The sequence below is a fragment of the Prinia subflava genome, chromosome 1 (genome assembly GCF_021018805.1).
Source record: "Prinia subflava isolate CZ2003 ecotype Zambia chromosome 1, Cam_Psub_1.2, whole genome shotgun sequence".
Lineage (NCBI taxonomy): Eukaryota > Metazoa > Chordata > Aves > Passeriformes > Cisticolidae > Prinia > Prinia subflava.
Genome location: NC_086247.1, coordinates 33242161 through 33303108, shown reverse-complemented (window position 1 = coordinate 33303108; position 60948 = coordinate 33242161). Strand labels below are relative to the sequence as shown.

Here is a 60948-nt window from a genome sequence, read left to right as displayed (position 1 = left end):
GGTCTAATTTAATTCAATGCTCTGAGTTACAGCAGAAACGCTTCTTAAAAGACAACAAGTAATTATTACTGAAAATGCAGCAAAAAAGGTGCGTCTTTGGAGATATTCTTGCTGGCTACCAGTCACCCGGAGCAAACGCAGCTGTCACAGACTTTGGTGGCCTCTAGTGGCTGTTTTGTCCAAAGTCATGACATGGTTTCACTCCTAAGAGTCCATGTGCTCCACTTCCCATCCGTACTTGCTGGATCACTCCAAGCCTGGCATCAGAGTGAGACGATGGTGCAGTAGGGCAAACATAAATTAGGAGTTGTTACAATCATCTTAGACGCCATGTGCCCATCCAGATCTACCTGTCCTCACCCTCTACAGTAGATTTCCTGTCACATCACAGGTATAAACAGTGGCAAGTAGCTCTGGTTCTTCAAACGTTGTGTTTTCCACTGATTTTCTAACACAATTTCTTTTTAAGCCACAGTTTAAACTATGATGTCCAACAATGAAGTCAACAACAAGATGTGTCTACCAGAAAGACTAATCTTCACTTAACATTGTCTTTCAATTAGTTTGAGGATTTAAAAGTTACAAATGCAGGTTTGTAAGAATGAAATGTTTAAATAGTTCAACCGTTCCTCAAAAGCAACAATCTGATGTGATTTGAAGTGAATACTGAGCTCATGGGATCTGTAAACATCCCCTCTTACAATGTATCAAATCCAACGTCATGGAAAGTAACATTGAAGGTAAAAGCTTTCTAAAAACAGTTTAACTTTCCCTAAGCCGGGTACAGTTCTCAGACCCTACCACCTTGCCAAATCACCAACAGAACAGCGTGGAGGCTCCAATTCAGATTGGATATTTTGGTCTTCCGTATCAGGGAAGCTGAAGTCTACTAAGGCTTTAAAAGTTGTTCAACAGAAGGGAGAGGAGACACCTGAAAATCAGCAAGTTCCCAGGCTGCACCAGACTGCCCAGCACAGCTCTTGGTGTTCTCCACGTTCAGGGTTACTCTCTCAAACTGCAAAGTGCTACTCAAAGGACACAAAATGCTGCACAAACATTACAGCAAACAAGGCCCCCTCTTCCCAAGAGGGAGGGCTGATGCTGTTTCTCAAGCTGACAGAAAGTTTGAAAATCAGTCCTGAACTCCTGATAATTTTGTGTAAGTTCCAGCTCCAGCCCAAGCTACAAGCCATTCCTCTTCAGCCTAAGCAGATTTCCTGTCTCTGGTGTTCATTGGTTCAAGTGAATATCCCCACACAAAACACTGTATTTGCCTGTGAGCAGTATCTCCCTGATGCTGCCGGACTGTAGGCAAGGCCAGAAGCAGTTTACATGCTTCCATTTTTGTAACAGACTATTCAAGCACAGTTTAAATTCAATACTCTTTATTATGATATCCAGGAAAACAATAACAAGGTGATTGCTTATTACAGCTTCCACGGACTGGGGCTCCAGACCTCATTGTCCTGGGTACACACACACGCGCACACACACGCACGAAAGACAACCCTTGCCACAAGAACTTACAATCTACACAAACAAAACAAAGATAATGATTAATCAAGAAACAAAGAGGAGGAATCACCTGCGTGAGAACACGAGTTAAGTTTTGGCTTGGTTTCTAGTCTGGAGTTCAAGAGTTGAAATTCCTACCCCATTACAGTTTTCTTATTACCATGGGCTGGATATTTATCTGTTGATTACAACACAAGATATAGTCTTCAACTTCAAAACAAATATAAGGAGACACAAAGCTCCAGATCATCATTTTTCAAGTGGTATACAGCAAAACTACAGTCTAGAGATTCGGAGATCTTAGGTGCCCAGTTTCCTAAATGAGAAAGGTAGTGACAGTGAACTACAATATGCAAAGAAAAACCATCCAGGAATATCAACTCCTGTTAAACCAGACTGACTAACTTTTTTTTTTTCCAATTCAGTATATCAAATTACCTAACCCTCTTGCGTGTGGCATGAAGAAGTAACAACTGTGTTGTGCAGAATGACAATGCCTGACCTTTAATGTTAACCACAATAAATACGGACAAAGAATGAGTACTGAAACACTATTGAATTATAAAGCTACACTTTAGCTGCTCTGATTCTGCAAAAAGTTTCAAACACAGATAGAAGAAAAAGGAGTTGTCATTTCTGGCAGTCGCATCACAGGCTTGCCATCCTTGAGCTGGATAAAACTAAAGTATCTGCAGAAACCTAAAATAAAAGTGACAGGACACATAGAAAGAGATCAAGAGCAAGTGTATTGGATTCAAAACTAGGCCGTAAGCTTTTTTTAAAAACCAGAAATAAGAGTTGTTGCCTTTTGAATTGGCAACATCAAAAGAGCTTCTTTAAAGGCAGAAAGCAGCCAGCCTACTGCTGCTGCAGCCCAGCACTCCTCACCCACTGCTCACCAAGGGGAATGGACAGTGGCAGACACCAACAGCAATCCCATTTCACCCACAACAGCACTTGCTATGTGCATGTGAGCTATATCCAAGTTGGATTGCAATTTCTTCATCCTAAAGAGTTTCAGTTCCCATTAAAGAGGTTCTGATGACAGTCTGCATATTGATGTGCTTATTTCTTTAGCACAACTGATACAGAAACACTCCAGCACTGATCCTATTTTAGCACAGAAGAGCACACAATATTCCTTATTGTGTACAGATTTAGGGTTATCAGGTCCAAAACTGAGTAGTCCAGGGAGCAGTGTGAAGAGGGGATACTCACCAGACATCCACCACAACAACTTACAGTATATAAAACAACCCACCAACAAACTGACAAGCATGGGCTAATCCAGTGCTCTAAAGATAATCCACAGCTCACGATGTAAGAAATTCAAATATGATGAACAGATGATAACTGACGTCAGTCCTTTGAAGTCTTTTTCTTTTTAAAGGATTTTCTATATATTCCCCAAGCCTTCATTTTGTAGGACATTCTTATACCCTGCACCAGAAATAACCTAAATATTTGCATAACAAGATTCAGGCATTAAACCACAGCCCCCCCTCCAGATACCAACTCTGTATGCAGGCTCCCAGCAGCCTGTAAATTTTGCAAACATTACCACTGTCTCTACTTTGTGTTCAAGTCCCTTCAATACTGACATTTTCCAGAGAGAACAATTAGGACAGCCACGATCACCACTGCATAGGGAGCCTATTGAAACTGCCAATCTCCAACACTTACAACAGAGGCCCAAGGGGCTGAGTCACAAATGGAACCAAACCCAAGTATGACCTAGGAATCAGCTGGTGCACTTCCTGAAAACAGGAAAACAAAGTAAGGGAAACCAAACAATCCTCCCCTCCATGTACCAAGACACATGAACAGTGCAATTCTTGCAAAGCTCTCTGGAAGACCTCCTCCAGTACATAAAGGGTTGATGTGGACAATTAAAAAAAAAAAAATCTCACACCAAAAAAGCAAAAAACCCCATAGTTTCCTGGCAGTTAAGGAAAGTATTGTTGTTTGTTTGATCCAGGACAAGCTACATTTTAAAAATTCCTATTTCTACACTGCCAGTATCCTCCTGCACTGCTTGGAAACCCTGATGACAGATAAAAGGTACCTCAGTACTGTAGTAAACCACAATGAGTATTTCCCCTTCCTCCACAAGATCTGAAAAAAATCCATTCATACTCAATGAATTTGGCATGCAGGAAGTACCTCCATGCAGTAGAGGTCAGGTCCCTTCTGGTACTGGTGACTGAAAGCCTTTAAAGATCTCCCATGCTGTAATCTGGTGTAATTTTAAAGCAACATGCTGTGGACAGCAGCAGCTGCCTTGGAACCTCATTGATTTTTATCCTGCCACTTTTCTTCTTGCTTATACATAATTACTTGTAAAACTCTGGGGTTACTATCAGCCAACTAACCCAATGGAAAAAACCCAAACATGCTTGTTTTCAGGTGCACCAGCCCCCTGGTCTACCTCACCATGCAACCAGCAAGGCTTGTGCTAGCTAAGGCAAGGGACAGAACCACAATTCTGGCAGTGACCTACATTACTACATAGCCATGCTAGCCTGGCTATGGAAATCTTCCCTTCCCTTTCACATCAAGTTTTGCCCCCAACAAAATTATTTCAGGCGCAGTCAGTCAGAAATCTTCAAAGAACAAAGGACTGCACATGTGTATTGATCCTTTTTACAGAAGTCCAATTACCTATACCAGAGAACCACACTGCTTATTACAATTCTGGGTACTATAACTCCATAAACACAACTAAAATTTTCAAAGAAAAAGAGTATTTAGAAAAAATACCAAATGCTTACAAATAACTGCTGATTTTCTAGATGCATTATCCCAACATAGATAATTTACCTTCAGCGTAACCTAAAGTTAGAAGAAATAGCCTATGCACTTTCTCTGCTCAGCAAATTCCTTTACCATTCCTAATTCTGGGCATGGAATCACCAGAAAAACAGCATTTCCAAAGAGTATTTTCACATTCATGAATGATTCACACAGGAGAAATCTGTCTTTGCAACCAGTCAAGGAGAAAGTGTCCAAATGAAAACTAAAACTCTGAAAATTAATTTCAGCTGCTCTGCATTCCTTGTGTGTACTTTGAAATTAAATATAATCACTTTAAAAGTAAAATACTGGTTTTGAGAGAATATTCTGGCACATAAAACAAACACACATTTGGGGGTCAAAAAAGGCTTCCAAAAGGAAAGGAAATTTTTCCTTTCCAAAAAAGGAAATCATCTGTTGTTAAATCTTGAGAAGTTTTGACTGATTTGAGATGAGGCAAAGAGCAGGAGGTTTAAGGAAAAAAACAAACCCAACAAACCCTATCCACTGTCTGTGTAATTTTTCAATTCAAATCCATCTAAATGGACAAAGCTTTCTCTTTGTGGGACCTGGTAATTGACGAGGATAAATTAACTCCTGCCTATTTTATTTGGCATAGGATATAATAATGAACTCCTTCATAATTTCCATTTCTAATTTTCTTGATGCCATAATTAAGAAAACATGATTAGATAGATAACTATCTATCTAATTTTCCATCTTACTGAATCCCAGATTACAAGCAAAGAGCCAAAAATGCAATAACTTTTGAAAATCAATTTTAAGCAGTGCAAAAGCAGTTATCCAGTCAAACAATACTCCTATGCTAAAACAAATAATATCAAACTAGAAGTCTCAGTATCTTCTAAGTTTATGAGTGTTTCCATCCCAAGGCAGATAATTAATAATGACTGGTCTTGCCTCACCAAACATGATAAATATGTATTTTTAGTTATGAGAGAAGAGACTGAAAATACACTGGCTCCCAATACTCTAACCAAACTCTAGAACAACTGTTGTTACTTTCTATTATTTGGCAGACACCAACAACTCCTATAAGGCAATGATGAATATTAAGCCATTGTGGAAAAAAAAGTGCTTTTGTAAATGTCCAAAGGACAAGAATGTCCATCCATAAGGCCAAAAGGAGAGAAAAAGCAATGTCAGTATTAACAGTCAAGAATATATTCTTCTGAAGTTTTTGGAAATTAACCTGAAGTTTACATTTCAAGACTACTGTGCCAAAGAATGAGGTTTACAGGAAATAGTTTGCCTTAGGGAAACAACTATTACAACCCTCAGACTCCTATAAGTCTTGAAGATCTCAAGAAGTACCTTAAATGCTTGCTTCATGATTTGTTTCTCCACCCTTTATGATTCTTTAAGCCTCAGTACAACCAGATATCACAAGCAAAGCAATTTAGAGTTAAGCACCAGACTAGACACTTAAAATTTACCCCCTTTGGCTTAAGGTACGAGTTGAGAGCAAGGCACACAGAATCTGTGAAGGTTTTTCTAGAAACAGACACAAAACATGATTTTGAACAAGTATATAATGTACATGATTCTCAGGATTTCCGAGTTCCAGTTTTGTGGTCAGATTGGAGAGATTCACAGCTCTACCCCTTCCAATCAAGACATGGGATACCTACTTCTACTGGAGCAGACTGGGCATAGGAGAGGGCACAGTGCCCCAGAGCTCTCAAGCTAAGCAAGTACAAGTCTGCCAAGTCCCCTTCAGGAGCTGTGAACCAAATACTTGGGAATTGTGACTGTAATCAGCTGAAACATGTAATAAATTATACTGTAATAACTCTAAATAGCACTATACAACTGAAGAATGGATAGTTACTTGTAGTGAGGATTTTGTACTAGAAACATTTATTCTGAATAGTAAGCAAATGAACTCTAGAAAATACAGAATGCAGATTTATCATTTTGTTGGGTATAAACTCAATTATAGTAACAGTTTTTAATTAAAATTATTTTATTTATCAGCTTGATTGCTCATAATTACTCCTTAATCAATAAGCAGTTCAATACTTGGGTTTACTCAATAAACTAATTCAGCAACTTCTTCTTAAGACTGCAATAACTGTCTCACTCATTCACAAGTGAAACAGGTTGAATTATACCCATTACAAAAGTGTACAGAGGAAACATTATCTGCATATTAAACTGGAAAACTAACTGGACAAAGTTTCACATTGAATACAATTACGAAAGATAATGGAAAAATTCTTAAATTTAGATTTTTCCAGTTGTAGCAGAGGTCACAATAGATCAGTTTTAAGAAGCTGTAGCTTCTAAATATTTTTTCATAAAAATATATATAGGAGAAATCAAACTATTTCCTAACAGAGGTGAAACAAAGCAAAGCAGTTAGAATAAAGGAATGTTTCTCATCACTTGATCCATTTATCTAATTTGCTCTTCATGGAGCATTAATTGCCTCCCAAAACAAACACAACACATTGTAATAACCTCCACCTGTAAAATCAGACAGACAAGTTTTCAGAGAAGATCCAATGTGCACTAATTCTCCAAGATACTTGCACTTCAAAAGCACAGACAGGAGTGGACAGTGCTACTCAAATCAACTCTTTCTATGACCACACATGCTCCCTTCTAATTTTCAGGTGCTAAAAGCTGTATCTCAAAAAGGCATTGTGTTCCTTGTAAGAGATTTCTAACCAGCAAACAATAAGACTCTGCAACATTTCCAATTAGTTCAGTTTTGTTTTAATGAGATGGGGCAATTCTTAGAGCAGACATTGTGCAGCTAGTAACTACCAAATAAAGATGTCTATTGATGTGGTCTTGGAATCCCAAATTGAAACATAAATTTGAGTCAAGGTAATTAACTGAAAACCCAGAGTACCTGAAAATGCATACTATGTTTTTACTTCAATTTTGCAATACTTCTTGAGGAACTTGGAAAAAGTGAAGTTGGTAGAACAGTATCACCAAGATTACAAAAACTGGAAGGAAATAATACACTGCAACAGTGATCCTCATTAAGTGAGTTATTTCATCACAGTAAATATTTAAAAAAGCTTCAATGTTTTTTAAAAAGTGTTGAATCCTCCCCCAAGTATTTGAAGAGAGATAAGCCTTTTTCCTTAGTCAAAATGGTTTTTTAAAAAAAGTTTCTCAAAACAACAGCAATAATCAAAAAACATGAATTGTATTTTCTTTAATCCATAATATCTCTAGTGCTGAAGGGCCATCCATGTAAAAAGCAGATTCTTTGGGGACATTAGTCAATTAACTTAATAAAACCCAGTTTTACGAGGATTTGTCCTTCCTGCTGCGAGGCGAGTCTGCTCCGTTTGAGGTCACTGTTCCATTTATTCCATTTTCTAGAAAAAAAGAAGAAAACACTTTTCAAATACAGTGAGATGCTTTATATTACATTTTTGTGAGTCCCACACAAACAGCCTTTAGCTTCTTTTCTGATGTACCTTCTTTGTTAAACCTCTTTATTTTCATTCAGAGTGCAACAGTATAAAGATGTTTGTACAGCGTGCAATATTTGAAGTTTACTACAATAAATTTCAGTTTCCTGATGTGGCCAGACACTGAAATGTGTGCACTATATACATCTAGACTGAAAATCAAGACCAGTTATGACATTTTAGAAGATATTCTATGAAAAAGTAAAGTACAACTTGACGAGAGAGGTGAAATTTTGGAGACGGTATATACACAGTTCTTTGCTACAGGTTGTAATTATTTATCCCACCTACCTCATAGTTCTTGCTAAAATTATACTCCTTTGCTTACCTTTACAAGCATTTGATACAGAGAGGGAATCCTTTACACACAGATATATTCCCAATTTTTAAAGCATATACTTCAACATACAGAATTCATTTACGTTATGATGATGATATTTACATACATAAGAAGTAAAACACTAATTCAGATTTGCAGTGAGTATGTGTAGGTGGAAAGAGTTCAAGGTCAGGCACCTATCCAGCTGCAAGTCTATTTCCATCCCACTTCAGGAGTAGAGGATCTCAAGAGGTTTAATCTCTTCAAGTACCACAGTGATGATTTGCTAGCAAAAGTCTCCCTAAACCAATGATGCACAATCTGTGGGTTTATGGTGAATACAACTAATAAAGTGGTGCAGCGTGATACCATTGGGAATTAAAAGTACCTCCTTCATTCAGGTTCACTACAACCAAGGAAACAGATGTGCCTGACAGTAACTACATTTATAAAACAGATCTTAAGAGCACAGTGCATAGCCAGCTGCAATGCTTGCAGCCTAACATCTCTGCTCTGACTCACATCATTCTGACTTCAAGCAACAGCTGCTGGCTTTTTGGGTGCTTTTAAAAATTATTACATATATATTTATGTATTTTTACAAAGGACTGGTAAACTTATTTTTTCCATCCACAGATGTACTGAAGGTCACTGGAGTGTGGCCAGTCTGCAAAAACAACTGTTGGCTTCCCTCTTTCTCCCACGACACCCAAATGCTCCCATTTATGTAAACAAGCAACAACAAAAACACCCAATGAGAACCACACATGAGCATGAGCCCAGACACAGGCCCAAAGAGTCAAAGTCTGTTTGACCACATATCTGGCTGTAAATGACACCACAATTTTAAGCCTACATAAGGTGGTCTTCAGATATTTCTGAAAACGTTTGAATTACTTTTAAATAAAGAAACTTACAAACAATTAATTAAACTCAAGCCAGCTAACTGAAATCATACTTTCTTACACAGTTTAGGTAAAACAAAGAACATGAATCAGCATGTGGCTGTGTGCAGGTGGGATACCCCACTGACATCACCAGCAGGATTTTTCTACTGTCATTTCTTGCTTTTGGCATAGACTAGAAGTAACATGTTTTACTGTGCCCTGGCTCCCAAAAAACATTCAACCACAACACCCCCCTCAAACGGATTATTTTAAACAGTTCAATTGCATATATTACTCTTTCAAAAACGCTGCTTTGCTGCACCCTATGCAAGTGTTCTGAACTGACAACATAACAGGAGTATTCAAAACAGAAGAATTTGAATGAACTCAGTTCTTTTATTTCCATTTAAAATAAGGAATAAAATTCTTCAGCGTTCAAGATGGGCATAGTTCAATTATTTTGTGAATTAAACCACAACCCTAAATAACTGACTTTTCCACCATTTTTTTACCACTTGCAAGTCTCCATTGAAGTTGGGTGACACCCAGCCATTCACTACACTACATGAATGAAATAGGCTAAGAGCTTTTAAAAGCTATTACATTTCTGACTCTGATTACATCACCATCAAGGCACACACTTCAAAATTATTTGACATGAAATGCTTAAATGAAAAAACCCCATAGTGAGGCCATGAACATGAAGCTCTGATTAAACAGGACATTTACATAGGAAACTACCTTCACTCAATTATAAAAAAAAATTCCAACTGAATTTTCAGATGGAAAAAAAAAAAAATCCCAACACTACACAAAAGCCAACAGACAATTACAATTCATTCTAAAGGGAGTCCAGCAGTACTCTAAAACACATAATTTTAATAAAAATAGAAACTTGGGAGAAAAAAAATATTGATCTTCCACCACAAATCTCAGTTCTCAGTGCAAATGATCTTGGCACACACTACTTCCAATATATCAAAAAATGGAACTGGTTGGTAATACATGACTGGCAGCAAAGGGTCATGCTGAAGAAAGCTTTTGAAACTATTTCTGCTATTTCCAAAGGGTGCAGAAGTTATTCTAGATAGCAATGAAAAACACAGATGGCTGAACTGTTTCTGCAACAGAGATACTGAAGTACAGGGATTTAAATTTTTTTTTTTAAAGAACACAATTTTTTCCGGGAGGAAAGAGCATTTTGTTCATCTTCCATACCCTTTCCATAAAAAGGGTGTGATATAATTAAAAAGTCAAATCTGGACTCTTCAGCTCATTTTCAAATGCTTCAACACAGATTTAGAGTAGTAAGATGTTATCACCTTTCCTTAAAGAACTATCGATTTCTGTTTTTTCTAAAAACAGTCCAACACAAAACTTTTTACTGGGTGGATCAAGCTATCTCTTTGCTCTAAACTCTCAGAATTTCATGTCAATCAAAAACAAGTTGAAATCCACTGCAAGAAAATTTAGAAATAATTGTCTAAGAGAACAGATCTAAAATTGCATCTGTTCCCTTTATAGAAGAGAACAGACACAAGCATGACACGTTTTGTTCAAGTGATGGAATTAAAGGGAATAAAAATATCATGCTGCATTAACTAAAAAAACACCAGTAATTCCTTAATTTGGGCAGTTAGAAATCCCAACAATATATAGTGTTTTTTCTTAAAAATCTATTTTCCCCACGGTAATATTCACCAGTACTGCTTCTGTAGCTGAGTCATCTCACTCACAAGTTAAATACAAAATGCTTCTTTAGCGACCTAAAGTTGGTTTTGAGAAGTCAAGGCAACAGAAAAACTTAAACTACAAACCTCTTTCTTTTCTGGAGGTCTTTCCTTTAGCTGATACAAACTTCTTTTTCACTGACTGAGGCTGAGAAGAAGAATGCTCTCTCCACCTCCGAAGCTGGAAATTAATGAACTTCCACATCATAAATGCTTGAGTCATGCAGATGGAGGCCAGCACACTGATTCTAGAAACAAATAATAGGTAAAGTTTTATCAGTAAGTTTGCCTCATTATTCGAACAGGAAAGGAAGGTAGAACACGTCAGGGTTTTTGGCAACTTCCACCCCCTCTCCCTGGTAACATCCATTTTCTAAGCCAAGAGTTTGCTTGCCTAGGGCAGCATTGGGCTTAAGCACAGATAATCAAAACTAGATATAGAGTGACGGTAAAATCTTAGCCCATCAAAACTGGCAAGTACTAGGTTTCTTTCCTGCTGTCTTCCTCAGAATTACTCTCAGGGTAGCAGGTAGTAACAGCTGGAAATGGTTCAAGAGTGTCTTGCAACTCAGAGTATCAACTTTGCAAGGTAATGCTGACATTGTCAAAGTTTCAGTAACTTCTTTTTCTGCATTCATAAGAAGGCCAGGCAGTTGGATCATGCAGCAAAAGGAGCCATAATAAAGGCAGAGAAAGAGGCAGTAATCTTTCACCAAGACCAAAGCTGCTCTGGACACAATGCCTTGACTGCTAAGATAAACTCACAGCAATCATAATCTAGAATTCAATTTACTAACTTTAAAACATTTGAAAGTAGTGTCTGTAATTGGATATTCCTTTTAATTCTGTTGGTTTGTTGTTGTTGTTTTTTGCTTGGGGTTTATTTTAACAAAGAAAAAGAGTAACCAGTTACAGATTTCTCAGGTGTAGACTAAATTCAGTCCATTCATTTCACTGTGCCTTAAAAGTTTCTTACATAAACTATTCCTATTGATCCCATTGGCTGCATGAAAACACTCAACCATTCAGAATTACTGGTATTAGTACTGTACCATTTACATTGTGTTATTTAACATGGGTTTGCAGCACATGCTTAAGAACTGTTGAAGGTTTACCATACCTAACAGCCAGGATATTAAAGTTCCCAGTACTGAAATTCAGCTGCTGATCTTCTGCTCTTGCCAGTCCAAAGCCAAAAGTGAGGACTGAAAGAATCAAGGTGAGAAGCCTTCCCAAAACAAAAAGAACTGCCCACAGTGAAAATCTAGAAATAAAAACACCACAAACACCAAATAAACTTTCCATTCAAAACACATGCACTAACAATGCAAATGCTTACCCCCCTCAGCATGCAAATTTGTTTGAAATGTAAGAACTTATGTAAATATATGATTTTGCATCTATCTTAAATGCATCTTGTATTATGTTATGAAAACTGATTTCAACTCAATGGAAAGTGCTTTCCAGTACTATAGAACAAAAGTACATTTTTAGTTCCTACAGAGCTGGCTGTATTAGCAACCTATCCTGCTCCTTTCTCCCCAAAACTTAACCCTCCTTCCACATTAGTATACATTGAGAGATTTTATTTCATTTAATACCTCTACTAGTATTTACTTATACTGCTACTAGTATTTACTTAGGCTAAAACAAGGTAAAAAGTATACTGATGGTTTAGAAATATAAGTACTAACACTAGTCTGGAGAACTGTGGTCGCTTAAGAAACACTGAACTTCCTTGTAATTTTGGTTTCTGGTTAGTTAAATGCAAAAGGCTCTAAGACAGAGATTACATGAATTTTAAAGATAAAGACTATTTACCCTTTCTGGTATTTTTCATCACTGAAGTAGAAAAGACGGGATATGTGGAAAAGAAATTCAACGAAGTAATGCAATACCAGAAGAACAAGTCCGAGATGGGTCAGACTATGAAAACAAAGAAAACAAACATTCAGACATTTTGGTAGATATTTAAGGCAGAGAATGGAGCCAGCAAAAGTTTCCAATTGACTTACTTCAGGAGATAGGCTCCAGCAATATGAAAGAGGTAAAGTCCAATGTAGACAATCTGACGAAAGATATCTTCCTGTTTGGAAGAAAAAAGTGACCATGTGTTACACACAATGTTATACAGTATTGTAGTATGTTATCTGCTATTACAAACTATTCCCTAGTCTTGGAAATTCTTGGTGTATCAGCTACCTTAACATGGTCTCGTCTAGCACTGAATTACTCAGCCTGGATCATCTAATTCTACACATAACTTACTGCTCACTTACCAGTGATACTCAGTATCTTACATATGCTACTGTGAGAAAAGGCATCAAACATGGAAAGATGCTTTTTAAATGGATCCACTTTTATTTGTTATGACCACTGTGAATTATACAAGCTATTACAATACTTATTTTGTATGTATTACTGTATCATCAGATCCTACAGTTCCACATGTTTGCTTTCCATCAAATTGTCAGATTGCTACAGAGTAACAGTCAACAAATCAAAATGAAAAGTTTTCCAAGTGTTAACATCAATTTTAAAAATTCAAGGCCATCCAAAATTCTGGCACACTGTTTCTGGCAAATACAGAGAATATTGTTACTAACCAGCCATGCTACAGCCCATAGTCCCACTTTAAATCAGGTTTTAGCCAGCCCTATTAAACTGAAGACTTCATGGAAATGAAATAATAAAGAGGAAGACACACAGCATATGAAAAGCAGATTGTGCGATCTGTAAACAGAAGAACCACTGAAGTATGCCAGATGACAATAAAAATCTCTTTTGGAGTGGTAGTAGAGTACATTCAGTTGTGCTTAAACTCCTTTTTTTTTTTTGAGAAGATCCTTAAACTTCAAGCAAGGATCTTTAGCTTTATCTTGTACATATGTAATTTAAAAAGGCACAGAATTTTAATCTTAAAAGAGCTATACTATGTTATACAATACTCAGTATCAAATCCAAGCAACCCACAGAATCAAACAATTTTGACAACAGCAAACATCACACTCATAATACACAAAGAGCAAGAAAACAGGTGGAGAAAGACCTCCTCTAAATTATCTGAAAGAAAATGAGAAGTTAGTTATTTCACCTGAAGACACAGAAAGTACAAATGATCACTTTCTCCAAGCACAACCAGGACCAGCCTCTAACAGTTTAACTTTAGAACTGAGATAACATTTAAACAGCCCATGTTGCCTGCTTAGACAAACTGTGAGAGGCTGCAGGACTTGTAGAATAATGCACAAGGTATACATGACTGACTAAACAGGAACCAGAGTTAAGAAGTTTCCTTTTTTATGTCAGCAGGCCAGATAACTAGACCTGAGTAAAAGCAGCCAGTTAGCTCAAAAGAAGGAATAATGCAAGGAAGCCAAGGTGGCAGAGGTTAAGCTGTGGTTAAAGAAATATCAACTATGAACTTGATAAAATGAATGAACTATCACTCTTTAAACTTAATGCAAAACTCAGAGGGCACAATTTCAAGCAGAAACCAAGTAAAACACTACTATTCAACATATAGCACCTAGGTCACCTGACAGCTTTCTTGAAGTTATTTTAAAAAAAATCTCCTCACTTGGCTGTGAAGTCAAATTTGAAAGGTATCCCTAACACAATAGGGGAACATCAGCTGCAGTGCATCTGCAAAGCAGGAATCACACTGCATCTGAGTAGCATAAAAACAGAGCATCTCGTTACTATTTTACTAAGCCTCTTCTAGGCTCCTGTGGAAAGATCTGTGGTTATGTAACACCTATGTTTCATTTTGTTGAATAAAGCAGAACTGGCAACAGAGATGCAGCGTAATCACAGAATGGTTTGGGCTCAAAGATGCCTTTGTAGGTCACCTAGTCCAACCTCTGTATCACGGACAGGGACATCTACTGCTTCACCAGGTTGCTCAAAGCCCCATCTAGACCTTGAACACTTCAAATGAAAGCAAATTCACAACTTCTCTGGGCATTGTGTTCCAGTGCCTCACCATCTTCATCATAAAGAATTTCTTGACATCTACTCTAAACCTACCCTCTTCCAAAATCATCGTTCCATGTCATTACAGACCCAAATAAAAATTCTCTCTCCATCTTTCTTGTAAGCCCCTGTCAAACAGTGAGAGGCCACAATAAGTTCTCCCTGGAGCCTTCTCTTCTCCAGGTTGAACAACCCCAACTCTCCCAGGCTACCCTCACAGAAGGGCTACTCCAGCCCTCTATTCCTCTTCAAGGACCTGCTCAAACAGATCCACACCTTGCTTGTGCTGGGGACCCCAGAGCTCAAACAGATCCACACCTTGCTTGTGCTGGGGACCCCAGAGCTCAAACAGATCCACACCTTGCTTGTGCTGGGGACCCCAGAGCTGGATGCAGCACACCAGGGGCAATCTCAACAGAGGGGCAGAATCCCTTCCCTCTACCAGCTGGTCACTGCTTGTTAGGCAGCCCAGGTGACACCTGATTGTTTGGGGTGACACTAGCTGACATTGCCAGCTAATGTCCCATTTTCATCCACCCACTTAAATGCTATTTAAATCAAATCCCAGACTTTCATACCCCTTTGATGTATAGAATTATTTACAGTTTATATTCTACACCTATATCATGATTCATGAAGCAACTGATTTCAATGAGCCTATTCAGACTATCAATTCCAAAAAACAAATGAAAAAAAAGAAGTGAAAAGAAAATCTCACAATCACTTGCTCTAGGGAAAATTCTTTCAGTGGATAAGGAACACTAGTAATTTTTATTCACACAACAGTTATTTAGCATTTGTACTGCAATTAGGATTTAACTGAAAAGACAAAAAGACACCTTGTTTTGCAGTTCCTCCCATTTACATTTTGAACTTACTTTTTTAGTTTTCTGAAAGTACAGTTCTGGAAAAGCATGAAACCAGTATGCCAACTGTAAGATGTAGAAAAACTTCATTTGAAACCTGTACAATACAGCAAGAATTGAAGAATATTATTTATTATGAATGAGCTTAAAACATTTCAGAGGCTTCTAGTGAATTCATTTTATCACTGTCTCTTAAAGAAAGAAAAAATGCAGATCCTTCATGCCAGCCAAGTCTAAATGAATATTTCTAACAACAAAATCATCAAGATAAAGTTTGCAAAAATGCCATTCTTAACTAATAGCCTACATAAAAAGAACTTTGTATGCTACAAGTTGTTGAAGAATCGAGCTCACATAAATACTACCAAAAATACATTATTGACTAATACAGTTTTACAAACTGTTTATTCTACACACTGTACATAACACACCCCAGGCTGAAAACACTCCCTCCTCTCCCCTAGCAATCCTCCAAGGAAGAGGCCTTACGGAATCAGAGTGTGCGGATAGTCCCTCCACAGAGAGGTTGGATCTGATATATAATTCTCCTAAAAAAAGAAAAGAACAAACAAAAAAACCTCAATAAATACTCTAAGATGTTACTTTCTAGTCAGAAATAATGACTGGACAGACATGTATGCATTTATGTACATGCACGTGTGTACACACAAAAATACATCTACGTACACAAGTAAAAGGTGCAGATCTACAAATTTTCTTTTTTAAAAATCCCTGAGAAATCACCAATAAACAAAACCAAAACACCGCAGAAAACAAATCCTCAAAACAAAAAACACTGCACTGGTTTAGGAAAATAAAAAGTAACCAAGTAAATCAAGTGATTATTCAAGATACAATGTCCTTATGAGATGGAAATTATTCCAGGATTACTACAGCCACAAGTCTTTCCTTGTAAACTGCTGATAAACTTTGAACTTAACTAAGAGAAGAAAAAGTTTTCCAGGAGTTATGATGTTAAAAAAAAAATTTAAAAAAAGGCACAGTCTTCCCTTTCTATGAGCTAAGCTCATACACCTCCATCCACTAGCAAAGAGTGTCACCTAAAAGCACACAGTGACCTGATGTTACAGTCATCTGTCATATACCCATTCCCTAAGCTTCAGAATGCTATGTATGGTGTTTTCTAAACATTTATTTTATCTTAATAAGCCAACAGCACAAAACCTAGAGAGAATTAAATACCATAATAATGTTAAATGGTTTTATCTTATTCAGTTTAAAAGTAAATCAACTGAGACTGAGCAACAGTAACTGTACTGACTTTATACTCAGTTATGACTACAACTCACAGAGAATCCTTAAACTTGTCCCCATTTTAAAATTAAAACCAGCTAAAACCAGAAAAATAAACTCAAACCATCTTTATCATCAACATAAGTGATTTTTTTAAAATCTCATAATAGAAACAGAAGAGAAATTATACTTACAGAGACAAGAATACTCGTTCCCCAAACACAGGAGAAAAGGTAGAATGCACTAAGTTGCCCAGACTCATTGAACTTGCTATGCTTTGTCTTTGAAAAGTGCATTTTCCTGTTAATTTTCTGAAATGAAAGCCCACTGTTATTTATATGCTGCAGTACTACTTCACATTTATTTGGTAACTGCATTAGAGTATCTAAAAGTTTTAATGCATGTTTTTACAGTAAAAAACTTTAATGCAGAAGTTTACTTTCAAGTTAATAGTCTTAAAGTCTAAACCCGACAATTATCTAGATGAAAGGAATTAATATTTTGTACTTACATCCAGTACATACTCCTGAATTATAGCATGTATGATTATTGCTACAAGCATGTAAAAGAAAATTGTAGCCAAGTCTTTGATGCCATAGTAATAGAGAGAGATTGTTTCTGCAGATTGTTCTTCTAAAAGATAAACAGAATTAAGTGTTAGGCACCAATACAGTTTAATGGTTGATAAGTTTATTTATTTCTCAGAGTGAAACCTTTCAGACAGAAGTAGCTTGTCAGCTGAACAAATAGAAGTCAAATTAAAGTGCCACCATGAACAAGGTCACTAGACTGTTATAGTTATCTTCTCCATCACATCACAAACTCAGTCTGACTCTGGAAAGATGCTATAAAACTAAAAACTTAAGTGCATTTAGGAAGCTTACCCAAATACACTGAAAGTGGGCAATAAAAATATGTTAAACTATCAATCCCACTTTGACTATTGAAGATTACCACCTGCAAAGCCAGAATAAGAATTCATGTGAATTTATCTACCAGCCAGATGTTGTTTCAGCACCAATGACGAATCCAGACAAACAGAAACATTGTCTCTAACTTTATCACCTAAAAGAGCGTTTTAATAAAAAATAAAAGTGAAATCCTTGAAAGCTGCTCATTATCAATAATTTCAGTATCTACCGAAAGGAACAAGTTCCCTTCTTGTCAAGTCTAGGAAGCATGGCACACTAATAATGTCTGGTACACTGTCTCCTAACTAATCTCCAGCAAGAGACATACCTGTGGCAGGAATGGTAACATTATACTGAAGTGTAACAAAAATGACCGCTGCTTTTGCTGTAATCTGAAAGAGAAAAAACCAAAAGTGCTGTAAATTCTCATGGAAATAAACGACATTAAACTGAAAATATTTGCCCATGGTTTTGGCCCAGCATGTCTGTCTCCTCCCAAAAAATTGACCAACTCCCATTATCTCACCAATGCACCTGACTTTCCAAGGGCAGCACACATGGCACAGTATCTATAGGCTTATTTACAGAATAGCCAACCTGCCAAATGAAAGATCTTGAAAGTGTTACTTACAAACAGCCTTTGCTACCAACAGTAAAATGAAAAAACGTGGCACGATTGTCTTTAGTCCATACTGTATTATTACATTAACAGAATTTACAGTATCATGGAGTCCCTAGACCATGATGCATTCAGCAGTGGCTGAGAATGAACTTTATTTAAAAGTACTTTATTTATTTGACAGAATTTGGAAGTCAGTTATCATATTCATAAATCTGTGGGTGATCTGAAAAATGTGGACAGGGAATGAACAAAGGCATAAACAACAGAAAACAATTTCAGGCCAGCAGGACATCAACTCGGTACAATTAGCATTCTTTTGACCCTGGAGATCCTTTGGCAAGAAGCATAAAACAAATTAAATTAAGTTTAGCAGTAGTGGTACTACTTCTTTATGATGAGTTGTAAGGAAAACCAGAATGAATAAAAACAATTTGAAGAGAAGATGTTGTCCTAATGGCTGTCTTTGGGGAGTGGGGATATTCTAAAACCTGCAATATATAAGATGGAGAACAAATTCTTACTTGCCATGAACAGAAACTAATTTTTTATTATAACACATCTTTGTTGAATCCCAACATGAATCAGCATGCCCTAAATGAGAGGGAAAAATAACAGTGCTTCACTATATCATGATCAGATGTTTTCTCATTGCTGTAAAAACCCAGCATATATGTGGTAATTAATAGGGCTGACAAAAAACCCAAGCTCCTTTAGGAATCCTAGAAGGATATGTTGAGTGTCTGAAGATAATGACTAGGTTACTACTACTATTAATTATTCACAGGGAGTGAGATTTTTTAAACCAGTGCTTTGTCAACAAGCTGTAGATTTTCTATGAAACCCTGAATACGTGGCAGACTGTTCAGACCATGTAACTTCAGGGAATCCAACTAGTTTGCTCTAATTAGTGAAGTTGCCTCGGGCTCCCTATTCATCAAGGTTGCCCTCAGAGGACAATTCGAAACAGTACTCAATTCTGAACTGCCCTGTGAAGGCTCTGTCAGCTACTGTTTGTACTGGAAGTGTACAAGTCAGGCAGTGTAAACACCTTACCACACCAACACTAACCGCAGCAAGTGATTTCCATTATCTACATCAAAGCATTTAAAAAGATTGCAACATACCACTTATGTACCAACAGTGACACATGGCCTTTTTACACTGGGCTAGAAAACACAGTGGGTTAAAAAAACTGGAAACAAAATAATTCAGCACATTCAATCCCCTAAAAACCTCTAACCCTATCAGTAATACTGTTAATACAGTAAGCCTCATGCAGGCACAAAGAGTAACAGTTTAGGTTTACCTCTTTAACTTCATTCCCCAGAAATCACCATGTAACAGCTGTCTTACGACAGCAAACACTAACACAACAGCGCAGCTGGTCTGCCCTGTTTTCACTTTTTATCTATCTATCTATCTATCTGCCTATCTTCTTCCCAACTCCACTCCCTGTTGTACAGAGCTGTACCAACAGCTGGATGAAACCATCCTGAAAACCATCCCAATAACAAAAAGGTTCACAACCCTTAACAAATATCTAACATAAATGTCTGAACAAATGACTAAAATACCAGAAACATTTAGTCAACAGTGTCTTAATTTGATGATCAGTGATTTTAGAGCACTGATAAAATTTTGGTAGTCACACAGGTAAGCTGCCTTCCCAGGGCCAAAAAGGCACTTTTTAAAGCATCTGCTTTCAACATGGGGGCGCAGAGAGCGGAGGGCCTGCAGCAGGGCCGGCCCTCAGGCCGGACGGAGAGCTCCCCTCTGCCGCGGCCAAGCCTCGGCGCATCTCCGAGGCGGGAGGGGGCGGCGGGGGTGCCCGGCCCGGCCCGGCGCCCCGAGCGGCCCGGAGCCCCGGGATGCCGGGCGGGCGGTGCGGGGGCGCGGGCAGGGGGCCCGAGCGGCGGCCGTAAGGACACGTCACCGCTGCTCTCCCTTCCCTTCCCGCCGCGCCGCCCGCCGGGAGCCGTAGTGCCGGCGGGGCCCGGCGGGGCCGCGCACACAAAGAGCGGGGGATCGGCTCTGGCGGCCGAGCCTCGCCCCCCGCCCCCTCCCCGCCGTGCCGCGCACTCCTCCCTCCCTCCCCGGCTGCCACGTAACCCCGCGGGCCGCAGGAACTGCCGCCGCCGCGGCGGGCAGCGCGCCGCCCGCTCCCGGCCCCGCACGGCCTCCCGCCCGCGGCGGCGGGGCAGCGGGACCCGGTCCTGGCGGCAGCCACGGCTGCGCGCGTCCAAGCGGAGCCGGGGAGAAGGGCGTTCCCCACGGGAAGCGGGGATGCGCCGCGGAGAGGGCGCCCGCGGTGGTTCTCGGGCGGTGCGGCGGGGCGGGGGTCGGCTGCCGTCCCCGCGTACGGCGGGGCGGGCGTGGGCCGGCGGGCAGGTGCGCCGGGAGGCGGCGGCGCTGACTGGGGGCAGCCGCAGGGTTCTGCCGCAGCCCGCACAGCCTCCCCTGCTGCCGCGGCACTCCCGCGCCCTCCCTCCCTTCCAGCACCGACAGCCTCCGGCAGAGCGGGAGGAAGCGGGAAGAGGAGCCCCGGCGGGGGCGTCCGTGCCGCCTCACCTCGAACATGAGCCCCAGCAGGAAGATCATGGCCATGCAGGACACGATGTCCGCATGGTTCTGCACGATGAACTCGTGGCTCAGCACCGGCGGGTTCTTGTTGCTCTTCTTGCGGATCGCCATGGCGGGCCGGGAGCTGGGCGCCGCCGCCGCCGCCTCCCCGCTGCCAGCACAGCTCCTCTGGCCGCGGCCAGGAAGAGGCGGAGGGGAGGAGGCGGCCGCGCAGCCGGGGAACGGCAGCGCCGCCGCTCCGCTGCCCCCGCCCCGCCGCCACAGCGCCCCTGCCGGCCGGCTGCGGCTCCGCCCGCGGGGGCGGGGGCAGCGCCCGCCAGTTCAAACCCGCCAACCCGGGGCGCGTCAGCCGAGCCGAGCCGAGCCGAGCCGAGCCGAGCCGAGCCGAGCCGAGCCGAGCCGAGCCGAGCCGAGCCGAGCCGAGCCGAGCCGAGCCGAGCCGAGCCGAGCCGAGCCGTGCCGTGCCGTGCCGTGCCGTGCCGTGCCGTGCCGTGGCACCCGGGCAGCAGCGCCGGCCGGATACTCGCTGGCCGTACCCGAAGCCCTCGCAGGGCACCGGCTCAGCTTCAGTCTCCTGCCGAGGCAGCGGCGACAGGAAATGACCGCGGGTCTCCTCCGGGATCGCGACCCAACAGAGCGGGCTGTCCCCGGTTCGGGTCGTGCGGCGGAGCCGGCCCGGACTCCACTCCCCAAAGGGCATCCCCCGCTATCCAGATTCACCACTGATGTCTCTCCTTCAGCCGGGGTTCTGGCTAAGTTTGTTTGCCACCAGACCTCTGCCAGCTGGGCTCCCGGAAAGCGTGAGGAGGCCGCGCTGGCTGGGCTCGTTCTGGGTGCGACCGAGCGGCAGCCGCACGGTGCGGGGTCAGGACCTCCCGCCGCCACTCTGCCACACGGTACTGTGTAGCCAGAAAGAACAGGAACAGTAACAATTCCAAGAGAGCAGACGGAAGGAAACTAACCGGGAAGTACAGAGCGAAGAGACAGAAAAGCTAGACGCGGATTAAAAAAAAAAAAAACAAAAACAAAAAACCCCAACCGAGTAACAGAAGGCTCTTGTCAGGTTAAAACGATGAATGAAAAGTTCTGAGAAATCAACGCTGATGCGGCGCTGATCCAGGCTGAATTCAGCGGTCCTTCAACCCTCGCTAAATTCACGCTATCTTTATTTATTAAGGCTTCTGATAGGTAGATACTCCCAGTGGATATATGGAAAAAAAGATAAAGAAACAGATTAATTTATAGCTGAAATTTAATGTTGTCAGAATGGCTTTTGCTGCCGGCAGCTTCTGAATTAATACAGGGCAAGAAATTGAGGTGTAGCTATTTGGTATTGCTTTGCTTTGCCAGAACTGAGTGTGCACCAAATTCATTCTGTGAGCTCTTTTAAACAGGTTGATTTCTTCCAACTGTATGGAGCAGTGACTTGTGGAACAGAATTATCAGTGTAAGACCAGGCTTTTCAGCTATGAAACACCTTCATCAGCTGTGTAGATGCTCACAGGTTTTCTATGAATTTATAACAAGACAGCTATATTTGGTGTCTGGGGATGATCTAGGACACCTAAAAATATAGAAAAAGCTACAGAAAAATTTTCCTTCACAGCTGGTTTTTTTAAAGTTTAAACAGAAGAAGCATTCATATTTTAGTCCCAAGATGTTTTGTATTCTAGAAATGCCTTAAGCCCCTGACTGTACCAGTATTGTGTAAAGTAAGCAGGACATTATTTCAATACGAACAATGTGAAAGTGTATCCCTGACTCCATACAGTATAACCACGGATGGAACATAATGTACCTGTGAAATACACTGGGTTGGAATAAAAATTGGACTCCTTTTTGCAATATAAGTTTGCATCTATTTCCCACCTCAGACTTAAATCAGGTCATCTCATCCCCACAGAACACAACAAACAGGACTTAACTAGGACAAGACATGTTTTCCTCAAGCTTTAATCAGCAAGTGCCTCAACTGCCAGGCTAGATATCCTGTCACACAGGCCCTCGGTTTCAGCTTGGCTGTTTGTCCTGATGGTACACTGTGAACTGCTACACTGAAATGGAAAATAAGGCAACCTGTTGGAAAACAAGGCTCACCTCAAGTCTCCATACCTTCCTTTCATCAGGAGTCTCCTGCCACATGAAATTTGATACAGCACTTTAGGCGAAGTGGGATGTGGAAGCAGCCCTCAGTCTGCTGCTTATCATGGGTGGCTGGTCTGTGTTTGCCAGGTTTATTTCCAGACATCCATATTTTCCAACACTAGGCTTCAAAATGATTACATTATTTAGGAAGTTCCCTACAATCTGGGTCAGAGGGGGTTTCTAGCATCTTATCACAGAAGGCACCATTAAGTGCATGTGTGTGTCCCAAAACCTTGCCAGCCAAACCAAATACAATGTTTCAGGTGGCAAGATCGTGGAGACTTTGGCAGGAAGCCTATCGTGACACCCACAGTCACAAGGCACAAACAGCTTTCTGTTTGGGAACCTCTCCTGAATTTACGTGTCATGAAACATGCTTAGAGACAGAACCAAGAACATTTTAAAACAAATATAAATAAGCAATGCAGCAAGGAACAGAGTGGAAAACTTCAAAAAGATGATACCTACATCAAATGTTAGGACTTAAATGTGATAAGTGATGTTGCCTCTCAGGACAGGATCTTGAAATCAGCTGGCAGGGAGGCTGGAAACACGGTTTGTGCTTCCTTCTGACCCCAGCTCTTTAGAAAGTTATCCCAGTAACTGCTATTAGCCCTTCTAACCTGCTACGACAGAAATAGCTCCCTCCCCTCTTTTTATTTGTAACTTTAATGCGTTCTGCACGGATGAACACGTTCACATGAGCGATGTGAATGGGCTAATCTCCATTTTTATACATATGGCATATCTTACATTGTCACCTGTTAAAAATAAACACTCAATTGGACATAATCAACAAGGAGCCTAGAGACTTCTTCAAGATGCCATAGCCAAGTATCCTTTATTATATGTATATCTCAGTAACAGTGCAATTTCTGCTCTTAATATTCCAAAGACACCATACACAATCATTAATGACTTTTCTGGTTAAACAGCCTTTTTCCTTGTTTTATTGTTTTTGAAGATGTCAGGCATTTGCTGCAGCACAGCAATGGAAAATTGAGTTTTCTATTTGTATCCTCTTGCTTTCTTCACCGCCTGCAAATTCCAATAATTGTTTAAGTGCATTCTAAAGCCATTTCCATGTATTTCAAAATTTATAGTAAAACAGAAGAAAAGCGTTAAGTGCCATTAGATTTTTTCTTTAGCTCAGAAAGGTAACGAGACATCACCTCTTCATAGCAGTTTCCTGCTGTCTTAGGTTCTCAGACCTCATGACAGAAAACTGTCATTTCACTCATATTTCTGTTTTCTTCAAGCAAAATGACACCATTCAGAGCATGTGAATCTTTTTCAATAAAGCAGTGATAATTATGTTTTTCTACCTAACAATGGAAAAGGTAACTATAAATTCATGGAATAGCTACAGGAAAACTAGTTATTAATGGAAAGAAGTTCATATGAAAAATGAGTAATTATTCCAAAAGGAATTGAAGAAAAAAAAGTTTGTGGGAGGAAGGGATAAAAAGTGTCTGGAAAAATGTAAGTAAACAGAAAATACAATAGGAAGGAAACCTAAGAGACCTGATAAAGACCTCAAAATGGCACTGCAGAAAAAGTTAAAAATGAGCATGTATCATGATGTGGCCCAATTTCAGATCAGTGAAGTTTGCAAGAAGCATCATTTTAGCAAAAAATAATAATTATTGCCCTTCTTCAGGAGTCTGCCCACTACTTCAGAATATGATTTCAGTTTGGGGCTGCTATTCCTGTAAGTATTCTTGTGTTGGATTTGTCTCAGCTGATCAGAACAAATGCATTCAGCTTCATAAAGTAATGTCAACTATTAAGACATAACTCAAGTATCCAAATATGTATCCATATGTCACAAATGAGGGTACAGGATTGAATAGTGAAAGGTTTTCAAGGACATATATTTGTCCTTGATATTTTCAAACATCTCAGATCTGCTTTTGTTTTTTAAGGCTGAACAATATTATAAGAAATATATATATTGTCAAATGTCACACACTTTGAATACACAAAGTAATGCAAATATTTATGTACTATTCTGCAAGTGTAAGGTTCACAGAGAACTGAATTTGCAGTTTAAATTAATCTCCAAACATATTTTAATATCACTGTACAGTATCTTACAACCAAATACAACCTTTTACTTAAAAATTCTACTTTAACTGGATTAGCAGCAAAACTTGATTGAAGATTGTTAGCCATGGTATCGCAGACACGGTTAACTTCATATGGCATGTAATACATATCTCAATTTATACAGCTTTCTAATCACATTTTTGCAGAATCTTATAATGAATTTAAGAGTCTGCTCCAACTCTGTGTATTTTTTGACACTCGTTAGTTAAAATTAATGAATCCTTTGAATGAATTCCATAGAAATGGTGTTTCCACCAAAAAACCCAAAAGCCTGAAATTACTTTCAGTGTTTGTTAAAACTGATTGCACTGAGCAACCAGTGAAGATGAGTACAGTCAGCTGAATTAGAAAAGGAACATAAACCCCAGTATTTCTACCTGTTAGCAAAAACTTGTTTTTTTGGAATGTACAGATGACTTATTGGAAAATCACTTTTTGAGAAGCACAAGCAGGTGAAACCAGGTTTAGAATAACATATTTTCTGTTTTTTTACTAGAGATTTCTTTTATATATTTATTTATTAAGTTTATAATATTACTTTAAGATATTATAATATTAAGTTTGTAAGACCTTGCTATTTGTCTTCTGCCACCAATGACAAAACTCAACATTTTGTAAGAGAGGTAAGATTGAATTTTTCACCCTCATTCCATTTTATTAACTCAGTACCTACCCACAAGGGTATTTTTGAAATTCCAATACAGTAGAATGTGAAAAACATAAGTTAACTTACTGTAACATTATTTTAAAATTAACACTTTTTTTAAAAATAAGCAAAAATTAGTTTTTATTTTATATATAGTCCCAGCTCATTGTTATGATTCTTCATACAGCAACTGTGCAGATTATATACATTCCTGAGCAATCTTGCCTAACTTATAAATTGTTTTTCCATCTGAAGGTGGGAGTTTCATCACGTACTGTTAAGAAAAAGAAACAAAATTAGTCACAAAACAAAACTATGATTTTATTTATAAACATTAGATTATCCCAAACTTAACCTGTACTTGCATATGTATGTCTACACAAGACATTTTTTTATTAAAACTAATGAAATACTTCCCTTCATGCCAGTGTTCAGTTTTAATTGAAGGTGATAAACATTAACTGTTTCACAATGTAACCTAGCAGTATAAAGAGTGATTAATAAAAAGGTTTTAATAACCCTCTAATTAGTTAAAGTTTGGTATATTAAACTTTCTAGATATTAAGAAAACTGAGGACTTGTTGCATTTTCTGAAATTTATAGCCTTTAGATAAAAACAAGTCTGTGCTGCCAAATTGTTTTTATCTCTTCATCAGCTATGATGTGAAACAATGACCAAATTATTGATATCCAACCACGGGATAAAGCTTACATGGGCACATCGCGCCACAATCCTCCTTGCAAGACATTATTTTTGTTTTGAGTAGGAAGAGCAACATTTCTGTTTTAAGTAAGAGGCAGTGTCACTCCCAATTGCAGTTATAACAGTTACGTACCAACAAAATCCACAATCCCTAGTATTAAGTGATTAATTAATGACTGCAGCAGGCAGCATATGGCCATCATTTGCAGTGAGCAACTCACTTGTAAGGTTGTTATATGCCTGTCACATTCATTATTGATACTGACAAGATGTTCCTTTGGAAAAACGTTTTGAGAAAATTAAGCAAGACAGTGTTATGTCTACAGCTCAAGTCTTCCATAACAAGAAGAAAACTTGAGATGCTGCAAGGTCTGGGAGTACGTGGAGAGGGCATCAAAGGATATTAAAATCAAATGAGCAAGTACCATGAATACACAAGCATTTGTATGCTACATGCTCAGAATCAACAGACTCAGTCTTCCCTAACAGATGCCCTTAATTTGAACTGAAAAAATGGGCAAAGGTCACGTGATGTTAAGCATTTACCACAGGTCTGGGCCTAAGCTTGTATTTAGAAATTCAGCAACCCCAAGTGCTCCAATGAGATTGCCTCTCACCTCCTCTGTGAGCACAAATTCAAGTTTAAAAAACGAAACAAAATTCAAAGTGCACATCTCATGCTTCCAGGAAAGCAAGATACACATCTGAATCAAGGGCCTGGAGTAACAGAGTCCCAACATTTATTCTGAATAGCCTCTCCTCTAGTTATTTAACCTTTCTAATCATTTCAAGTTTATACTTTGTGAGAAGATACATGACTGTATCTGCTCTCTCATCAAAACTAAAAATGTGATTTTGGAGAAAAACTCAGTTATTTTTGTTCAGTAAACATGAAAAGGGTGGTTTTGAGAAAACAAACCCTTAAGTCAGTAGCTCACTCAACCAGATTATTTCCTGGGCATGCAAAATGCAGGTTCTCTTGCAGGGAAGACTACCTTTAAAGAGAAAGGTAATTTATCCACTACTGGATCCCAGCAGAAAATGTTGTTGCTTGAACTACTTTAAGAGTGAAAAGGGATAAACAGTCAAGAGCACCTCATGCCCTTGATGAATCTGGTGGCACAAAATTGGAGCAATGTATAGGTCAATCATGTATGTTAATAACCAAGAACTGAGACAATATTTAAAAGCTGGTGCAGCAAGTACCATGCTGGTAAAGTTTCTATGGCATTCTGCATAAAATAACCCCAAAGAGAACATTTGCTGAACTTCAGTAATAACTGCATTCATGTGACTCTAGTCTATTTTCTTTGAATAAAAAGCAAGTTGTTATTATTATTCCAAAAATTCAGTCTCAACTGTTCAGTTAGTACCTAGTAGCCATTCTATCAGTAAGATAAACAGAAGGTCTAAGTTGAAAAAAATACACTAATTTCATGTTGTTATTCAGGTTGGTAAATGCTGAAGATCTGCAACAGCTGTAAATTCATGTAATTATTTACTTATAAATAGACAGTCCTGACTGCAATTATGTATTGTACAGGAAGAAATATTTTCCTGAGCTTTGGCTGAGTAGCATTTCCATATGCACATGCCATTACAGAAATAGAATACTTCACCTTGTTCACTAAGAGTAAAGGCACAATGTAGAAACAGTAAACTAAATACAGCAGCTCTACTTAGGTCCTGTACTAATCAGAAGTTGCAAACATTTACACTGCATGATTTTAACCACCTCTATACACACAAAAATATGCAAAATATTTAGCATGGGCAGAAACTTCAATGTAAACCCATAAAATGCTACATAAATGCCTGTTTAGGTGTGAATTTCAGAAAATACAGGAAGGTATAAAAGTTAGCATTAGGAATGTATTCTATGGTATGTTATAAATAATTTTAAAGGTATATGCATTGCAGTAATCTGAGCTCTAAGCTCTCAAATACTTTAAAAAATATTTGTAAAACTTTGTAAATACTGTATAACCACCCTCTATATTATTCTACTTCACTTTGTCTGATGGACAGGCACTGCGAAAAAAATTGCATTTTTCCCCCTTCAAAATAATGCACTAAAATAACGTGAGAAATAGTGCATAAAGCATCAAAATGAAAATGACCCTCCTTCTACCCTCCAACCACAACTTACACACTTTTCCTTCTTTTTCCAGCTTCTTCAAGTGGACTAGGAGGTTACGTTCTGCTGCTGGAAGTAAATTTTCAGGGATTTCCTAGTGGGATCAAAAAAAAAGCATTTTGTATTTGTTTAAATATAAATCAATTATTTTTTCAATACATGGACCCCATGGTTTATTACCACAGATTTTCCTCTTCTGAATTTGTATGGGAACATTCAGTTAGTTATGTAACAACAGGCAACTAAGATGAGTAAATCAATTTTACACCAGTTAAATAAATGAGTAGTCTAACAACACATTTTTGTTTACTTGGTTCTTTTTTTTTTTTTGCATTATCCGTTTGTACGATGAAAACTTGGGCCAGCACTAAGAAGACTCCTCTTCTGAGCTTGGTCTGCCCTGGGTTGTCAGCGTAGCTGAGTATTTTTAAAGACAAATTTATGATGCATTTCTCCACATCTATCACTTCTATCCCCATGACAACATTTGCATAGGTTTAAATATCCTGTAGCAACAAGTAAAAAATGTAACAGCTTCAGGAGGACAAAATACCTCTTACAATTCTTCAATGCTCATTATGTAAAAAGCAGTAACATCTGTTGCCCAGAAAAGCCGTGGATGCCCCATCCCTAGAAGGACTCAAGGACAAGGCAGGTGGGGCTTTGAGCAACCTGGTCTTGTGGAAGGTGTCTGCCCATGACAGGAGGGATGGAAATTGCTGACCTTCAAAGTCCCTTCCAACCCAAGCCATTCTATGATTGTATGATGACTGCTCAAAATCCCCCTCTCCAGTTCTATCAGCCTAAAGATAAAGCTTTTCTTTTCCTTTTTGAAAATTAAAAACTCCTTCAAATAATCTGTGTGCCAGGAAAATTCACTAGAAAAATAGTTAAATAAATTGTGAACCTTGAGAATACTTTGAAAGCATATACTTCCTTTTCTAATGTAAAGCTGTAATATCACTGAAAAATTTCTTATTTAGACAGGACAAGTGGTTTGTGATTTACAGAAACACGAGAATGGCTCTGTACTGAAAACCTAGTGGATCAGGCAGGAGAACTGCAGAAACAGAATGGCCATAGGTAATGGTACATCAGCACTGCAAAATGTTCACTGTGATGCAGTCATTCTTCTGGAAACTGGGTATCAGCAGAATATGAAAAACACGCTGTGAAGCTGTTACAGACCTGTTCGCAAGCCACAGCCACACTGGCAACTTTAACATCTTCCTCCAAAGCAGAAATACTGTACTTCTTATCTCTGCTTGATGGAGGGCAACCCCACACCACAGGGAAAAATTGCAGAGGTTACATGAAGGATGACAAAGCAGCAACAAAGTATTGTTACACCAGTCTAATGACACATCCAAGCTATCCAATATCTGAGCTGTGGAACTGCAGCTCACTTGTAGCCTCCTTCAGACTGATAAATCAAGAACTCCAAGTTTTCAACCATTCTTCAGGAGGCTCCAAATACACTTTGGGAAATTCACAACCAACAGTCACGTCATGCTTTTCACTTCGAACCAAGAACAACAATTTTATTTTTGCTTAGTCTTATGAAACAGTGCATAAGATCTGGATGGCTAAATAAGTTGGTAAGAATCATGTGGGCCTCACTCCAATTAAATGCTTAAACAAGACAATTTAAAGGCAAAGTCGTAAGTGAACTCTGAGCAGGCAGAAATATTTTTTATCCAGTTTAAAAAGCCACCATGATTTTAATTTAAAAACCAACATTGTTACATACAAGTTTTATGAACCTAACCTACATTTTTGTTAGTTTGATCTAAAACCTTTTAATCAACAATTACCTTGTATACTGTCTTTACAAGCTCTGAGGATGTATATGATTTCCCAGTATTCTTCTGGAAAACATTCACAATTTGCTGTTCACGTGCAAGTCGGTGAGAGATGTAGTTTTGGATTCTAGTATTTGCATCACGTACTACTGGGCCATGACCTAAAAATCAAAACACATGTACCAGAGCACTATTACTTACATTTGCAATTAAGTACACTATTGAATAATTGAAACATTCTTATGTAAACTCTAGGAGATTTAAAAGTCATGAGAAAAAGGTTTGAATGTCTGAATTACAGTCTGCATCTGCAAAGCATTAAGATGGAAAGGAAGAATTAGGATATTAAAAGTCTGAGCGGGGAAAAGGGAATACTTGAGGTGGAATAAGGAAAGCAAGGGAAGACTACTTTAGGCCATTAGAGAAAAGGAAAGGAGTTCACTGCCGAACAGATTTAAAAGATGAGCATCAGATTATTGTATTATCTCTGCCTGTCTTCCTCTCCCCAAAGGACATTGATACTAATGATTTAAACTGATACTGGCCTTTGAAAAACAATGGCTGATGCAAAGGACTCAGGTACTACTGTCCTGTTGGGGCAAACACCAAGGTGACATCTTTAATTGTGACAGGTTATTTTCCTGAACAAATCTTCAAAAGTGATTCACACACTGTACTTTATGCCTTTAAAAACACTGTCATCAGTATGATAAAAAAAATTAATACAAGACATGTAAGTGAGACAGTCAGAATGTGTCAAGGCAGAACAAACTGAAGGCACAGGGAAGTTATAGGTGGATCACTTTATGTCTGGCTGGTTCATAACCAGAACACACGTTTTCCTGGACTGACTGTGGCAGATCAGAAATGTTCAACTTACTGATAGGCCTTTCAATCACATTATGAAAAGGCTTAATTGGTAAAGCACCAACCTTTATGAAAAATCAAATACTGTCTCATGGTACATTAAAGCGACAGAGAAAATATTGCTCAGCCATGAGAGCTACATGCACAGAAATTAAACTTATTGTGTTACTTATAGAGGAACTGACTCGCACAAATATTCATCACATGCTTTTTATAGCAAAGTTTCCTATTTCTTCGCCTGTACAACTCACCTGAAGAAGCAGCAACAACTTCCAGCTCTGCCCTCTGAGTGTAAACTCGAAGTAATTTATAAAATTAGTAGAAAAGAAACTACTGTAAACAACCATAGCTTTCTTTTAGAAGTATTTGGTATCATCAAAATCAGTTTCTTTTGAGGTTTTCTAACTGTTTAAAAAATCAACCATTCTTTACTTTTACTTTTGGGTTTACTGATTAGATTGGTTTCTAGGTTTTAAGCTTTTAAAATTAAAGCTTATTTTGCCTGAGGACAGGCAGCTTATAGAAAAAGAGCAACTGATTTTTCATGTTTTGAACTAAAGTGTCAAAGGAATCTATCCCTCTGCAAGTTAAAATATTTATACATAACTTACACAATTCAGCACATTTGAAATTATTAAGCATACATTGAAACTTACCTTGTTTAAATAAGTATTATAAATATCAGATATATAACGTGTAAATACAAAACTATACTGGCATATACATTTATATTTAATGATTTCAAACATACTTAATATGAAGCTATTTTTCCTTACAAAATAAATTACAAGTATAACAGTATCTCTACTGTTACCATTTATACACCCAAAACTTCAAATTTAGAGAACACATAGCAAGATATACAAAGCAGAGACTGTTAACTGTCTATTCTCTTGCATTCTCTAATGACAGAAGTCCCAGTAAAGTAATCAAAATGAAGGGTTGCACATGGAATCACATGGCATTCTTAAAACCTGCCCCTGCTCCTCCAAGTGATTTCAGTGACTTAGACTACATGTCTATGTAGAGACCAATGTCAGAACCTGAAATGGAAGCCACATTTTGCAAAGTTAAAGGACTGCATATCCATCACATCATCTGATCCATAGCTGGTGTGTATGCATGTAGGTACATTAAAATGATCTCAGAAAGCCTGGGACTAAATCCAGATGTGGAACTTGCCCATCCATCATTTTTGGGGACAGCAACACAGTTATTTATTTATTAATGAATAAATGGATTATTATTTGAATAAATGTGAAATGTTTCTCAGCATATGAAAAGCACTCTCAAAATAGGACTGTCTTTCCATGAATTAAGCTTTATTATCAAACAGATTCATATTATTTCCTCATAACACTGTGAAATGTGAGATTCTCTTATTTTAAATTACAGCACAAAGGACAGAAGTGAACAATTGGCTCATGAATTCTTCCACAGATTTCTTATTCCAGTCCCATTTTTTTCTGTATTACCAAGGAACATGGTTCATTATTACAGGATAGGGAGCCCTCTGCTGACTAAAATGCCCTTTTCTTGTCCAAGGATTCTCATAAAATATTATCTGTAATTAGATATCATGAGTGTTGTGCCCACATCCTGCTCACATTAAATTAAAAAAGAAACATGGAAGGGGAAGGACTGACAAATTCATCTACTCTCAGGTAGCCAGCAGTTAGTTTGTTACAAAATTTCAAGCAATTCTGAAGCTACCATATGAGTGCTAAAGCATGGGTGAGGGAAAGAGGAACAGTTCAAGAATTACAACGACCTGATATTGCACCACAGGGTGCTTGGCTTATATAGAACACATGGGTAAAGCAAACTACTGCTCTAATTATACCCAACAGTATCAACAATTGCTCTGATTGGGCAACAGCACCTTCTGCACAACTGCATGTACATTTTGTGGTGCATGGATGAAAAAAGGAAATCAGTTCCAAACCATCTCAATACTCAGCTATCATCACTGAAAATGTACAATGTCAGACTGGTTCCCAATTGCAAATCCAGTATAAACACAGTTAAAACAGCAGCAAACACTTAGAAATAAAGAGCACAGATGTTCAATCTTGGTGAATATGTAATCTAGATACATAACCATTAGGAACAGAGTGAAATACAACAGATAAAATTTATAAACCAAACAGAATTTGGCATATATGGGGTTTTGGAAGGCAGAAATTCAGTTAGAGGAACAGACTGCGTTTTTCAGGTATTAAGAAAGAAAGAAAGTAAAACATTTGACTGAGATTCTGGAGGCTACAAATTTGTTTGTTTTAACAATAGTGAAGTCAATAAATATGACCAAGTCGCTATTCTGTCTACATCAACCTCCACATCTATGGAATATGTAAGAATATTGCTCTTAAACAGCATTTTTATGCCTAGATCTTACAGGACACATACTTCAAACAAAGTATTTTAAGAGAAACACAAGACAGGCTAAACATAGATGGCTAATGGAACAAGGCACAACTGAGAATGGAGATACAGTAGCTTGCAATGACAAGTTGAAGATGAAACAGAAAAAGTCAGAAAAAATCCTGAGATGTAGCTCCAAAAAAGCAAACGAGGAGCTTAAACCTTAGTTACACAATGAATTCTTAAAACATAATTTTGTCAAACAGACATCTGGTATATATGAGAAGTAAATGCATTCTCAAGGTTTGGAGGAGAGACAGGAAAAGAATTAAAGGAAAGCCACAGACTGAATTAATAGGCAACTTATTTTTAGAACATTTTTGGCCTTTTGGCTCTTGTTCAAATTTAACCAAAGTTGTTAACTAAGACAATCACTTTACAGTTTTGCAGCTTTCCAAGATGAATTTGTGATTAATCTTTACTGCAAAGGACATACTGCTCTCTCAAAAAACATTACTAGGTTACTCACACTGACAGTGTATGTAGAGATGAAAAGGAAAAAAAGATAAAGATTTCTTCCAGGATAACACTGAAGCACAGGGACAGAGTAATATAAGAAAATAAAATTTGCTGTACTAATCCAACAGTGAAATATTTTGGCCCCTGGAGTCTGTGCACAGAAAGATAAGACCCTCAAATGGAGAAATTTCAGAAAGGAAAGATATCTATCACTGAAAATTTTCAAGTTTTGCAAACCACCATGACAAAGTCTGCTTAGCTTGTTGCTTATTAACTTGAATTGTTACATCAGGAATGATGTTTGATTGTAATAATAGTTCTCAAATTCTTAAGAGGAGATATTTAAAAATTACACAGTAAAAGAAAGCAGTTAAACCTCAAAACACTTACCTGGATAAATCAAATCTGGTTTCATTTCTAACAACTTTTTCAAAGTTTTCATGTAAACAGACAGGTCTTCTATTACTGTTGTTCCTTCCCCTAAAATACAGTCACCAGAAAATATAGCATTTTCTTCTTCTAGATGTAAAATCATATGATCATCAGTGTGTCCTGGTGTATATAAAACTCTGTTTAAAGAACAAAAAAGCATATGTTTTTCATACAGCATACATACTTCATTTTTGAAGCCTGAACAAATGATGGTAAAATAATACACTTGCAAAGCAGCCATAACAAGAGCCAGAAAAAACTGACCAAAAAGGGCTGAAAAGTTCATGGAAGCAGGTATCACTTTGCCTAATCCCAACCCATTTTCTCATACAATGTAGAGAACACCAATCATCTCTGACATGCTTTTACTTACATGATACACCATAATACAAGTGCATTAAAGAAGCTACCTAGCCATGTGGAATTTCTGTTATAGAGAGCTGGATTCTGAAGCCTCAAAAAATAAAATTGACATGTTATTTCCAGATTGAAACACGTGAAGTTCTTGACATAGACACTGTACTTTGGAAGGAGGGCAAGGATGGTATCTGTTCTTTTAGAAATTAACTACAAACCTCTGGACCTGACCCAGATAAAGCTCAATCTCCAAAAATTTACTTTTCCCTGGAAGCCGCATAGCACAGTGGAACACAGCTGTCAAATACAAAGAACCATGGTCCTTCAGCTGTTCTATGTGCAGGTCCTTAAACAGCTGCATGGTAAGGACCCACAGCTTGGATGAGCAGCAAAGAGACAGCAAAGACACAGTGGGTATGGATACAGTGTATGGTATCCTGAGCTGCCAAGGAGCTGCACTGGGGTGTCCTCTCACAACGAAAAGCAGAAGGGCTTTATGCCAAGGCTGATGCAGACTGAAAATAACATGACTCCAACGAGCATCACTGCTGATATTCATTAGAATCTTCTTGTTAATGGCAGATGCATCAAAGCAGTGATCAGGAACTGAGAGCTGGTGCCAAGAGTGTTGTACAGGGCAAGGCTAAACAGCTCCCATCCATGTTGATGCAGGGCTGGGAGACCAGAAGTGCAGCATCATCTGATGCAATGCAACTTCCAGCTCCTACTGAAAACTGAGCTCAGCAGAAAGCAGGTGAGCCATCGCCCTGGGGAGGCAACATCAAAATCAATGGGCTCTAGCTCACCTTTAGGAAACTGTATCCTTCAGTTCTTGATGAAATTTTACCAGGAAGCCAAACCACTAACACAAAATAATAGAAAGAGAATGCCAGACAGTGTGTGGAGAGGTGCTGCTGGTGTGTCTTGCCCCCTTGCTGTGGCACACCTTGAAAACCTGAAGGTTGCTAACTGGAATTTAACATGCAGATACTGCTGGTTTGCAACCCGTGGCAGGTCCAAGAGTACCCCTAAAGTGAATACCAAATTAACCCAGGTGAGAATACCTGCTTTTAATCAACCATAAAGTTTGACTGCACTACCCCTATCACAACCCACCCACATGGCCTGTGATGTTTGTTATAAATTCTCTCCAGGATCAACAAGGACACCAGACTGTGTGTCTGGGAACTCCCATTCTTTCTGGTACAAACTAGCCCATTATTTGGTCACAGAAATGTTGGCTCAGAAGCCCTTCACTTCTAGGACACACTTCAAAAAGCTCTCAATCGTCACAACAAACTTCTCACAAGTGTTGGCTACAAGCTCTGTATTTTTGCAATACCATTTAACAAGCTCCCAGCTCCCACAACACCACAGCCAGGCTGTTTGAGCTCTCCAGGCACCGAGCTGGGCTGGGGACTGATGAGGGCATGAATCTGAAGGCAGAAAAGGAAGTTGCCTCAGGATCGTGCTGTCCCACCTCCAGGGGACTCTCCCTGCCAATCACAACTTCCCTGTCGCAAGTCAGAATGTCTGAGACAGAACATGCCCAGGCCTGCTGCTCCGCAACCCCAAACTTCAAAATGTGCTAATCCTTGACTGACTTGGATTGAAATTAAAGAAATTATTTTCCATCTCCAAATTTTTGTTCAAACATGGGCCACTTAAGGTAGTGAAAAGTCTTCCATATGCAATATAATAATCTTTTCACTTATATTTTTACACTAGTAAAATAAAATGCTTTTAGACAAAATACATCCCTTCTCTTTTTAAATGTTTTTTTCCTTCCAATCAATCAAGTGAAATATTCTACAAGTGGGATATAGTTCCCATCTAAACTGAGGAAAACAAGAAAACTTTATCCTTATAAAAAGAAAACCTTGTTAATGAAAGGAGTCTGAAAACAGAATGGTCAGACCTTTTTGTGTGTGTGCTTCCATGAGGCACAGTAGCTTTCTGTTTCACACTCATTCAGACTAACATTATAAACAGTATGTGCCATGGAAAGAAGTCCTTCAAAACTGGAACCCTACAAGAAGTCTAAAGGTCAAGGTCTAAAATTTAACATTTTAAGTATTAAATGTTTTAAAGTCTCCTAGGGAAATCTTTTTAAAGTAAAAAGAAAGGCATGTTAAATAATCCAGCCAGACTTTCACAATTTTAATTGCAACTAATCATGTAAGAGTGATGAGAAAGCATGTAAAACACTATTTGATTTTCTTGGAGAAAGTGTTTTTCTAGGGAGATACTGTTAACTTCTCTGCTGAGTCCAAAGACTAAATCCAAAGGCTAATTTCTGATAATTCTCATTCACAAAAACAATGTCTTTGTATTAACATACCCTGCTGGATCATGACAGGAAGTCTACATGCATAAGTGCTGAAAAGATTAGATGTATGGATTTGCAATCATTAGAAATTAAGATACATGTACATGTCAGAAATCTGAAAAAAAAAGAACTTGCAGACATTCATGGTTACCTGAGTGTGGCTCCCTCTGTCTGTATCATATCTCCATCTTTAAGATAAAAGTATTTATGTCCTCCTTCTATTGTCTCTTCACAGTGAGGGACACGAGGGAGCTTACATATCCGATATTCTGAGTCTAATATTAAAGGAAAGCAAAGAAAATGATGTTTTGAATTTGTCTAAGGTAATTCCACAGACAGGTTACTTTTTGAATAAGTACTATTAATTATCATACAGTATATAAAATAGAAACAACAAATTCTGTAAAGTAACTTTATATTTGTAGAGCAACCATATTCCAGAGCCAAAAGCACTAAACAGTGAAAGCCACTGATTCTGAATACAGCACTCTGTACCAGTGACAAATTTGAAGTTGGAAAAAAACCACAAATGAAATTAATAAAGATCAGTAATTATTATATTTTACAAATGTTCCTTCTTGGCTCATGAGCCAGTTCTCCCAAGTTTTTACAATGCCACTAAGATTTCTGCACTCACGTTTTGCTTTATGATTCACAGAAGCATCATTCAACATTTGCCTAAAACTGGATGAAAACTTTTTGACCTTAACTTCTCTCAGCTTTTATCATTCTGAACTGTGCAAAAAATGCAAGCACCTTGGCTGGAACTGCTATAGATAGCAGACCAGAAAAGCATTTACATCTCTTGCTAGTCTTTATGACCCCATTGATAGGCTGGTGAGCCCCAAATCCTCACCAAGACACCAATATACCCACGTCTCCAGGACAGCTGCTGTCTTCAGTAGTGCCCAGGCCTCGTTGCAGATAAACACCTGGCAGCTTTGCAAAGTTAAGCCTGTGACAAAGCTTGTGACAAAGTCCAACAACATTAAGAATTACCACATCATCCATACTGCTTATTCTCTTCTCAGAGACCAACACAGAAACGTCTCTTACTGTTTATCAACATGGAATACACATTTTTAGATCAGACTTTATTTGCAGACTGCTCTACTGCTTTCCCTCCCTGCTCTGAGGCCTATGAATTTGTCAGCAACTGCTAACAGGCTCCTGTAAGGAATCCCAAAGTTATGCACATTTCTTTTTCAAAATTCAAGCTACTTGTTTTTACAAAAGTGAAAATAACAATAAATTTAACATTGCTGTCTAAGTAAAACAGAAGCAGTATCATTTTTTCTCACATCTCTTAATACCATGCTGATAGTACTCTAGGTTTTCATTATGCACACATAAGAAAAAAATCACTATGAAAGTGTGCACAGGTATTGAAGAAAGCCTGTAGTACTACATGTATTACATTCAGATTATTTACTGCTCTCAATCTACACACTGCAGTAGAATCATGACATTGCATGTAGTTTATATAGCAATTGCACAAGAATAATCCAGTTGATTTGCACAGAAGCATTCAATTCTCTTGCCATGCATCTAACATTATCAGCAATATCTGAAATCTCTAGCCTACCATTTGGGATGTTTTTGCAGATGTCAGGTATTCCACCAGTATGATCACGATGCCAGTGTGTCACTAAAATTTCTTGAATCGCGATGTTGAACTCTGACAGTGCCTGCTTTAAACAGCTGATATATTCAGGAATAGCTGGCTCTCCGGTGTCAATAAGGACTCTTCTACACACGGACCATAAAAAAGGAGGGAGAAACACACACCAGAGAATAAGGAGTGTTCACATGACATCCAAGTAATATTAATAAAATAAACCAACAGATGGAAATTTAGCAATAATGGATTTCTCCATATTCAGACGCCACCTTCTACCTCCTGATATTCCACCCCCGTGGCATAACAATTTAAAAAGTGGGATAAGTAATAAATGTAGGCCACACATTTACAGCTCCCTGGTAAGTGGCAGAGGCCAGTTTGGTACCGCGGGGGAGCTGCGCGGCCAGAGGCACACGCCCGCTTCCCTCACGGAATTCCGGCCTCGGCCCAAGGGTCGCCCGGACGAGACCTCCACACCCCACCCGCCCAAGCCGCCTCCGGGCACTAACCCCTAAAATTTAACGCTGTATACTTCTTCTCTTTTTAACGCAGACTAAGGGATTTGGGATCAGGCCTGTAGCGGCCTGTGGAGCTGGAGGCAGCGCACGGTCCCCAGCCGGGGCCGGGACAGCGGAGCCTCTCCGGCCGTGCCCTGCCCCGTTCCCCGAGCGGGGTCGGTACCTGTGCCCGGTGCCCACCAGGTAGGTGTTGGTGCCCTGCAGGGTCATGGGCCCCGGGTTGCAGCCCAGCACCCGCACCACCCGCGACGAGAGCCGCTCGATGCGCGGCAGCAGCGACACCATCTCCGCAGCGAGTTCCCGAAAAGCCGCCCCCGCTTCCCTCACGACGCCACGGGCCGGGCGGGCGGAAGCCTCGGCCGCTCCGCCTCCCTCCGCCCGCCCCTGAGGCGGCTGCTTCCGTCGCACGGCGGGGCGGGCCGCTAGAACCGGCGCCTAGCGACAGGCACGGCGGCGGTGCGGCCGCATGAAGTTCTCCTTCTGGAGGAGGCCAGTTCTCGGTGGAACGCAGTTCTCCGTGCCGGGTCGGTGCCCGCTGCTGCCCAGTGAGAGGCATGTCCGCGCTCTGCCGGCGTTCTCCGGAGAAATGTGTTGTAAGAGACAGAGGCTCCTTCTCTGTATGCCCGGAACACGCCCACTTACGGCGTATGTAGGAGCAGCGTTTGCTCTCGCACGGCACACGGGAGCTATCTAGGATTCAGCATTTTTAATCAAATTGGAGAGCTACTGAAGGGTGTCCAGCAAAGGGCCACTAGGTGATGAACGGACTGAAGCATCTCTTTTGTGAGGAAAAGCTGAGAGAGGTGGCTCTGTCCAGCCTGGAGAAGTACAGGCTCAGGAAAATCATATCAACGTGTGTCAAAACGTGAAGAGAGGGTGTGTAGTGGACAGAGCCAGGCTCTGTCACAGGGCAATTGCCTCAGATCCTGTCATGGTGCCCAGTGCCAGGGCCAGAGGCAGCGGGCACAAACAGGAACACAGGGTGTTCACTCCGAACATCAGGAAACACTTTTTCACTGTGTGCATGACCAGGAGTTGGCACAGGAGGCCCAGGGAGGTTGTGGAGGTTGTGTCTTTGGTGATGCTCAAAACTCCTCTGGACACCGTCCTGGGCAACTGGCTCTAGGTTCTGCTCTAGGGCCTGCTTGAGCTGGGGCTTCAAACATGAACTTCAGTGATCCCTCCCCAGCTCAGCCATCCTGTGATTTTGTGAAATTATGTCACTGTCATCCAAGGAGAAACAATGTGTTTGCAAGCAGTATTCGTTGTATATCCCGCAAAGTGCTGAAATGTACCTGTTTGGCTTTGCAGCGTCTCCTTTGAAACCCCTGATTAATTGCTTTTCAAGTGACATCGTTAAAGCAAATAAGGCAGATTTGTTCTCTCCTTAAACTACCTGTAAATGAAGAACAAATATAATTTAACCTGAAATAAAAGCAGGTAATATTACTGCAGGTAACTTTACTAATATTAGAATTTCAAATATTATCTGATTATTTTATAAAAAAATCTCATGTGGTACTTGTTATAAGGTGATTTTAGCAATACAAAGCCACTTCTAGAAACTGTAATCCATATATTTAGGCCTTCAAGCCAATTTCCTTGATTTATGTGATAAACCTTTACTTAGTTAAGATACCCATTTGCTTATTTGAGTTATGAAACCATTATATTTATTTTTTTTATTTTCATGCTCATTAAAGCATCAACTACAGACAACAGAAGGGATGTTTCAGGTCAAAGGAAAGAAGCATTTATGTATGCAGGTATGCTGCTGAAATAATCAAGAAAACTGCATACAAAATATTCTAGTCTCTCCCCATATCATTTGCCTGTATGGTCTTTTGTAAGAAAATGTGACTAGACCTGAATTTACCTAATCTTGAGGTACCCTCTTATTTTGTAGCATATTTGTATAGCTATTGGTACATTCAACCCATTTTCAGTCTTCAGGTAAAGTTTAGTTAAGTCATTAGAAGAAGCTACTACCTAAGCCAAGGCAAGTTGTGTATTTAAGTGTTTTTCTATTTTTAAGAAAATTCTGAATGTTTAGAGAGGATTCCCAAGATTATATATCTGAATTTTAGATGTTATTGATAACGCGGTAAGGTGCCATTATTTTTAACATCACAAGATTTTTTTTTTTCCCCAAATTAAGAATTGTTTGGGGAGCTGTAGATTTGTTCTTCGGGGAATACTTGTTACTACTCTTGCTGTCCTTGTAGTAAAGCATTTTCTGATTTTAGGCAGGAGCTGTGATTTTGTTTCATCTGTAGGTGGCAGCAATGGTTGGAGAACCATTTGGAGAATGGTTCTTCGTTGGAGAACAAAATACAGGTTCTTTGATCATCTTCATTTCCCGCACAAGCCCATCTGTTTAAAAAATCTGTTGTTTCTCTTCTAATACAGAGGTTAATAGGCATGTAGTGAAAGTCCTGCTATTATGCTCTGATGTGGTGCAATAAAAGATGAATGTATACCCTCAAGTTCTTTTGGTTCTCTGACTGTTTTGCTAAATTTTTTGAGGGGTAAAATGTTCTGAAGCAGGTAGGCTACCAATAAAAAAACCAAAACGAGCTGAGTTTTCTAAATAATAAATAAATAAACCTAAAAATAGATTGTTGATAATATACAATGATTAATTTTTTAACAACTATGAGATACACAAGATGCAGACTGGTATTTCTGAAAGTCCCACAAGGTTTGAATTTTTAGCACTCAAGAAATCTTTGAGTACTGGCACTTGGCTTTTTTCACATTTTAAGTTTAAATATTTGGTATAAATGCCTCTACACTGTGGCTTGTAATAGCCTAATAGACCTAAGCACAAGCATGTAATTCTGCAATAATTAGTCAGAACCAATTGAAAAGCAGAAAATGTCTTGAGAGATTTATCTTCATAGCCATTGGCACATGAATATCTCGTTGAGAGGATTTTTTTACTTGCAGAATTTTTCTTTCTTTTTCATTATATTTTTATTCTTTTTATCTGGTACAGAGATAAGTAAAAAGACCTTAAACCAAAAAGAAGTAAAGCAGATTTTGCAGAGAGAAAGGCCATGGGCTGCAAGATTCCTGTATGGAGGGGCAACATTGTGTAGAAAATGTAAAACAGTCAGATCAGCAGGTGTGTGGGAGGTGATGAAGGGCCTGGGACATTTCTCTAATAAAGAAAAGCTGAAAGAGCTGATACTGTCCAGTCTGGAGAAGAGAAGGCTCATCAAGGGTCCCTCCTACCACATTTGGAAGCAAATAAAAGGCTATGTACTGAATACCATGAGAGATTTGTAACAGTTTAGAATTGTGCTTGCTGTGCCATGTCTAACCAGAAAACAGACAAATCATCCAGCCGGTAATTTATCTTGTGGGTTGGTTGATTTACACTCCACTCAGGTACACAAACTTTGCCCCTCTTTATGTGCTATAGAGTTTTTGTAATTTTTTTTAATTATAACAACAGTCATAGCAGTGAGTTTGTGACTTGTCTGACTTAATGGTCTTTCAAGCACCGCAGTGACTGCTTAGGACTAGCGTGTTTCTAAAGTGTAAGGGAGAAGCAGGGAGGCACACAAAAAGAGACAAGGGTTGATATTGTGTTCGTTGTGAAGACACTGAAGATTGTACCTCCTGTCCTAAGAGCTAGAAAGGTTACAGGCTGAGAGTGAGCATCATCCTGTGCACCGCAGTCACAGAGGTGGAATCACACCTGTGCTTTGTACCTGCAGCTGTTTTAAACATGCAAAAAAATTTCATGCTGTGTACCAACAGCTCATGTGGAGCAGACTCTTGCAAACACCTGTAGTTTTACCAGAGGAAAACAATTTTAATCACCTGTCCTTGGCCACATCCAATCTCTTTAAGCATCATTGCACAGAAAGAATTTTTTTTTAAAGTGCATTATACTACAGTTTTTTATTATAGCCAAAAAGATTGTTCATTTTGCATAAATCTTTGGGATATATACATGGGTATACAAATAAATGAATGACTATATATATAAGCATATATATGCATATAATTGCACACACATACACTTGTGTTTCCAGAAATATTTATTGGCCTTTACTCAACAGTTCTAAAGAACTAAAGTCTAAATTTGATAATGAATACACAGATACAGAAACATACAGAGGCAAAGTGGTTTTCTAACTTTGATGAAGTAAAATGTTAAATTATTTTATAGAAGAAAAATTTATAATTATTAAACTTAGTATATATTATTAAAAAAGACTTCTCTACCAGATTTTTAGAATACAATTTTTATAATACAATTATAAGACGGACAGTTCCGTACAGATAGCAAATCATTAACTGTGTCACATGGTTTCCATATGATTTGAGTTTAACTTTGTGTTATATCAGTAAGCCATTTAATTTCCTTGGATTTCAAGTCTTGTAAAAGTATGGATGGGAAACCCATGAATATGGAAATCTACAGTTTTTGAAGTGAAAAAAACCTCTATCCATGGCCAGAATTAAGGTAACTGCATTTTAAAATAGAATTTTAAATATGTAGTGAGAACTGAAGCCTTACTAATCCAATTTTATTGTTTCTGCTTTATCTCAAAATGATTCTATACCAAAAAATGTTTTTAGAGGGGGCTTATATTTATGTTGACTGACAGTTTACTCTTCCTGCTCCTGTCATGTTAGATCTCATCTATTTAATAAGATTGGGGACAATTTAATTCTGATTGATACGAAACACTCCTGTGGCACTTAATTGAACCCCACCTGAGACCGTGGTATTCTTTGGAGTGCTGTCATGCATAAAATGTAGGGCTATTAAAGGCTGGGATCTTCAACAGTGATTTCATGTGCCCCTGTAAACAGGTGTTGGTGCTTGGACTTGGAATTGAGACAATGGACATTTGTGATTACAGATTTGTGAGCCTTGGGTAGAATTTTTTTTAGGTTGCCATGAGCAAAATATAAACCTTATGTCTTCTTAGCTGTTCCAAGGCCCTTTCAGGACTGGAATTGTTATTCAAAATAATGATGAGAGTGAACAAACTGACATGCTTGATAGTGTGTGGCTCTTCATTTATCTCAACTAACCTGATGGCTTCAAATAGCACCAAGATGTCCAGACAGGTCTGCAGACTGCTGACATGACAGCAGTTTGGACAGTAGGTTTGTGAGGAGTAGAAATCCCCTGGCTCACAGCTACTCTTCATGCCCATTTCAGAGGAGTCTGCCTGTAAATCTTCCTTTCTCATATTCCTCTTTGTGAAGTGTTCACATACAAAAGGGACAGGGAGGCTGTAAAGAGGGAGGAATCCTGTTACTTTTTTTACTCATTTCAGGTGCAAGATTAGAGGCTACTCCTTGCCACTCAAATGTTTGGTACAGTATTAGTCATTAAATGTGAACCTTGGTATCTTGCCTAATTTGGCCATAATGTGTCTTCCAAAGAACTTTCTGTTTGAATCCAGGTAATGACTAACTTGTTACTGTTGTGCTTCCTGTAACAGTCAATAGTGAACTTGCTTGTTTTGTTTTGTTTCATGTTTGTTTTTTGTTTTTAATCTGTTCTAAAAACCAGAGATACAGCTTGACAAAGGTGGTACTCAAGTTGCAGAATGACGTTGTTACATGGAGTAAATACTGTTTCCTTTGGTATTTTCTTGAATGAACCCTAGTAATAAACTCTTAAGTTGGTTCACACACAAATTTCCGGACATAAATTCAGAGTCCCAAATCAATTTGCGTTGGAAGGGACCTCTGAAGATCGTCTAATCCAAACACCCTGCTAAAGCAGGTTCACCTGTAACAGATTGCACAGGATTGCATCCAGGCAGGTTTGGAATATCTCTAGAGAAGGAGACTCCACAACCACTGAGCAGCCTGTTCTAGTGCTCTGTCACCCTCAAAGTAAAGTTTTTTCTCATATTCAGATGGAACTCCCTGTGTTTCAGTTTGTGCCCATTGCCCGTTTTCCCATTGCTGGGCATCACTGAAAAGAGTCTGGCCCCATCTTCTTAAAACCTGGCCTTAAGATGTTTGTGTTCATTGATAAGAACCCCTCTCAGTAGTCTCTTCTCCACCTTGAACAGAACCAGCTCCCTCAGCCTGTCCTTATGTGAGAGATGTTCCAGTCTCCCAAACACCTTTGTAATCTTCTGCCAGACCCTCTCCAGTAGTTTCTTGTCTTTATTGAACTGGGGGTCTCAAAACTGGGCACAGTACCCCAGATACAGCCTCGCCAGGGCAGAGTAGAGGGGGAGAATAACCCCCCTTGTCCTGCTGGCCACACTGTTCATAGTGCACCCCACAATGCCATTTGCCTTCTTGGCCACACAGAGACATTGCTGGCTCATGGTTAACTTGATTTTTTGTGTTTGTAAACACAGAGTTCAATTTATGCTGGACTTTGTACTGAAGTCCACTTCCCAGAATCTAACTGTGAATTGGATGTAAATTGCATTAGTGATTTGCAAGAGATTAGTGGTATTTTATCAGAGAGAATAGGAAAGAAGAGTGAAAGGATTCCAGCTATCCCAGCTGCAAGATCGCCTGATCTTTCTGACCTCTTCTGGGCCAGGACATGAAACCTAAGTAGGAGATAGAATGAGAGGCTAGAAATAGCTAAGGACTAGATCCAAAAAAATAATCCACGCAATCAGCACCTTTTCAGGCTGTTATGTTCCCACTTGTCTTCATTAGGAAATTAAGTTCTTAAGTTCTTCTTTTAGGGTTTGTACCTAGGTCATAGTGAAGATGAGCCCAGTCAACCCAAGCAAAGAACAGTCATTACCTTTTTTTATGGGTTATTAACCAATTCTCTCATTTCATTCCTCTGTGGCAGTGTGCCTAAATTCACAAAAATCCACAGGGGCCTGCCTCCACATGCCCTTTCCCTGCTCCAAGTTCCCTGGTGCAGCTGTTCCCCATGTATTGTCTGCAGCTGTTTGGCACTGGCACCAGCCCAGCCTTGGCATGTCCTGCATCCCATCCTTTGCATTTGCTGCCAGCAGATTTTGCCTAAGATATATAAATGAAGTAAAGGAACTTTATAATTTTAATGTTATAGCTTTGCAGAGGTGAATGAGAAAAAGAATGTACTGCCTTTTAGCTTTTCTGTTTCACTTGCCAAATGCCACAGACCTAGAGAGGAAAGACATGTAAGGACTACCCAAGAAGTCATAAGATTCCTTGCAGTGTTGGGCAATATAAAATGTAGTTCTGACTACAAATTAATTATATTTGCAGTGAGCTGTGTGGTTAAATCTTAACCACACATATATCTATGTGTAGCTACACACAGCTTAGAAGACATTTCTCAAAGAGTTATAGACTGGTTTAGGTCTGGATTCTTACAAGCCTCTTTAACAGGAGAGCTGCAATTCTATTTAGCACTTTCCTACTGCATGTGGAAAACCAAGCAGGAATGATAAAAACACTGGAAGTATGCACACAAATGCAGTAACACAGTTGGAAACGGTCAAATTATGTTTATTCTGATACCATGGTGTGTGCTCAAGACAAAAGTTTTCTCAACGTTTTGAGCTGTGCACAGTAAAGGAGAAGAGTTCAGAAATTAGGAAAGTTCTGGGAAGGAATCAAACTTTTTTCCATAAGCTGCTTTTAAAAACTTGCTTGTTTATTAGTGTTTTGCAACTCTTAGGAATTATCTCAACAGCTGCTTGAGTGGAGAGTCACTGCTTGGAAAAGTGGGTGACCTCAGAAGAAATGCAGCTCTCTTGGGCTGATTGTTCACCGGTATCTCAGCACATTCTGCATTTTGTACTTGCCTGTTCAAATGGTCATGAGAATTGTTGTAGGATGTTTTAAATTATGAAGATATTGCTACTGCTAATCTTCCTTTTTTTCTTCTTCTTTTTAGGAATCAGTAATGAAGAATGACTCCATCAATTAAAAAGACAATTTACATTTATCTTTTCCAGAATAGATGTGTATTTTAGAAATTAATTTAATATTTAAATCAAGAGCACGGAAAAATGCAAGTCTCTTTGCCATAATAAAAATTGATAACCCAATTTGCCTTTGTATGAAGCAATATGCTAATGAACCTGCTTTGTATGAGCAGGTGGCATTGTCAGGAAAAAGACTCCATTGTAGGAAAACATTTAGATTCCTTTACATTGTCAGGAGAAAATGGCAACAGTGGCAGTTTAACACATGATGAAATTTACTAAGCAGAATTTCTTTGTTTTAGTTGGTGGAATGATAATTTATGTAGTTGATATTGGAGTGGACTTCTGGGTAGCTTGTAGATATTTCTATCAAGGACAACATTCTTGGAGTATATTGATACTGTGTTTTAGAGGTCTCTCATCAATAATAACTCAGATATTTAGTTATGAGTGGTTTAAAAATGACTGGGAAGATACTGATACTGGGAAGCTGAAATTGGTTTTTCTAGTTCATCTCTTTCATTGTGGAATTTTTATAAGGTAAGTGCATTTAAATATTTATTTTAAAATGAGAAATCATGGTGCTTTAGGACAGTTATTAAGAAGTGCTTAGTATGGCTTCAGGGACAAGACCAATTCTGGCCTTTACAATTATTGCTCCATGAAAGTAAATGGATGTTTGTCTGGTTATGCCAGTGGTAAATTTTGTCAGGTTTGGATGGACATGTAGTTCTTCTTCCATATACCTGGAAGTAATGATTTGTATCATTCACAACCAATCTGAATCTTTAGTAAGGATACTTGCAGCAATCTTCCAACAGGGACTGACTTAATGGTGATAAGGAACTTTGTTTGCTTAGTGGATTACCTTAACTCTAAAGGGATGCACAAAACTCTTAAATTTACTTGAACTCATACTCTTTCCAACGAATATTTCTTACCATGAATTTCTATAATTTTGAATCTTCTTCCCCATAATTAACTCCATATTCTCTGAGTGGCTTATTAAACATTATTTTGTCCTTTACTTTGATGGTGTTGTCGACTTGGTCGCTTATTCTTTATTGCATGAATGATATTTTCTCCAGTGCTGCTATTTATGGTTGGAAAGTTTCCAAGATGTTATGTACAAGTTACAAAGTTCTTTCAGCTACTCCTCACAATTCAGCAGTGTGGTAATGCATACTGTAAACTGGAAACAGCAAGCTGGCATCTGTGCTTGTACCTTCATGATTAACTATTATATACTTTTATTATATATGTATATACTTTTATTATTATATGTATTTTCCTTAGGTGTATCAAGGTACAACTTCCTCCTGTCCTCCCTCTTAGTCATCTGATTTATGCAGTTAATTTAGACAATGAGTCTCTCAGGTTTATCTGTGCAGTAAATGGATAAAAATAGATTCTGCCAAGTCAGGTCACACTTGTTAAAGTGAGATTCTCCAGACGGTCATTTGGGGCAGAAATCCATACTCATTCAAAGAGGAAAATGAGGGCCTAACCAGTAAATAAGATCTGGTCAGTGAACTCTGGATGCTTGAAATTATAATATGTGAATGAACCTTATCAAATTATGATTTTTCATTTTTTTCCTTTCTGTCTTTCTTTCTTCCTTCTTTCATCTCCTTTTACACCTCCTGTTCCATCTTTGAGCTTGGACTCCTAGAATGATTTGGAAGGGACCTTAAAAATCAGCTTGTTTCAACCCCCCTGCCATGGGCAGTGACACCTTCCACTTGACCAGGTTGATCAAAGCCCCATCCAACATGGCCTTGAACACTTCCAGGGATGAGGCACCCACAGCTTTTCTAGGCAACTTGTGCATCACCACCCTAACAGGAAAGAGTTTCTTAGTCTTAGCCTACTGTCTTTCAGTTTGAAGCCATTCCCCCTTGTTGTATCACTCCACACTCTTGTACGAAGACCCTCTTCAGCTTTCTTCTAGGCTCTCTTTAGGTACTGGAACTGGTGACTTATAAACTAGTACCCTTTGGGAACTGGAGGTTTGTTCAGTGCACAGAACAATGGGAATCAGTTTGGTTTCACTAACACACTGACAATGCTAAATAATAAATATGAAAATCATATTGCTATATATATGTATATACATATATACCATATATATAAAATCAGAGGAAAACAAAATTTAAAAAATTTCTTATCTAAGAAGACTTTCGTTTCTTTTATTGGAAAGAGTGCATACCTGTAATTATATTTAATATGAAATAGTAGGCTCTGCAAGGAGGCAAAATTAAGTTAAAAACGTACATATTAACTATGCTGACTAAAATTTTATTTCATTACATGTTTCTAAAAGGCAATGAGAAAAATTCAGAGGTAACATAGGTGATGGGCTGCAGGGTGGGCCCTGTTCTGAAGCAGTACCAGCTGGCAGCAGTGAGCACACCTGTGGGAGATGTACTCTGGAAAAGGAACTCCTCTGCTTAGTGACAGAGCTCTGGGAGCAGGGGAGTAGGTTGAGGAGTATCAGGGAGAGAGAGAGAGAGAGAGAGACACATGCAGACTGCTGGAATCACACCCTGCCTTTCGTGAGACAGCCCCACAGGCAAGCATCCATGCTATGGATGATTCTATCTGCTCTTCACCTGGCTGAGCACAGCGACTTAAGGCTAGGGGACAATGGCAACAAGTTCCTGCCCAGTGCAGGAGGTGTGTCTCCCCTGTGACTACCCCACCTTCACAGGTGCCCTGGCATAACAGGTATGAGGCCCTGCGAGTGGAACTGAAAAGGAACGAGGATGTTGGGTCATCTGGCTTGGAGATGTCACTGAAATTAAGTTACTCTACACCCTGTGTGAAACTCTTACTGCTCTCTACAAATGGAAGCAGGCTGTCGTCAGGTGGGGGTCAATCTCTTCCCTCAAGTAACAAGTGACAGACAGGATGAGAGGAAATGGCCCCAACTTGCATTGGGAAAGTTTGGATTGGATATTAGGAAAATTTTCTTCACTGAAAGGGTTGACAAACATTGGAACAGGTGCCCAAGGAAGTGGGTGAGTCTCCACCTCTGGAGATATTTAAAATATATGTAGACCTGGCACTTAGGGACATGGTTTAGTGGTGGATTTGATACTGCTGGAGCAGTGGTTGTTCTCAATGATATTAAAGATCTTTTCCAAACCAAATGTTTCTTTGATTCTATGTGCTTGATCACATTTTCTTAATATAAATGTACTGACCTAAGTATTGACTTCATTACATCAGTTTAATGGGTTTAATCCAAGTATTTTGATACTTAGAAGGTGAAATTTAACATTCAGCAGAGAGTCATTTTCCTTTGACAAGGATTTATACAGTGCTGAAAGCTGTGACTGCATGACCAGAATTTAGACAGGACAATCATTATTGCCAGGCCACTCACACCCTGCCTATATGAACTTCTAAATGGCACCCAAATATCTATCAGTGTAGTTTGATGAGATGGAACGTGTAGTCTAATACTGGGATAGTGTTGCAAAGGCAGTGGAACTCGGAGGGGAAGCATGTGATATGGAAACATTGGCAAGGCAGCTTGCTTGTCATGTGTGAAGGCTGTGAAACAACAAAACCAAATAGCTGTCACCCCTGTGAATTCCCAGCCAGAGACAAAGCCTTCCTAATTTTACAAGGAGGATCAAACTTCATCATTTGTGAAATGATGGTGAACATTTAAGAACATCTCAAGAACAGAGAGACAGTGAAGCCATGTTTCCATGAGTGTTTATAACAGGGCTCCTATAAGTAGGAGCCCTGTCATCTGTGTTCTCCACAAAGCAACACTGCAAAGGCAGAGATCCCTTTTTTTTCCCCTCCTGTCAACGTGAATGATATTTAGAAACACTGGTAATTCTTTACCATTCACATATAGCAATTCCAGTTGCAAAAAAATTGTAGGTTTTTTTCTCTGTTGGCTTCCAAGTAGTTTATATGCATTGAAATAATGAAAAACATATTCTCTTTAATGAATTTATAGGGAGAAAAAGTAAATAGTAAACTTGCATTTGTCTGTATTACTGACATAACCATTTCACATTCAATTTAGGATGTACCTCTACCTAAAATGCATAACTAATCCAATACTTCTAATTAATGTATTTTTATTACAGTTGCAGTACCTTTTAAAAAGACTTTTTACAGTTTATGAATATTGAAGCACAGAACTTCTATAGCAATAGATATATTATAGGAAAATCAATTAGAGGAGTATAGCTATAATAGTTTAAAAGTAGGCACAGGGTTTAACTGAGCTGTGGGCATGATAAAGGAGAAAATTTAAACCTCACCTATCCTTTAGTATGGACTGAACTTTGCCCTTGGCTAGGAATTTCATCACTGGGTCTAAAAGTTGTCTTTGAGCCCTTCCTAAAAGGTCATGTTACATGCCAAAGGAACAGATGAGAACGAAAGTACAAAATACTCTAAGAATATGAAAACTTGTCACAGTGACGTTACAGTGACATAAGCATGTGGAGCTCAGAGAATGCCACCCTACTTAATACATAATCAAAGAGCAGTAGAAGTATTTGGACTTTACTAGAAAATATAATGTATTCTATTGTGTTCAAAGTCAGAAGTGGACTAACCAAAACCACTACAAGTGACAAATACATAGCATATCATCTTATAAAAATACAAACCTAATATACAGTGCTCAGAAGGAATGAGTTTGAAAACTGAAATTGATTTCAGGTATGCATCCAGCTGAAATATTCCTTTTAGGGCATTTTTTGCCTTGCATATTACCTGCCATCTCAGCTGTGAGCTCTGCAGATTGAAACTTGTGTACCTGGTTTCCACTTCTTGCTGCTTGGACAAACACAGGCTATGGTGAGTGAGTCCATGGACAACTAGTAGATAAGTCTACCCAATTGTGTTTTCTTGAAAACACCGCAAACTTTCCAGACTTTTACATCTCAGATGCAAGAACCAGATGTTTTGGAATACTAATTGTTATATAAACAGAAAAAAGCTTTAGATGCCTTGCCAAACAGTTCAGTTTTTTGCTTATGAGTGGTTATTCAGAGAACAATAAGATAAATACACAAAACCATAAAAATGAGTTTCCTTTGGGAGTAAATAATGGATCTAGAGCCAGCTCAGGGACTGAGTGGCAGGGATGCAGTCTATGAATCTCTGCAAGGAGAAAAGCAAAGGCTTGTCCCCTAAGGCTCTTGAGGAGCTACAAAGCTGCTCCACACCTACTCCTATTGCTGCTTCCATGTTGCAATTCTCACTTGTATGGTCAACATGCCTTGACATACCAGGGAATAAGTCATGAATGCTCTAGCATGCCCTTAACCCAGGAACTGACAATCCTGGCTGTCTTGCTGGTGGCTGTGGAAGAGACCCCTACACTGCCTTCCCTGTGGTCAAAGGATTTGGTCTTTAAAGGTGGTATAGATAAAACTTTTAACTTCTGAAGGAGCCAGGGATTCTCCCTAGCTCCCTTCGTAAGGAGAAGAGTACTGTGCTCCAGTGTTACTTTGGGACGAGATGATCCGTGAGATCTGGCTGTCTAATGATCTGCTGCCCTCTGTTCTCTACACACGGTAAATGCAACAGCGCGGGTTTCATCAGGTCCGTGCTGTGTGCGGTCCTGGCGATGGCCAGGGAATTGGAAAGCTGCACTTCAGCATGAATCTTGAGGTCATCTCAGATGCTGTCTACGGAATGTAAGTAGGAGGCAAGTTAAGGCATAGGACCTTGCCTTTCTCAGCCTGTGTATTAGCAGTCTTGTACAACTGTGTAAGATAACCAAGTGTTGGCATATGGTGTTCTGCTTCATTTCTCAGGAAAACAGATCCAAATGAATGATACAACTGTCATAATTTTTTTACTAAATTAGTTGTTTTGTTCTGTTTTTTAAGAGGAAAGGCTCTAGCAGTCTTTGCAAGGCTAGAAAAATTGGTTGAATAACTGTGAGTTTTCTTTACAAACGAGTACTTATGCTGTCCTTGCCTGCTGGTTATAGTCAAAGTGGGTTCATTGGAGAAGAATGTTAGAAGCTTAAAACATCTGGGAACTAAGTAGAAATAGGCTTGGAAGGGATGTCTGAAGGCTGTTATGATCAAAATCCTGTTTATGGACAAACACATGGATTTATATACCTATAAAGCCTTAAACTTAGTATAAGTGAAATTTTAACAGTTGGTTCTAAGAATCATTATTAGTCTAGATCTATTTGTTACAGAAAAAGAAAGAATACTTCTATGCATAAAAATCTTTAGTAATAACAATAATAATAATACAGTTAAAATTGTTACACACATATTTTTTCATCCCAATCCCTTTTTTCAAGCCATTCCTTATCATCCTATGCATGCCCTTTTCCACACTGTATCCTATCTCTCCACATCTCAGGACCTCTGCTATCATAGCAAGACTAGATTTCTCTATCCTACATCATCATGAATGTAATAAATATCTCATTTGATGCATATCTGCCTGTTACTGTTGCCTATATAAAACTATGACTATGGCACAAAAATGAAAACAAAAGTATAACAAATCAGCTACCTAGTCAACTGGAAGAAATCACCATCTTTTCTGCAGAAAGCCCAAGCTAAGCCATGTAATACAAAGTCACAGACAGGTCAAGAAAATTTCAAATGGAACAGGCCTGGTGAGGCTCAGTTCTGAGGCCTTGCAAGGCTCATAGCAGGTTACCAGCAATGACAGTTCTATTGCAGTGCTGCAGAGTTCAAAACAGCCTACAGTCTGCCCAGTCAGTGTTAGTGACCACTGGAAGTCAAGTTACCAGCAGAAGAGAGCAAGCAGTGATTTGCTTCAAGGCAGCATTTACATGCATACTAACGAGGATAGCTCTCCCTGCTTTAATTTGTTTACTTGTTCCAAAAGAGTTTTTGTTTGCTGCTTAACAGTTCACTGGAAAGAAGTCTTTAGCTGTGAAACAACTTCTGCAGTTAATTACAGAAAGACTATTTCCTACCTTTCTTAACTTCCAAAGTAGCAATGCAATGAATCAGGTCACTCTCCGGGGCTGTGTGTCTCTGTATGTGAGTCCATTAGAGGCAGCAGAAATACTGTAATTTCCAGCATCTGGAGTTCTGGTCCTACATCTAGTTATAGCCACTACAATGTTTTCCCAAACTCAGATGTAAAGATTACTATGTACAACAGCTCGTTCATCCGTTATTATCAAAAGAATTTTTGATTAAAACTTCAGTGTTCTTTCCCCTCTCGCACTTCCAAGCCTGAAGCAAAGCTGCTGTAACTGAGAATAAGAGTGCCAAGAAAAGCATATGAATATCCTGAACAGAATAAATCTTTACAACACAGAATCTATACCACTCATAACTGACTAATTCCATGTATCTTTGCATTTACTGCTCTTTAAAAGAGAGTGTTAATTTAGGTTTAATTAAAAATAAACCGGAACCATTCTAAAAGTCATAGAGGTGGCACTCATTTACCAAGGCAAATGGCTTCTTCATGTAAAAGCACTCCTATTGTTAACAAAATCTTTCAACCCATGAATCCATGTGTCTTGAAAACTATTTTCTGAAATATAAGTCTTCCTGATTATTTAGAAAGTAACAATGTAGTAGGTTTTTAAAAGAGTCTGGTTTATATTTACAATTCATCAAGTATTATACGTGGGGCTTATTGATCTATATTCTACTTACATAGATGTGGATGTTCACAGCTGGATATTCATTAATACCCTGAAAAGGATACAAAGAAAGTGAATGAGTATCTCAAAGAGAGACTGAGGAGAGATGCTAAGTGAATTCTCAGAAATGAAGTAATTTAAAGAAATAAGAACCCAACAAAAGAAAGCTTGTAATCTTTATTCAGACAAGTCTCATTCCATTTTATTAGTTTTGCTATTGCATGGTACTGCTGGTCTTAAATGATTCTCTGATATTCCTCATATCAGACAAAATTTTACCTGAGTAGAAAATGGAAAAAGTCATAAGGCCATATCATTTTATTGAGTTGGTCTTCTAAAAAGTGCTGTCTAATCAAGTCTTCTTTTTTAAATAGGTATTGGTTTGCTTTGAAATATGGCTCTCAAGTTGCATTTAAACAAACAAGAAGCAGAGAGGCACCAGAAGCAGACCCTTCCAACTTCATTCAAAAACAAGCTATTGATGCAATGACAGATATTAACATGCTCAGGGTGTTCAAGACTTTTCTTGAGACCACACCACAACTTTTGCTTCAGATTTACATCCTCATGGAACATGGCAAAACTCATTTCTATCAATGTAAGTCTGTCTTTTTCCTTCTGTTGCAAGCTGAGTATTTTACCTAAAAATATAACCCATGACGGGATAACATTTTAAACAAACCTTGGAAAACATATGTTCCACTGTATTATTACTCTGCATTTAATTAGAATTTCTGTCTAGTAGATGGTCCATTCTGCTAAATCAATAAGAAGGAAAATGTCATTATAAAAATGGAAAGTCATATATAAATACTGTACATCATAAATATAAAAAGTCATAATATCTAATAGAAACATAATGATGCATCATTTGAAAACAAATTAAATGCAATTAGCCTGTAATTTGTAGAGCAGTTTGATATGTGTGGTTTTACTTACAGATTCTTTTTAAAAATGCTAGCTAGGCATTTGGAAATCAGTAACATAATTAAAGCAGCCCTGCGAGCTGTCACCACCATCACCCATGTTACTGGTGAGGAACAGAGTAAAAACGAAATCTAAGGATATGTCAGGATTGTAGAATGCATATGGTGAAGGGATACTGGTTCAACTCTCAGAAACAAGACAGCAGCTGTACCATTTCCAGCTCTAAAACTAGCAGAATTATTGGCAGGACATTGACTTATTCACGGTTGGAATTTATCTAAACAAATGGGGATATCTGCATTGGTGTCTCATGTTCCTTCAAAGTCCACAGAGTCAAAATTTACTCACAGAAAAGGATGAGGCAAATGTCATCTTGGATATAACCAAAAGAAGGATCAAGTCTTAGTTATAGATTTCTACATTTTAGACACAGCTGACTGACATCAATTGGTTGCTGAAACTTTAATTTTTATGGTTTATTTGCAATACTTTGGGAATTTCTAAGTCACCTGTGTATGGAGGTGGCAAATATGACATGCACCTTAGGCAAGGCCATTAAGGACCAAGGGCTGGGCAGGATAACATAAGCACACTAAACATCATCAGATGCCTAGATTTAAGTAACTAAAGTGAGCCTTAAAATTAGGATGACTTGCTTTGGAGCAGAAATATAAAACTGGGATAAAGCAAGTGTTAGGAAAGCATAACATTTTCTAAAAATTCATTCAGAAATCATAGTATAATATACGTTTCTTTTTCTCTCATATAACATTTTTCCTTGTGTTTTGTTTAGATGCTGCCATTATTATGTCTTTTTGTGGTATCTCCTTATCAATGGTTGATTATCAGATATCACTACGGAAATCTCTGCCTGACAAAGGTGAATTTCATGTGCTTTCCAAGTTCATGTATCTCTTCTATAAATTGCTTACCATCACTTCTTGGATACTCAGTATTTCATTGATCACTCTACTAAGTGTCAGAATTTCTGTAATTCTGCTGATATTTCTTTGGATTTGTGGCTTCACTTGGACTTTGAAACAGCATACAACATTTTGTAAGTCTAAGAAGATGGAATATCTGTACAGAACTGTAGTTGGAATCATTCTAATTTTTTCATTTTTTAACATAAAGGGGAGAAGAACAAAAGTTTGGATTTCTATTTATTATGCCACTCACACTGTTGTGACTCTAGGTATTTTGTTTGTATATATATTCTGGAAACCTTCCTTTATCAAACAAATATATTTTACAATTGTAAGCATCTTAACTATTTTGAGCCTGGTGTTAGGTATCATTTTTCTTGTTGTTTATTACAGCCATCTTCATCCCACTACTTACTGCAGACCTCAGGGATGTTCAGATGAAGCTGATGGAGTAGTAGGGCAAAAAGAGAGAGTAAAAACTGATAGATTTCAGAATTTCTTAGTGCAATGAACATTAGAGAGTTGGGGGGGGGGGGTTGTTTGTTTGTTTGTTTTTGGTTTTGATTGTTGTTGTTTTGGTTATTTTTGTGACCTTAAAAGCAAATTCTTGCTGGACAGTACGTTTCTCTATCATTGGTACTTGTGCATCATCACTGGGGAGTACATGGTGGACCAGAGTTGTTTGCTTTGAATAACTATTTGTTTTCTATGATACAAAAACTGTGTAACATGAACATCTATGTACTGGTGAAAGTTACTTTTGACAAAGAAATTATTTAATCTATTCATCCAACATCTATTGATCACAATTTTGCTTTTTTAGCAGTGCAAATGTAACGTAGAAAAAGCTAAGAGTTAATTAAATGAGACCTAACATTAAATCCACATTCTACTGACTTATGTTGATTCTGTTAAAAACAAAGTTTGGTGGGTTTTTAAATTTTTGTTGTTGTTGTTGTTGTTTTCCTGCTGGAAGGAAAGAAGAGTGCATTTAAAATAACCGAGGGCAGTGATCAGTTTTCTGCTTCTCTCCATTACTGTAAGAGCTGCAGTCCTTCATGTTAACATGCTGCACTGCCTTCTCCCTGAACATCCCCTGAAGAAGAACTTTGATTTATGGCTCAATCACTGTCTTGTCACAAGGAAATTTGGGGAGATATTTTTATGCATTTTATCTTCTAGGTGTTTTAATGACTTCTTTGTTGTTTTTGTCCTGTTAATCTTTCACACCATCTTCTGTATTTAGGGGTGATGGCAGCTTGTTCTGGGTTATAATGGCAGCCTGAGTGATTTACGGATGGCAACAGGAGCCTTGCGTACAAATGAAGAACTATTTTCCATGAAGATTTCTTCTCCTTTGGGCTCTAAGATGTGCCACTTTAAATGCTGATTTCCACTGAAATGTGAGGCTACGGAGGGCAGGTAGTGGTGCAGTGTCATCTGTCTTTATCACTGGAGAAAAGAGGAGCAATTGTTCTGATAACTTGCACTCACAGGGGCTGGCAAAAGTGTACTGGTTTGAAAGCAAAACCAGTGAGACTCCAAGTCAGAAATACAATTTAATAGAGAGAGAAGAACAAACAACCAGAAAGGTAAAAAATAAGATAAATACAATAGTACAAAGGACCACTGACAGAGTCAGAATGCAAACCTGACACCCTGTTGGTCAGGATGTCGGAAGCAGCCCAAAGTAAGTCCTCTTGGAGTGACAGATGTGGCTCTATGGGAGTAGAGATGATCTTCAGGAAAAAGGTCCAGTCTTCCTCTGGGAATCCAGTAGAAACAGGCTGCTCTGGGGTCCCTTTTGTCCCCATTTTATCTGGGTAGGGAATGGTTGGCTCTTCGCTTTTGGGTGGTGCATCTCACAATGGGATGATGTAATGTCTCATGTCATTGGTGAGCCTTAATGGCCCATTAACAGAAGATTTGTCTCCCGGAGGCAGAGACAAAGTTGATGAAAGAGATAAAGAAGGCACTGCCTTATCTGGTGTTATCAGGTGTCCCATTAACAGAAGGCATCTGCCCTCTTTCCTCCTAGTTACAAGAGATAAAGAACAATATCTCCCAACTGGTTTCAACAGATGAAAATGGAATACACATTTTGGTTACATTTTTCAACCCAAGACAAAAAAGATAAAACTAGCTTGTCCATCAAGAATTTTTGTCAAAAGGCAGAGTGAAACTAGACATTTCCATTCTGTGTTTGAATGCTAAATCAACAACAATGAAATAAGGTTGATAGCCAGAGTTTCTTCAGAAATAAAATCTAAGGGGGAGTATTTTAGAGCTACTGTGTTTTAAATCTGTATTGTGAAACCTGGGGCTCTTTTTCTCCCCTCCTTTTTCCTTCCATTAAGTTACACTTGCAGTTAGATTGGCCACAGGCAAAGGTAGGGAACTAGGTTTGAGAAAAGAGACTAGAGATAAGAAAAACGTTAAATTTTGCCAGGAATAAAATCTGTTAATATTATTTAGTGACAACAAACTTCTGTGAAACTCTGGGGGAAGGGCTCATGCTTTGGTTGATAATTAGGGTGCTTAAGAGCTGTGTCTTTTGTGTCAAGTTCATGGACTGCAGACTGCTTTTTTCTTGTTACTCTTCCAGCCTTACCAGAGCTCAGGGGAACTTTCTAATAGTGTTTCTTTCCTGTTCCATGTCCACACTTTACCAGGCAAACCATGTCCATCTCCTTGATCCTATTCAAGGAAATTAATTTCTGTGTACACAGCTTGGGCTGAATGATCTGAGGCTACACATGAGAAACTGATGTAGTGAGGGAGAGTTACTTCTAAAATCCCTCATTCCTGCTTAGGGGTAACAAAATGTGGTCCAGAAATGAAGACAGAAAAGCAAAATCCATGAGACAAAGCAACAGTTTTACTAAAATTGGTATAAAAACCCATACCTTCACTTCTTTTACACTGGAAGAGAGATATCTAGATTTGTTAGCCCTGGAATATCTTCTTAGGTAAGAAGAAAAAGCCCAAGGCTTTCATGCACCATGACTGTCCTAAGTTCTGTCTTCTTTTTTGCAGAATATTTATTATTGGTGATGGTGTCCTTGGCAGCAAAGTGCGTGCCTGCTTTTAAGCTGAATGTACTCTTATTTTGCTATAGAAAGTATTGAATCCTAAATAGAGAAGACAATCCCTAAATGACTTCTCACACTTCTACTGTTTGTCAATCTAAAATCATGAAAAGGGACTAGGGTAAGAGATGGTGGTAAATGGAGAATATTATCTCTATCTTGCAAAAAATGATAGAATATTGTCTAGCTATTTTTTAGAACATGACTTCAAACTTTATACATGATATGAGAAGCAGATCTCTGGGGAAATATGAGCTCCTAAGAAGTCCTAGTGTGCATGGTTCAGCCCTAGGGCCTCCAATTTCTCTGCCTACTGCCAGAAATCTGGAGTCTGAGTTGCTCCTGAGGAAAATTAGTTTCTGGTGTAATAAAATAATTTGTCTTGGTGATTTTTTTTTTCTCCTTTCAATGAACTCACAAATTCCAAAGAGAAGTCTTTCATTTCCATCTCTCTGGCCAACCCCTAACAGTCATTTTCTCTCAGAGGAGGAAAGCTGAACATTGTGCTGCCTTCTGTTATTCACCTTATGTCTCCTTGCTCCCTCTTCTGTGCCCCTAAGAAGCATATTACACTGAGGTTGAGTTGGTAGGAAAGATATCTAGGCTATTTATATCACTCTAATTCAAATGGACACCAAACAAAATTACTTCAGTTTCAATTCTTATTTTATGCTTGTAAGTCCTAGTGAATATAAATTTGGATATAAACTGGGAAATGGTCCTTTGGGAAATTCAGATTCTTTTCGTAAATGTTAAAGATCTTCAGTGTCCTTCCAGCAATACATCTCCATTTTGCTGTCATCAGTCAGGAGGCCTCAAGAGATGGGAATTCCTGGTGGCTTGCTCCCAGTAAATTTTTATCTACAGGGGAATATTATGAGAATAAAAAAAATTAACTTTAGACTCCTCCCTTTCTTCTTGACCTTGAGTTCCAGATTTTCACTTGATTCCCTCCATTTTCACAGTTATGGAAATGGCTTCTCACTCATCCAGTCATTCTAACTCAGAATCACTGTAGGAGGGAGGATAAG

The 60948-nt window shown here is 38.9% G+C and overlaps 3 protein-coding genes across 4 annotated transcripts; 1 reads left to right on the top strand and 2 right to left on the bottom strand.

Annotated features, from left to right (window-relative positions):
• Positions 1-1368: 1368 nt before the first annotated feature.
• Positions 1369-21128, bottom strand: TRAM1 (translocation associated membrane protein 1). Its single transcript, XM_063392746.1, has 11 exons — positions 20899-21128; positions 18037-18100; positions 17309-17430; positions 16992-17108; positions 16033-16091; positions 15556-15640; positions 12718-12788; positions 12524-12628; positions 11823-11966; positions 10790-10950; positions 1369-7670 (listed from the first exon to the last, which is right to left on the bottom strand). The coding sequence occupies exons 1-11, from the start codon at positions 21019-21021 to the stop codon at positions 7597-7599; spliced, it is 1125 nt and encodes a 374-aa protein (XP_063248816.1). The 5' UTR covers positions 21022-21128; the 3' UTR covers positions 1369-7596.
• Positions 21129-23867: 2739 nt separating this feature from the next.
• LACTB2 (lactamase beta 2) lies at positions 23868-39837 on the bottom strand. Of its 2 annotated transcripts, none has more exons than XM_063392733.1 (7): positions 39623-39837; positions 38906-39069; positions 37472-37595; positions 34593-34771; positions 30465-30613; positions 28667-28744; positions 23868-26084 (listed from the first exon to the last, which is right to left on the bottom strand). In XM_063392733.1, exons 1-7 carry the CDS (start codon positions 39742-39744, stop codon positions 26010-26012), a joined length of 891 nt encoding a protein of 296 aa, XP_063248803.1. In that variant the 5' UTR covers positions 39745-39837; the 3' UTR covers positions 23868-26009. The 2 variants fall into 2 exon arrangements, with proteins under 2 accessions (XP_063248803.1, XP_063248794.1); XM_063392724.1 differs by having other exon boundaries at positions 28663-28744; positions 39623-39835.
• Positions 39838-47601: 7764 nt separating this feature from the next.
• On the top strand, positions 47602-57339 carry XKR9 (XK related 9). Its single transcript, XM_063419566.1, has 3 exons — positions 47602-47876; positions 55350-55573; positions 56696-57339. The coding sequence occupies exons 1-3, from the start codon at positions 47602-47604 to the stop codon at positions 57337-57339; spliced, it is 1143 nt and encodes a 380-aa protein (XP_063275636.1).
• The last annotated feature ends 3609 nt before the right edge of the window (positions 57340-60948 follow it).

Coding starts and splice junctions, on each gene's coding strand:
- TRAM1 (XM_063392746.1), bottom strand. CDS start 21,021: ATGGCGATCCGCAAGAAGAGCAACAAGAACCCGCCGGTGCTGAGCCAC. Junction 11,967..12,523: donor GATGAAAAATACCAGAAAGG/GTAAATAGTCTT, acceptor TTTTATTTCTAG/ATTTTCACTGTGGGCAGTTC. Junction 10,951..11,822: donor TTTAATATCCTGGCTGTTAG/GTATGGTAAACC, acceptor ATTTGTTTCTAG/AATCAGTGTGCTGGCCTCCA.
- LACTB2 (XM_063392733.1), bottom strand. CDS start 39,744: ATGGTGTCGCTGCTGCCGCGCATCGAGCGGCTCTCGTCGCGGGTGGTG. Junction 34,772..37,471: donor ACAGAGGGAGCCACACTCAG/GTAACCATGAAT, acceptor TTCTTTAAACAG/AGTTTTATATACACCAGGAC. Junction 30,614..34,592: donor ACCAGATTTGATTTATCCAG/GTAAGTGTTTTG, acceptor TTTGATTTTTAG/GTCATGGCCCAGTAGTACGT.
- XKR9 (XM_063419566.1), top strand. CDS start 47,602: ATGATGAAATTTACTAAGCAGAATTTCTTTGTTTTAGTTGGTGGAATG. Junction 47,877..55,349: donor CATTGTGGAATTTTTATAAG/GTAAGTGCATTT, acceptor TTTTTTAAATAG/GTATTGGTTTGCTTTGAAAT. Junction 55,574..56,695: donor CAAAACTCATTTCTATCAAT/GTAAGTCTGTCT, acceptor TGTTTTGTTTAG/ATGCTGCCATTATTATGTCT.